Source organism: Microtus pennsylvanicus, chromosome 21 (assembly GCF_037038515.1).
Source record: "Microtus pennsylvanicus isolate mMicPen1 chromosome 21, mMicPen1.hap1, whole genome shotgun sequence".
NCBI classification, from domain to species: Eukaryota; Metazoa; Chordata; class Mammalia; order Rodentia; family Cricetidae; genus Microtus; species Microtus pennsylvanicus.
Window position 1 is genome coordinate 9424376 of NC_134599.1, and position 60948 is coordinate 9485323.

At 43.3% G+C, this 60948-nt stretch overlaps 3 protein-coding genes across 23 annotated transcripts; 2 read left to right on the top strand and 1 right to left on the bottom strand.

Moving 5' to 3' along the window:
- The first annotated feature begins 11706 nt into the window (after positions 1-11706).
- On the top strand, positions 11707-33587 carry Nfe2l3 (NFE2 like bZIP transcription factor 3). The gene is made up of 4 exons (XM_075955014.1): positions 11707-12350; positions 26261-26434; positions 31715-31798; positions 32269-33587. The coding sequence occupies exons 1-4, from the start codon at positions 11844-11846 to the stop codon at positions 33460-33462; spliced, it is 1959 nt and encodes a 652-aa protein (XP_075811129.1). The 5' UTR covers positions 11707-11843; the 3' UTR covers positions 33463-33587.
- Positions 33588-35844: 2257 nt separating this feature from the next.
- Hnrnpa2b1 (heterogeneous nuclear ribonucleoprotein A2/B1) lies at positions 35845-45226 on the bottom strand. 12 transcript variants are annotated; one of them, XR_012908689.1, is made up of 13 exons: positions 44781-45016; positions 42274-42309; positions 42066-42176; positions 41751-41897; positions 41352-41562; positions 41134-41235; positions 40963-41043; positions 40332-40394; positions 39383-39502; positions 39035-39157; positions 38160-38238; positions 36736-36808; positions 35845-36174 (listed from the first exon to the last, which is right to left on the bottom strand). XR_012908689.1 is itself a non-coding variant. In XM_075955015.1 (12 exons), exons 1-11 carry the CDS (start codon positions 44784-44786, stop codon positions 38177-38179), a joined length of 1062 nt encoding a protein of 353 aa, XP_075811130.1. In that variant the 5' UTR covers positions 44787-45016; the 3' UTR covers positions 36037-36174; positions 38160-38176. The 12 variants fall into 12 exon arrangements, 3 of the variants coding, with proteins under 3 accessions (XP_075811131.1, XP_075811130.1, XP_075811132.1); XR_012908688.1 differs by having other exon boundaries at positions 36673-36808; XR_012908687.1 differs by having other exon boundaries at positions 36736-38006.
- A 265-nt stretch (positions 45227-45491) lies between these two features.
- On the top strand, positions 45492-60550 carry Cbx3 (chromobox 3). Of its 10 annotated transcripts, none has more exons than XM_075955022.1 (6): positions 45494-45630; positions 46954-47008; positions 50529-50671; positions 53349-53511; positions 57692-57786; positions 59249-60550. In XM_075955022.1, exons 2-6 carry the CDS (start codon positions 46985-46987, stop codon positions 59373-59375), a joined length of 552 nt encoding a protein of 183 aa, XP_075811137.1. In that variant the 5' UTR covers positions 45494-45630; positions 46954-46984; the 3' UTR covers positions 59376-60550. The 10 variants fall into 10 exon arrangements, with proteins under 10 accessions (XP_075811140.1, XP_075811139.1, XP_075811137.1 ...); XM_075955019.1 differs by having other exon boundaries at positions 57668-57786; positions 59249-59600; XM_075955021.1 differs by lacking the exon at positions 45494-45630 and adding an exon at positions 45693-45819.
- The last annotated feature ends 398 nt before the right edge of the window (positions 60551-60948 follow it).

Here is a 60948-nt window from a genome sequence, read left to right on the forward strand (position 1 = left end):
CATCCATTAGAAATTTAGGGAGTATGGATTGGAGACTGACATCTGAAGTGGAGGCAATCTTGTGTGACTAGCTTTTAACCTATGAGGTGTGAACATTGAATTGACTTGTAAGGAGATTAGTTTTGTATGGAAATCCCACACACTTTGTTGTCTGAAACATCCATCGGGTGGGAAAAAAGTGTTCTTATTTAGATGGTTGCAAGAAATTGCCATAGCTCTCATCAGTCAGGTTCTCATCTTACCCTCTAAGACTGGAGTGGACAGACAGTGAAAAGAAAACAAGAGGAACTTCATTTTCCCCAGGGCGGGATGAGGCACTAACAATTCAAATTAAAACAAGGAGGTAAAATCTTGACGAGGAGAATAGAAGCTCTCCCGGAGCCTTGGCAGCAGCGAGAGGCCAAGCAAAAGAGGCACAGCTGTGCTTCCCCCCCCCCCCCCCCCCCCCCCCCCCCCCCCGCCCCAGCAGCTTCTTGGTGCTAGCTGAGAGACCTTTAACAAGTGTCGCGGGTATAAGAGCTTAAAGGGCACTGAGAGGCTGACCTGGAGCCTCCTGTGGCGGGGCTGGGACAGGTCCGTCTGCTGGCAGTTGAAGCAGCAGGTTTATAAGGCTGAGGCAGATATGGTGGGTCTTGATATGGAGCAGTGACCCCCTAAGACAGGAGCAAGTTCCCTGCATGAGAAGCAGGTGCAACATCTCTTATTGCAGAGGCAACAGAACAAAAGAAAGTTCCCGTCTGTGGCGGGTCTCTGGAATGGCTGCCTTTGTCCAGTCTCAGGAGCCTTCTTCCTTCTTCCAAGAGCACCTGGGGATTAGGTCCCTGCCTGAGCCAGGAGTCAGCAGAGAGCTGGATTCTGAGGAGAACTGGACTCTGAAGTCTTCCTCTTCTTCCTCCGGTAAGTATCTGAGTCTGTCCATAGCCTGCATATCCCGACAAGTAGAGACCACTGGACTTTGATTGGCTGGGAGTCTTCACATGCAAATTGAGGTGTAAAGCTGGACCAATCAGGAACGGGAACTAGACTGATCTCCAAAACCTGAAAGTACACTCAATTAGGGCTGCTGCTGTGTCCTTGTCCCCTACCCAATGTCCTGTAGAAGTGGGGAAATGGAAGGGAAAAGCCCGCCCCCGTTATGCCTGAGGACTTGAGCTTGTTTACAGCTCACAGAAGCCCATCTCTGCCTGCAGGGCTGTTCTCCAGAGTATATAAACTAAAAAAACAAAGAAAAAATAAAACTGAACATCAAGAAAACAAATACCCAATCAAAAACGAGGCACACAACTGTCTCTGCTAGTTTTATGCCAACTTGACACAAATTCACAAACTAGGGTCATCTAAAAGGACATGGGGATATTTCTTTCTTCTGATGCCACCAATTTATTTTTCCAATATCGTAAAGGTTTTTTGTTTTCTTTTGTTTTTTGTTTTTTAGGCAAGGCTTTAGTTGCTTGGTTGGAGTTATTCCAAGATATTTTAGTTTTTGAAGGTATTATGAAAGGTGCTGTTTCCTGACTTCTTTCTCAGTGTGTCTGTCATTCGTATACAGGAAAGCTACTGGCTTTTGTGTCTTGAGTTTTACAGCCTGCTACTTTGCTGTACAAGTTTCCTTGTGGAGACATTAGGGTCTTTGTGTATGGAATCAAAGTGTCTGCAAATATGGATGCTTTAAATTAATTTTTTCCTTAATCCCCTTGATCACTTCTAGCTGTATTATTGCTCTAGATAAGAATCCAGGTACTCTCAGGAGGCAGAGACAGGTGGATCTCTGTGAGTTCGAGTCCAACCTGGTCTACAGAGCTGGTTCCAGTACAGGCTCCAAAGCTACAGAGAAACCCTGTCTCGAAAAACCAAAAACCAACACCCCCCCCCCAAAAAAAGATTCCAGGTACCATGGTATTAGCATAAATATAGACACACTGATCAACGGAACTGAAGACCAGAAATTATCCACATACCTACAAACACTTGATTTTTTTGACAAAAAGACAAAAATACACACTGCAGGATTAGTACAGTGAAGAAGCCAAAAATACACACTGGAGAAATGGAAACATCCTCAACAAATGGTGTTGATCAAACTAGATAAGCTACATGTAGAAGAATGGAAATAGATCCGTATCTATCCACCCTGATAAAACTCAACTGCACATGGATCAAGGACTTCCACATAAAGCCAGATGGAAGAGAAAGTGCGGAATATACCTTAATTCACTGGCACAGGAAAGGACTTTTTGAACAGAACCCCAGTAGCACAGATTTTAAGACCAATAACTAATAAATGAGACCTCACATAGCTAAAGAGCTTCTGTAGAGCAAAGGACACCATCATCCAAGCAAAATGGCAGCTACAGAATGGTAACAATGCCAACTATACCTCTGACACAGGGTTAGTCTCTGGAGAGTATAAAAAACTAAAGAACAAATAACCCAATCAAAAATGGGGTATACAACTGTCCTGGCTAGTTTTATGTTAGCTTGATACACATTAGAGTCATCTGAAAGGGGAGCACCTCAGTTGAGGAAATGCCCCCATAAGATCCAGCTGTAAGACATTGCCTTAATTAGTAACTGATAGAGGAGGGTCTGGCCCATGGTGGGTGGTGCCATTCCTGGGATTGTGGTTCTATAGGCTGAGCATAGTCATGGAAACAAGTCAGTAAGCAGCACCCCTCCAAGGTCTCTCCATCAGCCCCTGCCTCCAAGATCCTACCTTGTTTGAGATCCTGTCCTGACTTCCTTAAGTAAGGAACAATGCTGTGGAAGTGTAAGCCAAATAAACCCTTTCGTCATGGTGTTTCATCACTGCAATGGCAACACTAACTAAGACAAGAACAGAGAATTCTCGAAAGATGAAACACAGATGGCTGAGAAACACCTTTAAAGGTTCAACATCTTTAGTCATCAAAGAAATGCAAATTAATGCTACTTTGAGATCCCATTTTATCCACAGCCAGAATGGACAAGATTAATATAACAGATGACAGCAGATGCTGGTAAGGATGGGGGAGGTGGCAGGCGGACACTTATTCATCGCTGGTGAGAGTGCAAACTGGTACAGCTATAATAGAAATCAGTGTGACATGTCCTCAAAAAACTGAAAACGTAACTATCACTCTCGGGAATTGTGCTGTTTTGGACAAGAATGTCCTCCATGGGTTCATAGATTTGAATGGTTGGTGGAGCTGTTTTGCGAAGGACTAAGAGGCATGGCCTTATTGGAAAAGGTGTGGCACTGGAGGTGGGCTTTGAGGTTACAAAAGCCCAGGTCTTGTTCTCTGCCTCCAACTTGTAGATCAAGATAACTCTCAGCTACTGCTCCAATGCCATGCCTGCCTCCCTGCTACCATGTTCTCCACCATGATGGTCACAGACTCACCCTCTGAAAATGTAAGCCAGCCCCCAATTAAATGCTTTATTATATAAGTTACTCTAGTCATAGTATCTCTGTACAACAATAGAAAATAACTAAGGCCAGCTGGGCGATGGTGGCGCACGCCTTTAATCCCAGCACTCGGGAGACAGAGGCAGGCAGATCTCTGTGAGTTCGAGACCAGCCTGGTCTACAGAGCTAGTTCCAGGACAGGCTCCAAAGCCACAGAGAAACCCTGTCTCGAAAAACAAAAAAAAATAAAAAAATAAATAACTAAGGCCAGCACACGCCCAAAGGACTCCACATCTTACTACAGAGATACTTGCTCATCCATATTCATTGCAACTTTAGTGATAACAGTCAGAAATTGGAAATGGCCTAGATTTCCATCACTTAATGAATTGAAAATGAAAATATAATACATTTACACAATGGAATATTACTCAGTTGTTAAGATAAATTAAATTTTCAAGTAAATGGATGAAGCTAGAAGCAATCATCCTATGTGATTTAACCCAGACCACAAAATATTAACACTTCATATTTTCTATTATATGTGGATGATAGATATGTGTGTTTCATTTAAAATATCTACAGGTTAGATAGCTCATAAAGGACCATGGGGAAGAGGGGATCTTCCAAGGATGGGGAAATAGCATACAGTGTTAAAAGGGAATAAAGGGGAAGCTAGAATAGGAGGATTAAATGGGGAAGTGGATGGGAGGATAGAGTAAAGAAGGGAATATGAGAACGTATAACTAACAATAAAGGTCATTTGAAAAAACTATATGGAGACCTACTACTCTAGAAACTTACAAAATATATAAAAGAAATTTAAATGGAGTTACCATATCATGGGGGAGATAGTTCACCAACTAGGCTGCCAAGTAAAACCAAACTCCAAAAACAGGTTACATCTCATTGAGTTGCTGGTCAAAGGTGATCCATAACCCCTCCACAAACATTATAACATTATAGACTATTGCTGATGCTATTGATTACACTACACCACATGATGGCAAGGCCCTATTCCTGAAGACACCGCTTACTTATGTCATTGAACATGGAGAAATTGAGCTGGTGGCCAATTAGAAGTTTCAGCCCTACCAATTAGTATTCACAGTAGTGAAAGGTACTGTACATGTTACTGGATGTCTTACCCACTGTTCTCTTGCTATGAATAGACACCATGACCAAGGCAACTCTTATAAGGGAAAGCGTTTAATTGGAAGCTTACAATTTCAGAGATTTAGTCCATTATCATCGTGTCAGGGAGCATGGCAGCAGGCAGCCAGGCACTGGAACAATAGTTGATATAAATGGAGACTGCTCATTTGTTTCCTGGCCACCCAGACCCAAATAATCTCACACAGAAACTATTTTAATTACAACACTGCTCCGTCAATGGCTTATGCATATCCTAGTTAGCTCTTACATCTTAAATTCACCCATTTCTTTTACTATGTATTGTCATGAGGCTGTGGCTTACTGGTAAGTTTCCAGCCTGGTATCTTTCTCCTTCAGCAGCTACGTGGTAACTCCTTGACTCCGCCTATTCTCTCTCTATATCTCTTCCAGCCTGGCTATATTCTGCCCTGCCATAGGTCAAAGCAGCTTTATTTATTAACCAATAAGAGCAACACATACAGAAGGACATCCCACATCAAGCTACATCCTGATCCATACACACACACACACACACACACACACACAGAGAGAGAGAGAGAGAGAGAGAGAGAGAGAGAGAGAGAGAGAGAGAGACTAGGTTTGGCATGAGCTTTTGAAACCTCAAAGCGCTCAGTGACACATTTCCTCCAACAAGTCCACACCTCCTATCCTTCTAATCCTTTCAAAGAGTGCCACTCCTGGTGACTAAGCATTCAAATACATAATAGATTATGGGGGCATTCTTATTTAAACCACCACACTAGAGGAGAAAAGTAATCAGCAATCTCACCCAGTCATGAACTCTAAGACCTGCAACAGAGACCTACCTGCGAGAAATACTGGTGCACAAATATTATGGGAGTTCAATCACTTTTGGATTGAACTTAAGAACTATTCCATGAGATGAAACATGTACCTGGCAATTGTTAATGAGGTCAAGAACCTGAGACTACAAAGGTCATAGGCCCTAGGGAAAAATCTACTACTATTATTCTGCTAAATGAACATAGCCATAAAATGACTCCTAATGACATATATTGCTATGCCCAAAGTTCAGTATATAGCTTAACCCTCATCAGAGAAGCTTCTTCTTGCAGTAGATGGTAATTAACCCAGAGACCCACAGCTGGGCAATGTGCAGACAGTAAGAGATCTTGGAGCACTCAGGCTCAAATGGGATGCATTTATCAAACCCCACCTCTCAAGGCTTAGGGATCTATGCAGAAGAGGAGATAAAAAAGATCGTAAGAACCAAAGGTGGTGGATGACTCCAAGGAAACAGCATTTTCCAGACACTGTTGCACAGATAAACTCACGGAGGTTGTGACAGTGTACACAAGACTTGCACAGTTATAAGACAGACAGAATTCCAGCATAAAGAAGGGGAAGGACGCTCAGATCCCCACCCCAACCAAGAAGCCATTTGCAATTGATACCTTTTAGAAGAGGGGAAATCAGGTGTTTTTTTTTTTTTTGGTTCTTCGAGATGGTTTCTCTGTGGCTTTGGAGCCTGTCCTGGAACTAGCTCTGTAGACCAGGCTGGTCTCGAACTCACAGAGATCTGCCTGCCTCTGTCTCCCGAGTACTGGGATTAAAGGCGTGCGCCACCATCGCCCGGCGAGTTTTTTAATCAATGGAGTAACAATGAGTATATCAACTATACTCCACCTTAGGAGTAGTTGACCCACAAACTTGTGTGTGTGGTGTGTGTTCTTGTTGTTGTTATGATTTGATATTTTTACCTATTTGAGGTTTTGAGGGGGTTGGTTTTTGTTTTGATACAAGAGAAAGAACATAAATTTGGGAGGATAGGGAAGGATATGAGAGGACTAAGGAGAGGGGAAAATATGATCAAAATATACTATTAAAAAAAATCAGTGTAGTAAAAAAATACCCTAAAGGTTTAACAAAACTCTTAGAACTGACACTTTTAGCTAAGTGGAGGGATGTAAAATTAACACACAAAAATGAGAAGCCTTGCTGGGTGGCAAACACCTTTAAGCCCAGCACTTGGGAGGCAGAAGCAGGAAGACCTCTCTGAGTTCGAGGCCAGCCTGGACTACAAGAGCTAGTTCCAGGACAGCTAGGACTGTCACACAGAGAAACCCTGTCTCAAAAAAAAGAAAAAGAGAAAGAGAAAATGAGAAGCCTTCCTATATGCTAATGACAAACATACTGAGGAAGAAATCAGGGGAAAAAAAACCCATTCAAAATTCCACAAAAAAAAAATAATAAGATAGCTCAGAATAAAACTATCTAAGGTAGTGAATGATCTCTATAATGGAAACTTTAAAACAATCAAGAGAGAAATTAAGAGGACACTAGAATGTCATGATATCTCCCATGCTCTTAGGTTGGAGAATCAATATTGTGAAAATGACCATCTTACCAAAATCAATACACAGATTCAGTGCAATCTGCTTTAGAACATCAGCAGCATCATTGTTCACAGATATATGGAAAGCCTTAAAAACCTCTTTATCCAAAGCAACCCTGAACAAAAAGAGCAAATGCTGGCGGTATCCCAAACCATGAAGTCACAGAAATTGCAAACAGCGTAGTACGGGCACACACGTGAACATGCAGATCAAAAGGACAGAGGAGAAAACTCACACAAAACCATCTGCTACAGCAACCTGAGTTTTGACTTTTTTGCTGTTGTTTTTGTTTGTTTGTTTTGTGGGTTTTTTGTTTGTTTGTTTTTTTCAAGACAAGGTTTCTTTGTAGCATTTAGAGCCTGTCCTGGAACTAGCTCTTGTAGACCAGGCTGGTCTCGAACTCATAGAGATCCACCTGCCTCTGCCTCCCGGTGTGTTTTTGTTTTTTTAACAAAGATGTCAAAAATACTCATTGGAGAAAGGAAAACTAGCACACATAGAAGGAAAAAATTCTATCTTTATTGCTCACTTTACACAAAATTCCACTCCAAATGGAACAAAGACCTTAATGAAATACCCAAAACTTAGAAAATGTTAGCGGAATCAGTCAGAGGAAACACCTCACAAGACAGAGGCGAGCGAGGAGTCTTGGAATGGGACTCCAGTTACTCAGGAAATGAGGCCAAATATGGACAAATGGGACCTTAAAAGGTGTTTATACAGTTAGTTGAGTGCAGAAGAAGCATCTAGAATAGGAGAAAATCTTTGCCAACTTTATACCTGATAAAAGTGTTATAAAGAACTGAAAAAGAGGGGCTGGAGAGATGGCTCAGTGGTTAAGAGCATTGCCTGCTCTTCCAAAGGTCCTGAGTTCAATTCCCAGCAACCACATGGTGGCTCACAACCATCTGTAATGAGGTCTGGTGCCCTCTTCTGGCCTGCAGACATACACACAGATAGAACATTGTATACATAATTAATAAATAAATAAATAAATATTAAAAAAGAGAGAGAGAGAGAAAATTAAAAGCCATGGAGACATTGGGATGGCTCAGCAGGTAGAGGCACTTGCCACCAAGTCTAAGGACCCAAGTCCAATCCCTGAGTGTCACATGGACAAAGGAAAGACCCAGCTTCCACAAGCTGTCGTCTAACCTCCTCACAAGCACTATGGAACAAGAGAGAGCGCGCGTGCGCGTGTGCACATACACCAAGTTAATAAATGAACAAACTGAAGAGCTGAACCGAGCTCTCGGAAGAGAAAGCACCCTCAATTCCACTGTCACCAGCCTTCCCGCCATATTGAGGTAGCTTCAATCAACCAAGGCGCAAACATATTTGAGAAAAATGACAGCACTGAAGTCTTTTCTCATCCTTAGTCTACAAACAATAAAGCTGGACAGCTGTTTACATGAATTTGCATTGCATTAGATGCACAGATGTCTTTGGTACCCCAAAGGAGATCTCGGAATTGATCCCTTGCAGTAACCAAGGGAGACAGTTTATTCCTCTGGATCAGAATATTTTCAGACTGGTACAAGTTTCAGACTCTTAGCGTAACACTGACTTAAGGATTTTATAAATTATAGGTGACTTTTTCTTTTGTTTGTTTGTCTGTCTGTTTGTTTTGAGACAGGGTTTCTCTATAGCTATGGAGACTGTCCTGGAACTAGCTCTTGTAGTCTAGGCTGACTTCGAACTCACAGAGATCTACCAGCCTCTGCCTCCCAAATGCTAAGATTAAAGGCGTGCGCCACCACCGCCTGGCTTATAGGTGACTTTTTAAAATGCCCTTCCTGCCAGATGTAGTGGCACACACTTTAATCCCAGGTCTCAACAGGCAGAGGCAGATAGATCTGAATCTCTCTGAGTTCTCTCTGAGCCTGGTCTACACAGTGAATTCAACTATTTTGCTTCCCCCCAGCCCCTCCCCCACAAAAGAAAGAACATTTCCTGTCCCTACCCTCTTCAGATCCCCTTAGCATCTATTCTAAGTGTAATCTCTGCAGTTCAAATGAAGAAAAGACATTTACTTTTTTAATCTTGTTTTTCTCTTTTTTTTAGATAAGTGTAGCCCAGTTTGGTTTGAACTCCCTATGGACCTGAGGACAATCTTAAATATCTGATCCTCCTGTTTATTCACCCTGGGTGCTGGGATTATAGGAGAGCATTACCACACACACCTGGTTTATGTGTTGCTGGGAACAAAATCCAGGACTTGGGCTGTGGGCATGACTCACCAGGGAAAGACACTTGCCACCAAATCTAATTACCTGAGTTCAATCTCTGGGACCTACATAATGGAAGGAGAAAATCAGTGCTAACAAACTCTCTTCTGAATTCCATATGTATGCATGCGTATGAATACACACACACACACACACATGTACACTCATACCTATAATAAATTTTTTAAAAGTAACAAACCAGGGTTTATGCGTGCTAGGCAGGCACTCTCCCAACTGAGCTACGTCCCAACCCAAGGGGGAAGAAACCATTTTGGGGGGCAGCAATTGTGTGCAAGATTCTGGGAGGTGTTATCATGACTAAGGGATCATCTGTGCTCCCATTTGGTACACAGCACGTCCTCAAGAAGCCCTTAAGTTTCTTACATCAAAATATTTTAGAATTCAAGTGCCATCTTTGTTTCTAAGAATTTCACAAGTTTATATACACTCTCACTAGCAAGCTCCAAGCTACTGAACTGAAGTATCCCATTTCATAGCCTTCACGCGCTCCAGCAGCACACCGGGAAATCGCTCTATAAAAAGCTGAATGTGGCAGACATTTACAGAGCCAAGAGCATCCCGAATCCTCTGTTCGAGGACTAAGAGCCATGATGGGGCTCTGTCCCAAGTCTTGCTGAGTGATAAACATTCTCTCCTTTCTCATCATGCCTCCTCACCCTCGATCACTCAAGGCTTAAAGCAGAAACACCTTCTGTCAGGCATGGCAATGTACATCATGTAATCCCAGTACTAGGGAGGCAGAGGCATGAGGTTGGAGCATTTGAGGCCAGCCAGGAATATATATGGAGACCTTGTCTCAGAAAACCAAGGACTGGATATGTAGCTCAAAACATTCTATCCCTAACAACCCCTAAAATAACAACTCTGGCTTCTGTTCCTCTGACTTTTCCTGAATAAGATCTGTCACACTAAATTGCTCCCAAGAAGGGAGGGGTGCAAAGAGCCTTGCAAAATTTCTTAAGTAATTGATAAACCCACAGTGGGGCCTCTTTCTACTAGAGTCCCCGAAGGGAAGGAGTAAGGGTTGGAAAAACTTCCATTTGCAAAGCCCATGTTGGGCACTGTGCAGGTACAAAGGTGAACCAAACAGGTTCCAGGCCCTCAAGAATTTACAATAGTCAAATCAGACTACCCCTCAGCCTTGGCAAAACACAAAGGAGAATGGGCCAAGTGTTGCAGTGTTGGCAGCTGGAGAAGGCACTGTGGGAGAACAGATGGAGGAGACACTAATCCCTCATGCTGAATATTCAAAGGCTGTAGCTCTGGGGGCCACCCATTAGAAGATGGGGGACAGATACCACAGTACTCCTTGCCTGTACAGTGGTGCTTGGTGGTTTGCCTAGGAAACAGTGTTGCGGTGGGCAGATTTGAACCCACACAGATCCTGTAGAGCTGGTGTTCTCAGCTCTCAGGTAAAGAGCAAAGGTTACCATGAGGGAAAACTGGCAATTTGCAGAGTACGTCTAGAGAACAGTGCAGACCTAAAGGTGGAGATTTGTAATGCATGTGTCTGCACAATGTTCTTTTATCAAAAAGGCTTGAAGTCTGTATCAGTTCCTCCTGGCTTTTGGTTTGTTTTTTTTTTTTCTTTTTTTGGTTTTTTCGAGACAGGGTTTCTCTGTGGCTTTGGAGCCTGTCCCGGAACTAGCTCTGTAGACCAGGCTGGTCTCGAACTCACAGAGATCCGCCTGCCTCTGCCTCCCGAGTGCTGGGATTAAAGGCGTGCGCCACCACCGCCCGGCTCCTCCTGGCTTTTGTGTATTTCACCTGATCTCCCTGAATCTCTATTTGAGGTACAAGTATCCTCATTTTACTGACAAGGGAACACAAATACAGATTATTAAGAAATCCATGCAAAGTTGTAAAACTGGCTGGTGATGAGGTTGCAATCTGAATTTAGGGTCTACTCCTTTTTTGTTTTTCGAGACAGTGTTTCTCTGGGTAACAACCCTAGCTGTCCTAGAGCTAACTTTGTAAACCAGGCTGACCTCGAACTCACAGAGATCCACCTGTCTCTGACTCCCGAATGCTGGGATTCAAGGTGTGAGCCACCACGGCCCATCTTGGTCTTCTCTTATCCTCTGTTCTGGTCAGTGGTCCCCACGTGTGCTTGGTGCCTCGAAGCTTCCAGCTACTTGGAAGTTGACACGTCCTGTCTCCTCCCACTCAATTCCCCGAACTTTCCTCCACCTTAACCCCTAGTTTTTTCAGCTAGAGTGGTCCACCTCACTACCATGGGGCTGCCAGGAACCTCTGGGATCCCCAAATCGTTTCCATTCCAAAATGCCTTGAGGCCCCTCCTATAAAGAGGCTTGGAGCCCAGGACAGACGTGGGCATATCCTATGGGGACAATGCCTAAGGTTTTGGGCGGGGCGAAGCTTGACTAGGGGCGGGATTTAATTTAGGGGCGTGGCCAGACAATGGGGCGGGTCCAGAGGGCTGGGTGCTGCAGGTGCCTCCTCCTCCGCCTCTCCAGATCCCTGGCCGCGCCAGGCACTGTGCGGGCAGCCGACGGAAAGCCATTGTGCCTGGCTGGGGTCAGGCTGAGACAGCCCCTTGTACGCTCTGGTCCATTGTCTTCCTGGCTGGTATTGGCGACAGGGTCCCACACGTGCCACCGCGGCGGCTGCAGTGCCGGGCCGGGTGGGCCCCCGCATCCCAGGCGCGCTTGGGAGATGAAGCTCCAGAAGCCGTGGTGGGCGGGCGGCGGCCTCCTGAACCTCACGGTGCTGCTGAGCTTAGCTAGGCTCCGTGTGGACCTGGATCTCTGCCTGCCGCCGCCGACCGCCGCACTTTGCGAGGAGCTGCTCCCACTCTGTCCCACCCGCCCCGCCTGGGCTTCTAGCCCCTTCTCAGCCTCGGAAGGCTGGGGACACTCCCCCCAGCTGCTTGCCAAGGGCCGGCTGCTGCGCGAAGTGCGCGCGCTCGGCGTCCCCTTCGTTCCCCGCACCCGCGTAGACGCGTGGCTAGTGCACAGCGTGGCGACCGGGGACGCAGACGGGGCCCACGGGCTGCTCGGCACGGCCGCCTCGTCTGCTGTGGGAGACGGCGGCCAGGAGGCACCCGCGGGCGGCGGGGACCCCCGAGAGACTCACAGCAGCCCTCTGGCTGCCGAGGAGGAGGAGGAAAAGGCTGCGGAACCGACGGCGCAGGTGCAGGACACAGGCGGACGCGAAAGCCAGGTAACCTGAAGGGACGCGAGCGAATGGCACGTCTACCCAGGGCTGGAAGTACTGGCCCGGAGCTCTAAGGTCACTAGGCAGGGCCACACCCGTGCTCTCCTTACCCTAGGTACTTAGTTGCAGGTTGCGGGACTAATCTGCCCTGCCTCTTTTTGAATGAAGATGGTGAGTGCTGGGATTTGATTTTGGGAAAAGTGGATGAAATCGATTTGCGTGCGGAAAACACACTTCTTGTGTTTGATTGCTGTGGAGGGTAGTTTGGTAATGAGGAAGCGAGAGGGGACGGTGTTGTCTGGTTCACGGTCTTCAATCAGTACCCCGAATGCATTAAGACGCCTTGATGGGGAACGTGTGCGGCACTAGAGACTCTGGGGGAGGCTTCATCCTCTGAGAAGATGCGCGTCTCTCTGAAGAACCACGCACCCAAGCCAAGGCAGGGCCCTCGCCCTGAATTTAACCTTACTGTAGCCCGTTTGTGATTGTGCACCTGGAATAAGGAGCCACGGTGTTCAGTGCAGTTGGTCCCTCTGATCTAATCATCCACCCCCTCGCTTAAGAAAACCCTTATTAATAAACACCAAACACGTAGTCTTTCCTGGGACACGCAAGTTCCCTTTGGTTGCCAGTGCTCCCGTTTAGCTGAACAAAACAGTTCCCCAAGATCTATGGACTGAAACTGGAAAGACCTCTACATGTAGAGCGCTCCTGCCTCCCCAGGAGCTGCTGCCGAGAGCTTGGCGTTATCGGTGTGGATCCACAAGTGTTTGTAGGACGTTGTTTCTGTGAAGAGCAGCCTTATGCAAAATGGGAATTGGACTAAGCTGATTTGTTTGCGGCTCTTCAGAATCACCCAGTTTGTGTAGGCAGTTGCCTGACGGGCTCCTCCACCCTTTCTTGGAGGGGTCATTGCGTGAGGTGCTGGTGATTCACTGTTAGATTGATCTGATGATCCCTTCCTCCTCCTCCCAGGGCTGGGAACTAATGGGGTGGGGGTTGGTGCTAGTCTTGGTAGGCTTCTGTTGGTTTAGAACAAACAGGAAGCCACTCCCGATTCCACTCGGCAGATCTGAACTCCAAGAGGGAACAGGAGGGGTGTCATCCCTGAGGCGAGACACCCGCTGCCCCCATACCTTTCCTGGTCCTGCAATGTGTCGGTTTGAAATCCTAGGTAGATTCTATACAAAGTGGTACCACACCTTTCTCACGACCGAATGTCCTCCAGCTTACTAAGTGTAGAAGACTTTGAAGGGAAGGTTTTTCTCTCCGAAGACTTCCTTCCTACCATTACCTGGCTGATACCTATACAGATAGTAAGCTGATTTTGGAGGCAGCTCTGATGGCCTGGGAACCGAAGCACAGGTTAAGAAACTCGTGCAAGGTAACAAAACTGGCTGGTGCTGGAGGTGGCATCTGAATCAAGGTGGGCTCCTCTAATCTTTCTCTTACTCTCTGTGGCAGCCAATGGTCCTCCTTGTGAGGACCCGGTGTCCCTCCTTCTTAGATGTAATAAAGCCACGATAGTCCCAATTCCTCCAGCCTCCCACCCACTTCTCTTGGCAGTGCTGGCCTGTGCACCTGCTAGACAATGGTAGCCGTGGGGGTTTGGTTCTGTTCAATTAGACAGCGGTCAGCTGCTGAAGACTTTAGATGTAGGAGCCAGTGAATTGTGTGGTAATGCCATTTACATGTCCAATTTGTGCTTAAGGGGAAAAAATTCATATATTAGTAAATGCCAGAAGTGGACTGAGAACCAAGTCTTCCGTCTCCCAGAATGGCATATAAATTAAGTTCTGTGGGCTATACTCAGGTTCCCTCTATAAGAGTGTATCTGGGATGGGACGAGTCAGGCCCTGACTCAGTCTGTCTCCGGGCTCCAAGTCAGCTACTTTCTGGTGCTAGATTGGTTTGTTTGTTGTCTGTTTGATTGGGTTTTGATGGGGGGGGGGGGCCACAACTAGCTTTATTGAGTATTGTTGACCAGGCTGGCCTTGAACTCTTGGTCCTCCTGTCCTAGCCACTCAAGTGCTGGGATTTCAGGTGTGCACCACCGTGCCTGGCTTGGATTGGTTTTGGAAAAGCAGGTTCTGGGCTGGGAGAGAGCACAGTGGTTGGCTAAGAGCACTGGCTGAGCTTGCAGAGGACCCAGGTTTGGGTCCTAGCACACATGGTGGCTATCGACCATCCACTTCTCTGACGCCCTCTTCTGACCTCTGCAGACCCTGCGTGTTCAGGTACACAGAGACACATCCAGGCAACATACTCAAACACACTAGGTAAAAATAAATAATTCTCTTAAGAAATCATAGCTGGACGGTGATGGCACACGCATTTAATCCCAGCACTCAGGAGACAGAGGCAGGCGGATCTCTGTGAGTTTCAGGCCAGCCTGGTCTACAGAGCAAGTTCCAGGACAGGAACCAAAGCTACAGAGAAACCCTGTCTTGAAGAAACCAAAAAAAAAAAATAGTAAAATAAAAAGCAGGTTATACAGTCATAATGAAGACCATGACTCTGGGGAATATGGGCTAGAGAAATAATGCCAGGCTTTGCGATTGCCTAGGCCTTCGTACTTCCTCCCACGGGCAATGTGAATCACTCCAAGCCCCCGTGGGATAGAGGTTTTTCCGGAGGGGTGTCGAGCCAACTAACGGGGAAGGTTGGTGTGAAGTGCCAGCCCTGAGCCCGCAGAGCACTGTGCTTTTCCCCTTCATTCCAAATCTGCCCCTGTCCCCGTCCACCTTTTCCTTTGGATTTGTCTGTCTCTGGAGCCAGCTTGCTTATTAGGGAGTGAATGTGGAGGACGGTAGGAATGCAGGTGGAGAATTAGATAATTGATAGATAATTCCAGGGACTTCCATTTGAGCTGTAGAAGATTCTGGTTTTAGAGTATAATTTTTCACAACTTCTAGGCATGTGCAAAAAAAAAAAGCCATTTTAGAATAAGGGGTTTTTCAAAGTATCAAAAGACAAGTCTGACTGCTTTGATTTCACTTCTTGGGCTAATAATTATAAAAACAGACTCTGGAATTCCCCGGAACCGACAGCTTCCTTTTATAACCATGGTCATTCACTTACAACTGATGAAGCTCGTGCTTGGCCCTGGGAAGTGTGGGGTTCTCAAGAAATAAAGCTATGGGGGATGGAGAGATGGCTCAGGGCTTAAGAGCACCTGCTGCCCTTCCAGAAGACCCTGGTTCTGTTCCCAGCACTGAAATGGCGGCTAACAAGTGTCTGTCACTCCAGCTGCAGGTGACGCCCTCTTCTTGCCTCTGGCACGTGTGCCAGAGGGCATCACGTGAATTTGCTTCCCTTGCAGAGCACCCAAGTTTGGGTCCTAGTACTCACATGGTGGCTATCAACCACCGGTAACTCCAGTGCCACAGGATCTGGCATCCTCTTCTGACCTCTGTGGGCCCAGGGTATGCAAGACACCCATACACATAAAAGAAAATAATAAAAAAGAGCAACAGTTTTGAGAAAGTGACTGTGTCAGCGTTTCAAAGAGCCGTTGGAAACGGAGCTGGCTTGCGCTCATCCTGTGTCCTCTTTCACAGCAATCCCTCTGCTGTCTGAGCAATCTTACCAACACCCGACTTACATTAGGGTGGTTCCCTTAGCTCATAGCATCACATACATAGCCCAAGGATGAAGGGGAGAGAAAAACCATTTCTGATTGTTGAAGTCAATTTTATACCTGTTTCAAAAGTCAATAGCATCTCCTAACGCTTAGGCCAATTGGTCAGAGGTGGGAAACAAACTTCCCGACACCCTGGTGCAGGCAAACTCTTCATTCATGGCGGTGTGGCTTCACGGGAGGGTTTTCGTTTTGCTGTCCGTGGCTGTTGTAAAGGTCTACTTTGGCTCCTTGAATGGGAAAGAAGGGCACAGGCTATTGTGTTAGAGTTCTAGGACACAGTACTCAGGCTGCGTGCTCAAAGAGAAATTTCCTGGAGGCGAGAGGTCCCAGGCGAGGTATTGGCAGATTGGTTCCTTCTAAGGACTGATGGGAGGAGCTACATTTTGGTGGTCTGCTGGAGTGGTTGGCGTTCTGTGGCTTCTGCTGCCAGTCTCTGCCTTTCCCTTCACACGCCTCCTTCCTGCACACTCCCTTTTACAAAGGAAGGCCCGTCCGGCTCTCTTTTTTTTTTTTTTTAATATTTATTTATTTATTTATTATGTATACAATATTCTGTCTGTGTGTATGCCTGCAGGCCAGAAGAGGGCACCAGACCCCATTACAGATGGTTGTGAGGCACCATGTGGTTGCTGGGAATTGAACTCAGGACCTTTGGAAGAGCAGGCAATGCTCTTAACCTCTGAGCCATCTCTCCAGCCCCCGGCTCTCTTTTTATCTACTCATATTTACAATTACTGGATTTCCTAATATGGCCACATTCTTAGGCGTTAGGACTTAATAGGGATTTTAGAGGGCACAGTTTAACCGGAACAAGTCCCATCTCCTTTCTGTTTACTATACAGCTTGTTTATATTCCAGCTGTTAGAAACTGAGTCAGTTCTGGGAGGGGGTAGCACACACCTTTAATTCCAGCACTCAGGAGTCAGAGGCAGGTTATCTCTGTGAGTTCGAAGCCAACATGGTCTACAGAGTGAGTTCCGTAACAACTAGGGCTACACAGAGAAACCCTGTCTCAAAAAACAAAAAGGAAAAAAAAGAAAGGAAGGAAGGAAGGAAGGAAGGAAGGAAGAAAGAAAGAAAGAAAGAAAGAAAGAAAGAAAGAAAGAAAGGAGAGTTAGTCAGTTTGTGTATGGGGCTGTTTGTGTGGTGGGACTTGGTATGCCCTGATGAGGAAGCGGAGTTTGCTGGCTTGACGTGCAATCCTGATTTTGGTTGTTTTTGTTTGTTTGCTTGTTTGTTTGTTTGTTCAAGACAGAGTTTCTCTGTAGCTTTGGAGCCTGTGCTGGAACTAGCTCTTGTAGACCTGGCTGGCCTCGAACTCACAGAGATCTGCCTGCCTCTGCCTCCTGAGTGCTGGGATTAAAGGTATGCGCCGCCACCACCTGGCAACAATCCTGAGAACCGTAATTCAAACCACCGTCATGATTACGCTTTGTTTGTTTGTCTTTGGTGGGCTACAGAAAAATCTTATCTGTTCAGTTATTCCCACTTTCCATCTTCCTGCTCCTTAGGTCACAGAGCAGGAATCCAGAATCCAGGGCCCAGGGTTTGGGGCAGGCCAGTCCAGAGGCAAGGTACCAACCCTGTGCCCGCCAGACCTGCTAGGTTGTCTCCACTGCCCGTGTGATCTGCTGCACACGCTTCACCCTCTCTGAAGCTTGAGCTGTCTTCTGTGTAGTAGAATGGATGCTAGCCGGGATGCTGGGGCGAGTCGATGAGGTGCTGCTGGTCAAGGGGCGTGAGGCTGGCACTCTGCAGTCCTTCGTATTGAAAGGATTCGCGGCTGTGCATCATCCTGGCAGGGTTCCAGAGTCCCTGCGCTTCATTCTGCTGCCGGTGTTGCTCCTCATTACCTTCCAGCTCCGTATTTTGTCCTTCAGGGCTCCCCAGGTGTGGCCACTGTGACACCAGTCTGGCTGAACAGCTAGCCTGCTGATAAATTGCCCATGACCTACTTTCCAGTCCAAACCTCCTTCCCTTCCTTTCCCCAGACAACCTCAGGATCACTTTTGCCCCGCTTAGCTTTGCCCAGAAAATACCAGCCTCTTTCATTCCCCTTCGCTGTTACATTCTCGGCCTGGCTCAACTGTCACCATCCACAAGCCATCTCTTCCCCTGAGCCAACCCTGTGCCCTGGAGCCTTCTTCTACCGCCTAGAACACCCTCTGCCGTGTCTGTAGTGTGACAACTGAGGTTCAACTTCAGTCTGCCCAGGGCCAGGAGCAGAAGTTGGTGCAGCATCCTCAGTGTGACTCTGCAGGGGCTTGCACTTCGTGGATGTCATGACCGTAATGCATTGTGTGTCCTTCAAGGCCAGCTCACCAAACCGAATGTAGGTCAGCTCTGAAATCTGGACCACTTCGTGCCAACCACTCAAGTGCATGGGGCCACTGAAGAGTAGACATTCACGTTGGCCCTATCATTGGCTCAGGTGGCAATATGTGGCCCGCCTAAACTGATGGAGCAAGTTGGTGGTGACCTTGCCTGGAATAGAACTGGTTACTCTTCCTAAGCACCAAGTAAGCCACACCTCCCACCCACTTGGAAACTTCAAAGGGAAAAACAATCTTCCCCCACTCAGGGCAGCCTTGTGAGGGACCGGCTCCTCAGACACAGCTGCGAAGGATAAACTGAATCGAGAACTCTGAGCAGCTGGAGGCGGCAGAGCCCTGTGCCCCAGTTGTTTTGATTGAGTACCAGGTGGTGGCTGGCAGAATGAGGCCCTGCCTTAGGAGGCCTCCAGGAGCTAGAACGGAGTCCCCATCTTATCGACAGGCTTCCCCAGGAAAATGGAATGAACAGAATATGGATGGATAAACACACACTCAAACAGATCAAGGAGTTGGCCAACACAGTTGTAGGAACTGGCAAATCCAGCCGGTAGGACAGCAGGACACCCTAGCAGCCCACCACAGGCTGGGACGCTGAACACTCCTGCTGGATTTCTCATCCCAGAAGCCTCGGTATTGCTCCTAAAGTCTTCAACTGACTGGCTATGGCTGCTCAGTTACTGAAGATGGTATAACCAAAGTCAGCTTCAGAGCTAACAGCCTGTTCAGTTGAGTCCATGGACACTGGAGGCCTTGACACTCCAGCTCCACCTCCTCCTGGGAGCTCTGCATACCTGGCTTTCCAATTGGTCAGAAAAGAATATAAATGTCCTTTTTTGGAGCATTCTTGTGAGCAGTAAGTGGCTGTGGAAGGCTCTGCTTGGTTCCTCTGTTTGACAGATACCATGAGCTCCATGTCAAAGCCATAGCAAACCTTTCCCTCTCCGGGAGATTGCTGAAGGCTGCCTGACCATGCAGAGTCTACTTCAGCATGAAAGGACTCCTTCCTTCCCTGCTGGGGACTCTCTCCGTGTAAACCAGGCTGTCGGTGCAGAGATCAGACTGGTGGGAGGTGATTGCTGAAGTAAGATGGCTTTGCAGGGAAAGGCTCCTGCCACCAAACGAGAGGACCTGAGTTCAATCGCTGGGACCCACATGGTGTAAGGCGAGCGCTGAGTCCTCCAAGCTGTCCCCTGGCCTCCACATGCACTAACCCCCACCCCCACACAACTAAATGTGTGTGGAGCAGGAGAGAACTTTCTGAAGCATCTTATGTCATGGTTGGCGTACAGATTACATATGTGCTTCCTTTCGACAGAGTGAATAGCTGGATGTTTACATCTACACCTATGTAAATCCTAGCCCCAAAAACTGTGATGAAAGAATAGTTGATGGTTGGGGGCGTGGCTCCAGTTAGTAGAGAGCATGCCCAGTAGGCAGGAAGCCGCTCATTCATCAGCAGCACCCATGTGTAGTGCTGTTCGCCTATCATCCCAGCACCCAGGAAGTGGAGAGAGACAGGAGGATGGGGAGTCTGGGCTACATGAGATTTGACATTTTGAGGGCCAGTTGGGCTATTTGGCCTCCTGGGATAAACTTAAATGAAATAAATAGATGATAAAGGAACAACTCCCCCCCACACACACACAACTTTCACCTCCTCAAACACCCCAATACACTCAAGCCTGAAGAAGGGGCTACATACAAGAGCAATGGCTCCATTTAAAATGACCCTGGGGGTTGGGGCTCATATCCTTGTGTCTTGAGTGTTAGGGCTTCTATTTGAAAGTTGGCCTGTTGTTTGTTTTTTGTTTTGTACTTCTGGTAGTTAGCCACGTTGAACATGGGGCCCCTGCGTCTTAGCTTCGTCTACCTAAAGGATGTCTGCTGTTATCTGGCTGGCACACGGCTTCCTCCAAGGGCCTTCAGAAGAGGATTTACATGCCTCAGGTTTTACCACCAAAATATTATAACATATGTTACAAGTGGGAAAAATGGATCCTGGGAAAACAAACCTCTTTCCCACCATCCACTCTCAGCATGTTTGGTTCACAGAGGGTCCTGACTCATCTATAACTTCTGCCTACACCAACTTAGCAGGGGTGAGCTTCGGTGATGCATATATGATCTAGAGGGTCATTAAGAATCAGTAGAGCCAGGCGGTGGTAGCACTCACCGCACTCAGAAAGCAGAGGAAGGTGGATCTCTGTGAGTTTAGCCAACCTGGTCTACAGAGCTAGTTCCAGGACAGCTAAGGCTACACAGAGAAACCCTGTCTCAAGAGAGAGAGAGAGAGAGAGAGAGAGAGAGAGAGAGAGAGAGAGAGAGAGAATCAGTACTAGGCTTCTAGCTGGTTATGAAAGTGCCCACAGCCGAATATAAATCCTGTCACTCGCTACTACGACAGAAGGTCACCTGTCTAACTTCTGTGCCTCAGTTTCCTGCCCGTGAAAGGAATGTTAACAGTACATACCTTGCCAGGATGCTGAGCAGCTTAAATGAGGTAATAGCCGTGCAGCCTACAGTGAGAGCTCAGTGGACACGAGCTGTAATTACTGTAAACTGTTATTAAAAACCACCCAGGCCAAGCCGGACACAGGCTGTCTTTATCTGGCTCCTTGGTTCTCTCAGGGCCGGGTGACTCCAGGTGGCCTGCAGTCTAGAGACAGGCCTCGGGACTCTCAGCTCCCTCTGATGTCATTCCCCTCATAGACAATGCTCTGTTCTTTGTCTTGGAAGGTTCACCCAACCCTAAAAGTCTAAGCAGGTTTCCCCACTCCTCCCCCAGGTGAGGACAAGAAAGGGCCAGTCAGGCCAGCCGCAACCGCTCATAAAGGGCCTGGTAGGAGCAAGAGCTCCTCCCTCCCCTCAGGATCCAGTACAGTGGAATTAGTCCAAGCTGCCAGCCGACAGGGTCTTCAGAGAGTTTATAAGAAAAAAGGAAAAAGTAAGAAAGACATGAAGGGAGGACGGAAAGGAGGAAGGAAACCCTCCTAAAGACAAGCCCAGCTTTGCTTCTTCCCCTCACTTCTCCCAGGCTGCTCCTTTCTTGAATGACAGAGAAAGCAGGCCACATGAGGGATCGCCTGCAAGGGAAAAGGCCCTAAGAAGATGGGCTAGGTGCCCTAAGAGAAAATCATGACATTTTGGGGACAGTCTGGTCTGAAGGTTCAAGCTGAGGTTCTGGTGGTTCCTTGCTCAGGAGAGTGGGATGTGGTGGGCAGCCCTGAAGCAGCAGCTCTGAAAATCACAGAAAGTGCTCCCCCTGGCCCACATGTAGGCGGCTTCCTGGGACACACACGGGACCTTTCTTTTTTTTTATTGTTTTAGTGCAGTTTCAGCCCACTAGGACACATCTCATCTACACACACAAATAAAAGTGACCGAGTAACAGATTTAACTTGCCTGGGCCTTAAGAGCATGGGCCGCAGACTCCGACATAGAAGACATCCCTGTGCCTCAGCTGCAAGCCAGCAAGTTGAGAGAAGCCAGAGAGGACAGAGGTCATCTGAGGGGCTGGCATCACTTTCTCTTGGAATGCCAGTTGGGGTGTTGGCAGCCGTTAGCAAGATAAGCAAGGCTCCCGGGTCAGAAGCTGTAGGGAGGGGTGATACGTGTGTCTTGAAATGTATGAAGTGGCACTTCCTCAAGTATTTAAACTTCTAGTTCCATAATATCCCATAATATCCCATCTTTTAGAGTCAGGAAAACTGAGGGTCGGAGTGTTTAGCACGTGATCCAAGTTTACATAGCGGCTGGAACCGGCTAGATCCTTTCCGTTAGTTTGTAGCTAAGCTGCCCCGTACTAGGCCACTTTGGGCTTTGCATCATGAAAGCAGCAGGCTCTCTTCCCCCTGTAAATACGAACAGAGTCATGGTGAATCCTCTCCCGATGACTGCCTCCTCCCTGCAGGCCCAGAGGCAGCATCGCTAGCTACCCCGAGTTGGGTTGTCTGGCAAGCAGACCCTGAGACCAAGTGTAATGTGCAGGCTGCTCTCCCAGACCTGGGCTCAGCTTCTGCTTTTTGCACCCACATGGTGGCTCACACCCACATGGTGGCTCACAACCAGTCCCATGGTACCCATTCCATTGCCCTCTTCTGGGCATTGAACACACACATGCACAGACATATGTGCAGATAAAACACAAATACACATGAAATAAAAATCTCAAAAAAAATTTAAGCAATAATATTAGATAATGTCCTTTATCCAGATTTTAGATTTTTCCCATTAGACTTTATATTTTACACTCTAGTGAATTTGTCCTTTTGTTTGGCTCCTTATTCAACGAGTTGGGATCCACCCTCACATGATAGGGTCCCCACCTCCCACTTTTGGTGGGGGGTAGGGCTAGAGGTTAAGACAGGATATCACTATGCAGCCTTGGTTAGCCTGGAGCTTGGTATGTAGACCACATTTGGTCTCAAACTCACGAGAGGCCGGCCCAAGTCTCCCAAGTGCTGGGATTAAAGGTGTGTGTATGGGTAGTGTTATGCAGGTTCGTGTAGAGCTCTAGAGGGCTTTATACCTGGAAGAGGGTGTTGGATTCTCTGGGAGTTACAGATGATTGTGAGTCCCCTCCCCTCATGGATGTTAAGAATGGAACCCCAGTCAGTGCTTTTTAACTGCGGAGCCATCTCTCTAGCCCCAACTTTTAATCAACTGTGGCCTCTTACAGTAATATTCTGATCATACAGAATTCTGTAACTTAAGTTCATACATTTGTCACCAGTCCTGATGTCACACTCTGACACCCCCCCCCCCAGTCTTCCCAGACTTCTGTTCATCTGATCATTTGTTTATGGGCTTGATATAGCCTGTATGTGCTGTGCATGACCTCACAGGCATGGCCTTCTATTTGCATGTGTGTGGGTGTTCTTGTGTATTGAATTACCTCATACACTGCAGCTTCTAGAAGTTCTGTCCAACCACAGCAGCTTTATAAACAAAATCCGCTTTGCTGAGAATCCAGTGTTTAGGGCTAGCGAAAGAAGCCTCGGCTGGACAAAAGTGGGGCAGTGGAATGAATGATGATCAGTAACCCTTTTCTCTCGCGCTCCTTCCCAATTTAGACAAGTCAGCACTGTGATTGCAGGAAGGAACAATCTAGAAGGATTCCTGCTGAAGTCTAAGGATGTTGTGCCTAAGATTTGACTCCCATGGATATTTGCTAAAGGGCAATAAATGACAGACTCTGGAGTAGATCCAAGGCATATGGATTGAGTCCCTGCCTCGTAGAAACTGCTGTTTTGTGCTGGACTTGGTGACTCACACCTTTATCTCAGCACCAGGGAAATAGAAGCAGGTGGATCCCTGTGAGTTCAAGGCCAGCATATTGTACTTAGTGAGTTTCAGGTAGTCAGGGCTATGTAGAGAAGAGACCCTTGTCTCCAATGGATGGATGGATGGATGGATGGAAATAAAATGAGCAAAAACTAAGGGGAGCTGGGGAGACAACTCAGTGAGCGAGAGAGTACTTGTCCTGCAAACATGAGTACCTGACTTCTAATTCCCATGTAAGAATTTGAGCACAGCCATTGGGCGTCGATAACCCCAGTGCTGTGGGGAACAGAGGCAGAGGGAACTCTGGGGATTAATGGCTGCTAGCCTGGTTCCAGGTTCAGTGAGGGAATAAAGCAAGACCCCAACACCTTCCTCTGGCTTCTGTGCTCATATGCACGGGTGCACAAGTGCAGGCACAGGAGAGGGAGAGAGAGAGAGAGAGAGAGAGAGAGAGAGAGAGAGAGAGAGAGAAAGAGAACTATTTTAGTGGAACAGACAATAAATACAAATAAACACAGCTGGTGCTAAATGGTATAGAAAAAATAGTTAAGTATTGGCAGTAGAGGTGCCTTTAAAAACTACAGAGAGTGACTGGAGAGATGGCTCAGTGGTTAAGAGCACTGCTTGAGTCTCCAGACAACTCCAGTGATTCTCACCTCCCATATTGGGCTCACCACTGTCTATAACTCCATCCCTAGGAACATCCAACACCTTCTACAGACTTCCACAAATACCAGGCACACATGAGGTAAGCAGACATACATGCATGCAAAACACCTGCATACACATAAAAATAAATAAATCTTTACTATATTAGAGTGGGAGGGGTAGGAAAAAATGAAACAATACTATTTGGAGAGAATGAATCTGAGGACACAGCCTCAGGATATTGCTCAGTTTGGAGATCTGAGGATCACGAATGAGCAACTTAGAAATCTCTGGTGACTTAGAAGAAAGACGGGGTGTTTGTTGGGGTGCCAGGTAAGGCAGCTGTTTCCAGGAGCCGCCAGTGGTAACTACGCCATAATTTGTTAATGGGTCAGATATAAGGATGGAGAGCCTTTAGATTAGGGATATTCTGGCAAACTGTTTCAGTGGTGTGCTGGGAACAGAATTCTTCATAGGGATGGATTTGAGAGAGAACACACTGAGCACTCTTGGAGAATTTTTCCATAAAGGTGGGCAGAATAATGAATGGGATGTGGGTCCAAGGGGAATGGTTCTATAGCTAGGAGGCACCAGCCCACAGTGGGTGGCTAATGAGGATTGTCCACAGACGGGAAACAAGGAACAACCGGGTGACAGACAGAAGAGAAGAAAGAAAGTAGTGGGAGCCACTCATGAACATCAATGTTCTAAGAAGCATGCACGTGGGGGGACTGGCTGCTCTGGAACAAGACACCATGGTGGGGGGGGCGTGAGAAGAGTATCAGAGTGTAATACAGCTGGACAGGTCAAACCAAGAAAATCATGTGGGCGTTAGGACACTGGCTTTCTGTCCTGCCCCACACCCTGCGTTTGTTTATGTTCATTTTGTTGACATTTACATTTTTCAGGACCCTTGAGTTACTCCTGTTAACATCACATTAAATCAGAAAACTATCCTGGAGTGAGTCAAGTAGCTGTCACCCCAGTACTCTGTAGGTTGAAATATGAGGGTCACTAGTTCAAGACCAGATTAGGCTACACAAGAGATCTTGTCTTTAAAAAGGAAAAGAGAGAGGAGAAGGAGGGGGCCGAGGGAGGGGGCAACTTCATGTCTACAATCCCAAGGCTGAGGGTGAAGGCGGAAGCATGAAGATTGCAACAAGACTAAGGCCAGCCTGAGTTTCAAAGTGAGACCTTTGTTTCAAAAAGAAAAAGAAATTGAGAACAGATGTTTGAATGACGTCACAGTTGAGCAAAATATGCCCAGTCTTTTGGTATCATAACTGAAAGTGTCGGTAGATAGTGCCTGTTCCACTGTAACATTTGACTGGTTTTGAAGAGTCCTCTCACCATTTAAAAACTTTTTGAGATGAAATAAATTCAAAGTGGGAAAGAGTCCTCTGGGTAAACAAGTGAAGTTGAAATATCTAAGCCAAAAATAAAAGTTTTTCTGATTGTAAAAGTACACATTTGGTCTATAAAGTGAATCGTACCCTTTGCTTCCAACTTTTTTTGATCTGTTTTCAGCTGAGAACTAAATAAAAACTCCCTGCTGAGAACATTGATTTCCAAACATAGTACACTGTTAATGGTTTCAACTGAGGGGCTCTATAAACATATACAATTTATTTTTTTTTTGTTTTGTTTTTTTTTTGTTTTTTTCGAGACAGGGTTTCTCTGTGGCTTTGGAGCCTGTCCTGGAACTAGCTCTGTAGACCAGGCTGGTCTCGAACTCACAGAGATCCGCCTGCCTCTGCCTCCCGAGTGCTGGGATTAAAGGCGTGCGCCACCATCGCCCGGCCTACAATTTAGGCTGTGTAAATTGGACTGTCTGAAGGGTACATAAGAAGACCATTGTCTCAGGATTAAATGCTTCTCTGATAGTGACATGACAAAGTACCAGTCTCAGCTGCTGACAATGTGGCTTTTGAACAGTTGTTCTATTTGTTGGTAATCGTTTTCTGCTTAGTAGAATTTTGGGTGTTTTTTTTGTTTTTGTTTTTTTACAGGAGAATGATATACTAAAAGAAAAGAGTGAAGCTGTGGATCACAGTTCCCAGCATGAGGAAGATGAGGAAGGAGTGTCAGCCCATGCAAAATCACTACAGCTGGGTAGGAAAGATGAAAGCAAAACAGATGCACCTGCCTGGGAAGGAGGGACAATCACAGAGTCCAGAAATGAGGTAAGTGCGGCAGAAGCTTCCAGCCTTGTCGTTTGCCTTTCATGAAGACTTTGTCGGTAATGAATTCTGTGTATGCACTGTCTTTAGCAAATCTGGCATTTAAAAGTAAGTGTGTGTATGTGTGTTAGTTGTCCTTACAAAGCAATTAGCCCATAAACTCATTTTCTCTGGTTAAAGATAGAACTTAATAGCAATTTTGTTATTTTGTGTTTGCCAAGACAAGGAATGAAAGACAGCTGGCAGTCGGGCAGTGGTGAGTGCACACCTTTAATCCCAGCACTGCAGAGGCAGAGGCAGAGGCAGGCAGATCTCTTACAGTTCAAGGCCAGTCTTATCCATAGTGGGTTCCAGGACAGCCAAAGCTACAAAGAGAAACCTTGTCTCGAAAAGCAAAACAAAATAAAAATAGCTCACATCAGGCTAAACTGTCCAGGTCTGGGAGATCAAACAAAGGACCAACCTTACAAATATTTCTTTCAATTTCTACTAAAGCTCAGACCCAAGTTTTCAGTTGGCCAGTGGATTAGGCCAAATCACTGGTACCCAAATAGCCCTTTTCGTACCCTCACCTCACCTAAGGGGCCAGGTCCAGGCTCCTGGGGAGCATTTTTCTGTGTAGTTCTCTGAGTGCAGGGTGAGCTCCAAGAACCAGGCTGAAGAATGGGTTCTTTCTATAGGCAGAACTTCCCCTAGTTTCACGTGTACCATATTTTGGTTTTGACTTAGATCTGGATGGTTTTAGCCACCAGTTTGGCACGTAGGTGCCACAGAGATGACCTAGAGGTCCACAGACACTACCACCTGCAGGGCATCCTTACCCTAGTGGTTGTCTTCACTATGAGCAACTTCAGCATCTGCCTTCTCTGGGAGGTGGAATCTGCGGCTCAGTCTTGAAAATCCTTAGAGGATGGAGAGTGCCAGGAACACAGACTTAAGTTACCCGAAATTCCGTATGTGGAAGCAGTTTCATGGAAGTTTTTAAATATAGAGACAGGTCTAAGCTACATTGGCTGGTACATCAGGGAGGCAGGTGCTGCATCCCTAAAACAATCCGTCTCTGCATTCACAACCTCTTTGCAGTTCTTGTTGAGAGTGATATCAGGTTTGTTCTCTTCCCCTCCCACCACTCTTGCCTCTCTTCCAGCCTGTTCTAGTTATAGGAACTCATTGTTCTTATACCATGGCTTAAACCTAGGTCAGGGCCATGGCTTCTAGAGATTCAGATTAAGAAATTCCTCTGGTTGGGCAGGGAATGCAGGCCAGTGGTAGAATTGCCCTAGCAGCACAAAGCCCTCGTTCAATCCTCAGCACTGCCAGGAATATAAACCAAACCATCTGAGGTCATGCCAGGAATATAAACCAAACCATCTGAGGTCATGGTAGTATAGAAGTTAATAAAATACCCCTGCTTCCTTCTTATCCGCTGCATTCTCATGTTGACAAATCACCCTCAAGTGGACCAGATTGTCCTCCCTGTTGGCTAGACTGTTTTCCCTGGGCAAAGGGTAATAACAGCTTAGGAAAAGGCGTTATTTGCCTGCTTCTATCAAGCAGTGTTTTCATTTACCGGTGGGATATAGAGAAAACAGATATTTTAGGCAATGGTTCGATATTTTTAGGCATTTCCATTTTTTGTTCTTTGAGAACCCATACCTCCAAAGCTAGGGCCTTTGTCCCCAGATGGTCCTTAAGATTCCTAAATGTTCAGTAGACTGTCTTTCCCTTTCTAGGTGGTCTTCTAAACCACTTAATGGCTAACAAATGGTTCTGGGCACCTGCTCATTGTAGGGAACTTTAGCACCTTTTGCCCACATTTTTTTTTATTTTTCGAGACAGGGTTTCTCCGTAGTTTTTGGTTCCTGTCCTGGAACTAGCTCTTGTAGACCAGGCTGGCCTCGAACAGAGATCCGCCTGCCTCTGCCTCCCGAGTGCTGGGATTAAAGGCATGCGCCACCACCGCCCGGCTCGCCCACATTTTGAGGGGAAGAACACTCTCTACCTTTGCTTGCTAACTTCTCCAGGTTCAACCACACTGGTCTCAAGTTTCACTCTAAAACTTGAGAAGCCATGGTACAGGCCTATAATTCCAGTTACTTGGGATGCTGAGGCATGGCTAAAAAAGTCCACTTTCCCTAGTGTCCTAATTACCTGAAGAAAAGGCTGTTTCTGTTCTTTCACTAAACATGCATATTGCCTCATGTTATTGGTTACTATTTCCTCTCACATGTTGGCATCTTTTTTTTTAACTTTAATTGGTTTTCCCAGGAAAGAAATTTTCTTTGAATTGCTTATATTAACTAAATCACTGTTAGACATGGAAGATTTATTAGATACTGAGATAAAATAGTTATATATGTAAGACAAACAGCAGTTTGGACCAAATTTTGCAGAGACATATTAAACACCCAAAGCAGGGTACTTTCTTGGTCAGATGTAGCCCAAACTGGCCAAAACTCACCTTAAACCCCTGACACTACCCTACCTCCCAGATGCTGGGATTGTAGGCATTTGCTATCATATTCTGCCATGCCTTACCAGGCTCATGTCCCTAACCTGAATCACTGTGTACTAGAATTGTACCTTCGTTCTCCTTGAGATACTGTGTTGCCTAAGCTAGTCTCAAACTTGTGAGCTTGTGGTCCTCCTCAGCCTCCACAGTACCATTATTTCTCAAAATAGCTTATACTTTACCCAAAAAATAAAGTGTTGATGTTTTGCCTGCCTGTATGTTTCTGTACCATGTACATGTCTGGTGCCTGTGGAGGCCATAAAAGGACATCAAGATGCCCTGGAACTGGAGTTTACAGGCCACCATATGCAGGCTGGGAATTGATCCTGAGTCCTTTGTAAGAGCATCCAGTACTGCTTACTGCTAAGCTTTCTCCAGTACTGTCTCTGCAGTTTTGATGTATTTCATAGCAGGAAACAAAAGAATTATCAGTCATATTCTTGAGTAGAAAGCCTGGAAAAACATCAAGTAGCACTAGGAAAATGTGTCCTGAGCTCAGAGTGTAGGCAGGCAAAACATTGAAACACACAATTTTTTTATAACTGCACTACAGAATGGATTACACAAAGGAACCCTCTCTGAAACCAAAGGGGGAGGGAAAAAGGTCCAGCTTCACATTTACTAGCAACATAAAATGATCTGCAAGTATACTTTCAGTATTTCTAGAAATAGCTCAACTATTTAAGAAAATAATTTTATTAAGGGGGCGGGGAAAATGTAAAGCTACTTTTTTATATAATAAACAAAAATATATACATTATATCCTAGACACTAAACCACCATAGAACTAAGAAGTTTGCAACTTTTCCTCCCCTCTAGACAGGGTCTCAGGTAGCTCAGGCTCACCTCAAACTTGCTATGTAACCAAAGCTAACCTTCAACTTTTTAAAAAGACAATGTTATCCCAGCGCTCAGGAGGCAGAGGCAGGTGGATCTCTGTGAGTAGTTCCAGGACAGGCTCCAAAACCACAGAGAAACCCTGTCTCGAAAAACCAAAAATAAATAAAAAATAAAAAGACAATGTTTCTCTGTGTAGCCCTGGATATATATCCTGGAACTCAGAGATCCTACCTCTGCCTCCTCGGTGACAGGATTAAAGGCATAGACTACCACTGCCCAGCAACCTTGAATTTCTTATCACGTACTGGGACTACAGCCCTGTACTACTATGCCATTTATGTGGTGTAGGGATCTAATCCAGGGATTTCTGTATGCTAAGCACTTAACTGATTGAGCTACATTGCCACTCAACAATTCCGATTTCTGTAGTTTAACTGAGACAGGACCTTGCTATTTGTAACCTGTGAATGGCATTAAAATTACAATCCTTCTGCCTCTACCTCACAAGTGGTAAGATTACAGGAAAGCACTAGTATGCTTGGCTTTATGTAATAGGAACAAATAAAAAAGTCCTATGAAACGAGATGTCTAAAAACTATAACTTGGGTGTCAGACTATATATATATATTTTTTTTTGGTTTTTCGAGACAGGGTTTCTCTGTGGCTTTGGAGCCCGTCCTGGAACTAGCTCTGTAGACCAGGCTGGTCTCGAACTCACAGAGATCCGCCTACCTCTGCCTCCCGAGTGCTGGGATTAAAGGCGTGCGCCACCACCGCCCGGCCGTCAGACTATCTTTAAACAGTGCCAGGTGTGCTGTTATGTACCTTTAATCCCAGCACTCAGGAGGTAAAAACAGGTGGATCTGAGTTTGAGGCCTGCCTGGCTACATAGCAAGTTCTAGGCCAGCCAGGGCACTTGGGAGGCAGAGTCAGGCAGATCTCGTGAGTATGAGGCCAGCCTGGTCTACAAGATTGCCAGGATACCCAGGGCCACACAAAGAAACTCTGTCTCAAAAAACAGAAAGAAAACTAGAGTTTGTTATACAGTTAGAATCCTCTTATTAGGATGATGAGTTTTGGGAAAGAAAAAGACCAACTAACATGAACTGTTACCATTGGACTGAGCAAAGAACTTAGTGGGAACTGAATTCCTTAGCAAAGCTGTTGTCCCTATCTGTATTGCCCATGAACCTACCACCCATCCTGGGCTACAGACAAGGAATAGTTATTAGCTCCTCGGCCTCCTGAGCTTCACGTTTTTAACAGAATGCTCCTGAAAAAGACGTGAGGCAACATTTTCAGTAACAAATTGACCGTAAGTCCACAAGTAAAAAAATTTTCCAATTAAAACCATTTTAGTATTTGCTTAGCACTGTAAATCTGTAGTATTACAATCCCTCACCAAATAAACATGCTTCACAGAACCCAAAGTATTTGTGTATTAGTCAGTCCAATTGTGTCTCTACAGTCTTAAACTAATAGAATGCAGGGAGTTGTCATATGTAACACATACTGAACTGATTGTCAGACTTGCACTGAAAGGACCTTACGGTCAGAACCATGATCTACATCATTGCTGGATGCAAAAGAATAAAAAGTCAGAATTTAATTGGTAAATTGGTTGTAACCTGGTTTCAAAGCAGATAAACTCATGTCTCTCTGGACATGGACTAGAAAGCTTCCCATCTAAAATGCCAACAACTATTCATGTTGTAAATCAGAACCAATAGATATGATCAAAATGGGTTTAGTTAGTAAAATCACAAATGAGACACTAATTTCAGCACCTAAAAGACTGTGGTAGGAGGATTGCCATGAGTTCCAGACCAGCATTGGTTACATAAACTCCTCTCGAAAAAGGGGGAAGGGAATAGAAAATAGTCTATAACTAAAATGTTTTTTCTGATGGTATACATTTTGTTTATATACAGAACCACCTACACCGGTCCGATACATCTTTCTTTCTGGAAGATTTATTTCAACTGCTTTCATCACAGCCTGAACATTCCCTGGAGGTAAAAGGAATCTTGATAGACCTCTGTGTGAATTAAGGGACGCTCCTACTTGGATGACACAGCAATTTGCCAAGTACATTTTGAAGTTTAAAGGCTTTTCATAGAAACAACCAGTGTGCAGAATTTAATCATATGCCATTTTGCCAGATTTAGACCTTTCATACTAGTTAACTTCATTTTCCTGGTAGCATTTTGAGTCTTTCCTTGCCAGACTGCTCATGAACGAATTTATCCTTGACCCTTCACAATATAGATTTTGGCTACAAAAGCATTGGTAGCTGCAAATCACAAGGCTTAATGATAATCTAGACATTTTGCCCCACAGGTAAAGCATCATATTGTGACTTGAGACCACATGTTACATTACATCTTATTAAGCTGTTCATAGTCAATAATATATCCATATTAGGACAGAGAAAATAAATGTGATAGATAATAGAACTCCTTTTAAAAGTGTTATCTTTCTTCAGGGCGTCTCACTGGAAGACATTCCACCCTTTCTAAACAGTATCAATGCGAGTGTAAATTCCTCAGCACATCACATAAATCTGAGCCATGCCATAAGCCATGATGTTAATCTTCATGAAGCCATGCTACTGTGCCCCAATACATTTAGAAGAGATCCACCAGCAAGGATTTCACAGGCACAAGAACCATTTCTTCAGCTAAATTCTCACACCAATCCTGAACAAGCCATTCCTGCAATGTCTCTCCCAACTGTTGACAATCAAATGAGGACTCTAACAGGTCAAGATCTCCTGTATGATACTGATTCAAGCATCTTTGACGGAATAAACCTAATGTCATTGGCCACAGGTTTCAATCCACTGGAAGTTTCTCAACTTTTTGAAGATCCAGACTCTGATTCTGGGATCTCATTAAATTCAAGTTACAACACCTCTATCACCAAGTCTAATTCTTCTCACTGTATGTATGATGGTGCTGTAGGTTACAGTAGTGACCTCGAGTCTCTTAGTCATGATTTAGGTGCTGTAGGAGGCTGCTGCCCAGAACACTGTCATATGGATATTAGGACTATGTCTGGCTTTTACCAGGATCTTGAATGTCAGCAAGTATTTCACGACCACACTTACCACTTACAACCAGGTGTACCAGAATCTTTGACACAGTCCAAGAAGTCTCAGAAAATCAGCGGGTGCCTTGACTCAGATAGAAATTTGAGTCGTGACGAACAGCGTGCTAAAGCTCTGCATATTCCCTTTTCTGTAGATGAAATTGTCCACATGCCTGTTGACTCTTTCAACAGTATGCTAAGCAGGCACTACCTATCAGACTTACAAGTGTCTCTCATTCGTGACATCAGACGAAGAGGAAAAAACAAAGTTGCTGCTCAAAACTGTCGTAAACGTAAACTAGACATCATTTTGAATCTAGAAGATGACATATGTAACTTGCAAACACAGAAGGAAGCCCTGAAGAATGAGCAAAACCAATGTAACAAAGCTATTGACATAATGAAACAGAAGCTGCATGAGCTCTACTATGATGTTTTTAGTAGGTTAATAGATGACCAAGGTAGGCCAGTCAATCCAAACCACTATGCACTTCAGTACAATAATGATGGAACTGTTTTGATTGTACCTAAAGAACTAGTCACATCAGGACACAAAAAGGAAGCCCAAAAGGGAAAGAGGAAAAACTGAACAGGATCCAGCGACCCTCCATCACAAACTGTTTAAACTATTCTTAAAATCAGTTAAGAGTACATGTTTAAGTTTGTATTGATAAATGCTTAAAATTCAAGGTTATGCTTCTGTGAAGTTGGGAGAATCCATTTTCATGGACCACTTCTGCACTGATACCTATGTTCACATAACCTTTTACAGCCTTTTATTAAGGTGGTCACTTGAAAAAGCTTCAAGATGGTTACATAACATGAGTAGCCTTTAGTTTTCTGAAAGTATTTAATATTTAACATGTAAACAAGTATGTGAAAACATTTTATATTTGAATTTATAAAAACTTTATTTTAACAAAATGTCTTATTTGTCTTTCAAAGAAAATCCAGTCACTATGGCAAAATAATTCCTTCAAGCTTCAGAGCAAAGTATCCCAGCTTTTGAGAAACACAGGGCAGCAGTACCAGTCTGTGTTGACCTCACAACCTAAAATATTCTAAACTTTCAGATATTACACTTAACCATCTTAAAACTCAGATGCCCATGAACCAGAGTAATGACCTTCAAAATTGTTTTATCATACAGATTACAACATAAAAATATGACCTGTCACCAAATTTGGTAAAGACTTAATATTGTACTGGCATATCCCAGTTCCAAGGAAGATTTGCTCATTGGTCATTCATTTCAATGAGTCAACAAACTCCTTTCCCAAATGTTAAGAGGCTTTGATGTGTAAGTCCATCACTGAATGAGATGTGTGAACCAATGCTTCCTACACTTATATAAGGCACACAATTTATAAAGGACACCAAAGTGCTAAGAATAAAGATCCTCTCCCAACATAAAGTAAAAACAAAGAAACAGCAGTCAAAAGTAGGAATGGAGGTTACACAAGGTGTAGCAGCTCTTCAAGACCCAGCTGGATGTATTCCCCACATGCAATTCCAAATGATCCCTGCTCTCAAGGGCTGCACACATAATAGACACTCAAACTCAATACTCATTTTCTATTTAAAAGAAAACCTTCTTGAACACAATTTTTCCACTGTGTTCTTGGAGACAACCTACTATGACCAGATAAAAACCGTCTAAATTATCCACACACAAGGCCATTTGGGGATCTTCCCTCCTTAAAAACCAGGCACATCCTTGTCCTTCAGATTTAGCCAACTGTCCCCAGTTCAAGGAAATTTAAGATGGCATAGGACTTTCATCACTCCAATCTTATACTTTTCTGAAGCCTATGGATTTAAATTAGAACTCCTGCCTTAAGAGGGCAACTGAAGCATTTGCACCTTTGTGGTAACTTGTAATACTCCAGGGACAATCTATGGCAGCCACGCGTGCATAGACCAAACACCAGGGTAACACACCCAAGACTGTTTACTATGCGTCAAGTTTTATGAAACTTATATTTATTAAAAGCGTTCAGATGAAGGTCGTTTGCTGGAGCCTGGGGGAATCTTTGGTGGCCAGTGTAGATTGCTGAATAGACTTGTTTACTTTATACTAGTTTTAAAAACTTTTTCATAATTCTGCTTTAAGAGCTGGTTCCATAGGAACTCAAGTTTAGTTCCCAGTGGCACAGCTAAGACAGGGTACTCCATCCAGCTCCAGAGCATCCAAAAGCACAGATTGTAAAAACACACAATCATCTTTCCCTACTAGTTTTTTAAAAGCCACAGATACGTTTCATGAACTAAACTCGCTCCCATACCATCCATGAGTCAATTTTCCTTTTATGATGTTATATTTACTGTTTTAATAACTTTTCTTAAACTGTGTACTACAAATTTTACTCTCAAGTCCAACTTTAACCTCTCTGGAGATTAAAGGCATACATCACCAAGATATCCTACTAGTTGAAAACGAAGTATTTGGATAGAATGTTCATAAACTCGCTAGTTCACAAGGTTTAAGAACGAACTCACACTTATTAGCCACTGACTTACCTGTATATGGCCTCATTATCAAAACCATGTTTGATATATATTAAGTGCTTACTAAGGTCAATAACTCACCAAGTCCCCATTAAGTTTCAACCACAAAGACTGAGTTTCACCGTTTGCTATTCATGGAGAAGTGTTAATGAGATCTCATACTCGGCAGAACTCTTGTTGCTTTTCACATACTAATTAACATCCAACACTATCTGGTTAAAACCCATGGTTTCAAATGCCACCATTGTTAGGGAAACTGTAGCAATGCACAATTCATAATAAAGACTATTAGGGACAACAAATTATGCCCATTATTGCTTTTCTCATTTTCTATTAATATTGAATGGGAAATGTAAATGCATAGTTTTGTGCAAACTAACTTAAAATTTAAGGGGATGGCAATCTTGTAGACAACTGGTGTCGATAGAACAAGATTCACACTGTGTGTAAGCATTACACGGCATTATTTGGATACAAAAGTATTTATTTTATAAAACTTGTACTCAAAATAGACCTTTCATCTGTCTACTCACAAATCCTATTTTAAAACAATACATTATCCTTAGCTAATTTGATGTTACTCTATACAAACAGCACTTATTTCATTTTGAATCTTATCAAGAACCTGTACTAAATGAAGTTTTTAATCAGAAAACATTCCCTTTTATCTTAAAAGTGCTTCTTAAATGAAGGCACCAACAAGAACTACTTTCAGATGGTACAGAATTTCTTATTTCTTGAAGACTCTGTGGTTGACCACTTCTTCATTAGTTACCTGCAGCAAGACACCTTCCTGCCAAAGGAAAAAAAAAGTATCTGAAGAAGTTTATCATGTTTGTCCAAAGAACCTAAATAACTTCAGTGGTGGTTTTAGGATTAAAGCAGACTCACTGATGTGTATAAGCCCTAAATATCACATTTCTGGAAAGGCAATAAAGCCTAGAAATCAGGGTAGATTTAAGAAACTAATTACAATAGCCAACCTACAGCAGAGTTTAGGGTAGGACAATGGGTGAAATTTAAATCTTAACCCAATTATTTAGTAGAGAGTACACAAGAGGGTTTTGTTGTTGTACAGAAATTTCTAATGTAATAAAGACACTATCTATCCTCAACCTCCTGTCAGCCTCATCCTGATTAAGCATGTAAAATTAGAACCATAAATAAACACAATGCCTTTAAATGCCTAGTTGACTCAAAACTGCTTGATCCAGGACAGGTGAATAAATACACGAGGGTGGAATGATAGGTAAATCTCATTTATTGAACTTGCAGCCTAACTTTTACCTACCATTTTACTACCAACACCACTGAAGGAAGCAAGAAAAGCTTTATTAATGATCACTTGGCTTGCCTCAGCTGTTGAAATGAAGCACTTTACAGTCTTTGTGGCAGCAGAATATACTTGTCCATGGTTCATATCAATGCTAAAATTCCAGCAGGGAAAAAAATGATATGTTAAGCACCTGAATCTTCATGGAAAGGGAGGGGGTGAGAAAGAAGGAAAAAAGGAAACAACAACCAAAATAATTTAAGTAAATGACAGATTGGAAAACAGGGTTTATAAAATTATCTTGAGTTTATTATTTGTTAAACTCAATTTATAGCTATGTTAAACTACATAAGAACCACTATACTGAAAGACCATTGAAGAGTTTATTAGTTTATCTTTTAGGGAGGAAAATTAAGAAAGAAAAAGTAAATAAGATCTTACCTAAAGAAGTTTAACTGATGCTTAGAACTACTTTGCTCTACACCCTCAGCTTTCGTTGGCATCCTTATCAACTACTGTAGGTTAAGCTTTGCAGATACAGCACAGTTTTTTAAGACTGGCTGAGCTTAGTCGTCAAGAGTTCTCTTGTACTAGACCTGTGTCCCTGAAGAGTACCTCGCTGGGGTTATTTCCTTTCCTTGCATTGAAGAAGCAGCATCTAAAAGATCTAAAAAGGTGTTTCTCCTTGCAGAGATATCCCTTAAGTTAACTAGATAATTTAATCCTGATGAATTGCAGACAACACACTTAAATCTGACCAGCATTTATCTTACACAAATACAACAACAGCTTTGCAATGGACCTTAATTATACTACCCACTCCTTAACTTATTTAAAATAAAAAGTCTATAATTACACAATTTCCTTTAGAATTATTTTATTAAATCATAAATGTACAACAGCTTCTTAACTCTACACACGCACTTAAATTTTTAAAAGGAAAAACGTTATGTCTTATTACACCATGATCCTGGCTAATAGCTTTTCAAAACTTTTGAGAAAAATCTTAAAAAAGGTTTCACATGTCACCTGAAACTTACAAATTTAACATTATCAAAGAAGGAATGCTTCTACACTCTTACAAAGACCACTAGAAAGAAACAACAATTAAAAAGCTAAGAAACTGTCTCAAAGGCATTTTTTACAATCCTTCCTCCACAGTAAGGTAATGTTATTAAATAATCCAATCCATTCACAAAATGGCTCTCTGCATCTGCTCTGGTGTCTTCTGCCATATCACTGCATATTTATGCATGACTGAGATAAGAGTTTCCTTAACATTGTTATTTCGATAACCTGAAGCTGTTCTGTTACCTCTGGGCTCTCATCCTCTCCTATTTATACAGTGAAGCCTGTTTCAACAGAAGTAAAGAGTAAAAAAAAAATAGGTTATGAAATTATCCATCTAACCAGATTTTAAGGAAAGATAACATGATCCTAAAATGCTTTAACTCCTGCCGCTAATTCTCCCAAGATAATAATTGTAAAACTCAAAAACTACTTACCCATGGTAAGAAGAAGCTCAGTATCGGCTCCTCCCACCATAGCCCCCACTTCCTCCACTTCCTCCAGGACCATAGTTTCCTACGATTGAAATAAGAAAGCAAGTTTAGCACATATGTAAACCTGTAGGCTTGTGGGCATATCTTTAAAGTTTTGAAATTTCAAATCTTTGGTTTTATGACAGATGGTCTCTCTACATAGATCTGACTGTCCTGAACTCACTCTGAAAACCAGGCTGGCTGTGAACTCAAGAAATCCTATTCCTTGAGTGCTGGAATTAAAGGTACATGAAAGGCGTGAGATATAATTAATATCCCCTACCTTTTAAGTCCACTACTTTTAAGCACAAACAACTTTTAAAAAATTGGACCTTGTCTCAAAATACAAAAAAAATTTTTTAATGTTAAAAAAAAGCTTCTTGCACAAGTTAAAACAGTGTACTCTATTTGGTTTCCTGTTTAGGACAATGAAGACCCTGAAAATTTGATCTTCCATTTTCCCCTTGCCAGTATTATTAGCGGTACCTTGCTTGAGTAACTATTAGTTAAAATTCAACAGTTACTCCTAATTTTTAGGTGGGCATGGAAGGAACATTGGCCTTTAACCCCAGCACAGACAACGTATAGGTAGGTAGATCTGTGAAGCTTCAAGACAACCTAAACTACATAGAACCTGTCTCAAACAATACCATCCCTGCAAACAACCCCCAAATCATCTAACTTTATACTTGGGATGCACTTTAGCAATTTTATGAGGTCAAATTAAAATGGAAAATTCCCTTATGTTTAACTATTAGATTCTTTCCCTTCTGAAATACAAACTGTTCTACCTCTATACCTCTCAAATCACCTTAATTGCCAAGTCTTTAGTAAATTACCTCCACCATATGGTCCTCCCATGTTCCTGCTACCACCAAAGTTTCCACTCTTCATTGGGCCATAGTTAGAAGGTTGCTGGTTATAATTTCCGAAATCATTGTAATTTCCACTTCCATAATTTCCTATGAAAGAATTAAGAGTATCAGCCAACAGACACCTGAACTATTATTATAGAAGCATTAATTCGAAACTGAAGTTTAATTTTCAGAACAAATGTTCTACAAAAATTAAAGTATATAGTACCTCTCTATAATCCTACAATTTAAAGCATCTAAGTGACAATGAATAATAAGTATCATTAGTTCTAATCCAAATTCCAACATAAAGGTTGTAGATGAATTTATTACCTCCTCCATAGTTGTCATAACCACCTCCGTAGCCCCCACCCTGGTTGCCATATCCAGGTCCTCCACCACCATATCCTCCTCTTCCTCCTCCATAACCAGGGCTACCTCCAAAATTGCCACCTATTATAAAATAAGCCTTTAAGTAATTGCTTAAATTTTTCAATTCCATTTGAATTGTTTTTATTATACTCATTTCTGGGTTTAAGACATTTTTTAAGGTGAATTATTTGTTTTGTAGTCCAACAGACTCAAAAATAACACCTATTCTTGGGGAAGCATTTCAGGATTACAAACCACCATATATAAAGCAACTTGAAATAACAGGTAATAAATACCATGACTCTACTTTGAACCAGAAATATTTAAAATTCTTATGCTCTATAGTTTAAGGAAGAAATATGGGGGTAGCATACCTGCAAAATTTATAAACTCTTGATACTCTGGATCACTGAGTTTGAAGGCAACCTGATCTATAGAAACTTAGCACTACATAGAGACCACCTCAAAAAACAAGATTTATAAACTCTGGGATAAGTTCCTTAGGTAAAATGTTATCCCTAAGTGATCCCAGCAGCAAAACAGTATTAACTACTCTTCATTTATTTCCCCTTAACACCCAGATCTCAAATTCTAGCATTCTAGCTGATCTACACACAATGTCCATTTCCCCATCTAGATCAATTTTTATATGAAATAGAACCTCAACTGACTTTTACTGCATAAGTTATAGGCATACACTGCTTAGTAAAAAACTCAAAGTACATTCTTAAAAGCCAAATAAGCATTATTACTTAAGTACTCTGACAGGCAAAACCAAGACCAAACTATAATGGTATTAATTACATATTAAGATACATAAATCAAAATCTAAATAAAAATAACCAAAGCCCCAGATACAATGTTATTAAATATATTAAGATACATAAATCACAATCTAAGCAAAACTAACCTCCAGGTCCTCCTCCATACCCATTATAGCCATCTCCAAATCCTCGTCCACTTCCATATCCATCTGTTTAGAAAAAGTTAACATTTTACTTTTCTCTACAATATTAGTATGTCAAAATGATGGCTGGTAATCTTACCAGCTCATTTAAAAAGCATATCAATTCCACTTTACTACCATTACAAAACATGTTTTAAAGTAATGAATTTGGATCCAAAAAGTTGCACAAACTTTAATAAAGGAATGAAAGCATACAACATCAAAATGTTAAAAATCACAAGTTACTGCATTTATATAAGCTAAAACCTAAAATGCCCTGAAATATTCTATACCAATCATGACTATTTTTTGAGACAGGGACTTATAAGTCCAAACATATCTTGAATCGTGTTTGTGTGTGTGCACGCCGGAAGCTAAGGAAGTCCTAATTTCTTCTAACCCCCCTGCTTCTTGTTCCCAAATACTGAAATTCCAGGTATCAGTATCATTTTGTGAGGTGCAAGAAATTAAACACACTAGGCACCATACAAGCTCAGCATGTGTTACCCTAGACCCAGCTCAGGATCTCCTAAATCCTATTAAAACCACTCTTATTCAAAAATCAAACCTAATCACACCCTTTAAATACACTTACCAGATCCCCCCCTAAAGTTGCTTCCTGGTCCTGGTCCAAAATTGCCACCACCACCACGAGAATCTCCAAATCCGAAGTTTCCTAGGTAGGATATTTGTTCTAATTAATGGCAAGCATTCTGACAAACAACCCGCCAAATAAATATATATATAAAATATATAAATTTGTTACCTCCTCTTCCACTCCTGGAACTTTGGACTTCTTGCATTTCTTGTCTAGACAATGCCTTTCTAACTTCTGCATTATGGCCATTGATGGTGTGGTATTTTTGCACTGAAACAAAAAAAATTGTCAATACATTCTAATAGTAAACAATTCTGAATGTTTTAATGTTGATATGCCCAACAGTTTATATATACAAACCACACCTCCTGTGCCTGGACACTTACATACAATTTTATCCACAGGATCATGGTCGTCAAAAGTAACAAATCCAAAGCCTCTTTTCTTTCCAGACTGCCTATCAGTAATAATTTCAATAGTATCAATTTTCCCATATTCTTCAAAGTAATCTCTAAGGTGGTGTTCCTCAGTATCTTCTTTAATTCCACCAACAAACAGCTTCTTCACAGTCACATGGGCTCCTGGTTTTCCAGACTCCTACAACAGATAATTATGGGAATTATGCTGAGAAAAAAAGCTACAAATTATTCACCTTGACACTACCATCTTATACTTAACATCAAATTTCTTCATCTAAACCAACAAAGGTTAGCCTTTGAAAGACAGATACAAAGAGGTAATACAACCAACACTGCAAGAAGAGATTCACAACACATTTTACTTACCTCTCTTGCTACAGCACGTTTTGGTTCAACTACCCTGCCATCAATGGAATGAGGCCTTGCAGCCATGGCAGCATCAACCTCAGCCATGGACGAGAAAGTGACAAAACCAAATCCTCTTGATCTTTTGCTTGCAGGATCTCTCATAACCTTTAAACCAAAAAAGGTTAGCATTTAATTTAATGGTATTATAACTAGTAATACCAATTAGAAAGTACGTTTAATACTCATTTTCTATACGAAAATGACTCAACCCAAAATGTATGGGTAAGTTCAGTAAGACTAGAACCTGCAGCCAGACTTTCAGAAGTAACCTACCACACAGTCTGTGAGCTTTCCCCATTGCTCGTAGTAGTTTCTCAAACTTTCTTCTGTGGTTTCAAAGCTTAAGCCACCAATAAATAGTTTGCGGAACTGTTCCTTTTCTCTCTGCAAAGGAAAATACCATTTCAATTTTTATTTACATTTTCTCTTTGTATGCTGGAAATTAAATTCTTAAATATGAGGTGACCTGCTGGCAGAGTACCTTTTTCCTCTCCAAAGGAACAGTTTCTAAAGTTTTCTGGGGGGAAAAAAAAAACTTACATCAAATTTAAACCATATGTTAAAACATATGTGTTACACCAAAAATGCCTCAGCTGAACTATACAAGTTTTAATGTCGCTAATATTTGATCTAACTTTAATTCACATAAGCTACCTTAAACTTAGCACAGACTTTCTTCAAAATCTTTGAGAAAAACCATACTCAACTTCTGTGGTCATTTAAGGGGCATCAAAAAGCCTTATGAAATTCTTCATTAAATTCTACAACTCAAGCACAAAATTTACTCAAATTACTTTTTAGTTGAAAAAAAATGTAAAACCAAAAAAAAAATCTAATGTTTCCACAATCCACCACTTACATTATGCATCAGTCTCTGAAATAGTGGCAGATTTGCTTTTCCTTGAACTGCCCCTCGGGTGTTAAATATGGGAGTCTGGGGGAGAAGGCTCCAACACTGAAACAAGCTCCACGAAAGTTTTTTTTTTAATAGTTTTCTTCTAACTTAGAAAAGTTTATTCCTGTAGCCATCACCATCTGAAGTGCGAAGTTTGGGGAGGTACTGCTCTCGTTATTTAGGCTACAGAAAAAAAAACTAAAACACATTTATCTACAGTTACCACCGCCCCAAACTGACTCAAAAAACTTTGCTACTGTTTTTTAATTAAAGCAGCTTACACTTGTCCAATGTACTAGCCTTCTGACAATTCATGGAATAAAGTGGTTTTCTCAAAAATTTCCAAAAAAAGCCTGAAATAATTATTAATTGAAGTGCTTTTATTACGTACTAGCTTATAAAGAACTAAGCTTTAAAAAGTCAAGAGGTTCATAAACTAGGTCATAGTATTAAGGACCTATCTTGATTGCATAACCGAAGACAAAATTGAAATTACAAAAAAAAAATTCCACAACTCTATTACTCAATGCGAATCTATAAGGTTCTCTCAAAATACTCTCAAAAAGAAATTGTTTACTGCTCTTCTCAGGTTCTGTTATTTGAAGAAAAATAGAAATGTCAAAATAGGTTAAAGATTCAAATACGACGTTTTAAACATTAGTTTTAATTACTTAAAATGACTGAAAATGGAGTGTAAAGGTAGTTTTATTTAAATACCAATAAATATGCCTCTTTAAATTAAATTGTAAAAAGCAAAAGCTCATTACTTACCTCATAGGTTTTTCCAAACTTACCCGACGTCCACTATCGATTATAAACAAGATTATTTTATACACATGCTAAGGGTCAAAGAAAATAGCGAAGCAGACCCCCTTCAACTTGAAACCTTATCAAAGTAATGATCAACCATGATCGCAAACACAAATCAGAGAAGCAAATGGCAAAGTTCAAATACACTGTAGCCCAGAACTCAAAGTTTTTATATAGCTAGTTCATGTGTTAATGTTGACTGAGCAGGGCTTTAAGCAAAAGGTAACTTCTCTAACGTGGCCGTCACGTGAAAGGATCCTGTTGCAGTTTTAAGCAACACACCCTAAGCTCAGAATCATTATTTCAAACCAAAGGATCCTTTGGGAAAGTAAACCTACGCTGCAATCGAAGGAAAATAATACCCCTCCGCCCGAGCTAACAGAATCTAACTACCAGAACCGAGCAGTCTTAACTTCCTGCCGTTCACGTGCTTTACCACTGCAGGCTCATAAAGCCTTTCATTAATCGGATTCAGTGGCTAGAAAAGATAAAATGGTTGCTTTGCAGCAATTCAACAACATGCTCGGGCCGCGGTCGCACTGTTGTCCAGGCCTGCGCCAGCAAGCCTAGTGGAGCGCCTCCACCCCCACCCGCTCCTGCGTGTGCCTGCTCTACGCAATGGCGCCATTTCGTCGAGGGGAAGGCAGGGAGCTCTTAACGAGGTGCGCAGGACTCTAGAATCCAAGCTCAAAATCCCCAAAATTCACCTCGAAAAGAGATGAAACCGCGCCGAAAACAAAGAAAAACAGCAAATCAGTCCTAGGCGGCGGTAAAAGGGAGCAAATAGGAGGCCTGAAAAGTGTAGAACGCAAAAATCGCAGCGAGGAAGGAGACGGGAAAATGGCGGACGCCAAATCCGGTTCCCGGGAGGGAGGGGGAGGGGAAGCTCCGCAGACCCGCTCCGGGGACCCGGGAGCCGCCGAAAACGCTCCGCCGCCCACACAAACCGCTCTCTGGGCCCGCGCCCTTCGGAAAGAACCGACAGCGGCCCGTCCCCGCGCAGTTTCCGCGGCCCGGCCGCCTCGCCGCGGCGGGTTCCCATCCCCCACCCCGGCTCAGGGAAATGGCGCCGGGCGCCTAAGGGCGGGGAAGGCGTTCGGACAATCGGGCCTCCGCGCCAACGACCCATTTCCCCGAGTCCCCAAGGCCAACCGCCACTCGAGCGGCCGCTTTCCCTCCGCTCGCCCGCCCGTCCGCCCGCGGAGGCGGTAGCCGGCTTCTGCTGCGGCGCCTTCGGCCTCACCATGCCCTTTCCAAGAACTCATTGATTTCAAACCCGTTACCTCCATCGCGGACTCAGTCGCTTCAGCCCGATTCCCCGCAGCCGAGCGAGACGAGAAAGACCTCCGCGGACGCGCACGCACCGGACTCGTCCTGACGCTGGGGGTTGGGGAGGGAGAGAGTGCAGCCGCTACTCGCGAAACCGCGCCGCTGGGAAGACCTGCACACCGGAGCCGGCGCCGCTGCTACTGCCGCTGGAGCCGGGACCGCCGCTTTTCTAGAACCTTCCCCCACTAACGCGTCTTCGCTGACGTCAGGCCGTTACGTAAACGTCCTAACCGCCGCCAATGGCGGGAAGGGGCTCCACGCCCCTTACGCCAAATCCGTGCGCCTCCCCCTTTCGGATTAGGGAGGCCGCGTTACGTCACTTGCGCAGCGGGCTTCAGTGAATTGCGGAAGGCTCGCGGCCGGCGTGTTACTACGTCCGGAATTAGGTCCGGCCCCCAACCTCGGCGCAGGGAGCCGAGAAAACGGTCGCGCAGTTTAAAATTAACGCTGCCGGGCGGGGCTTAAGCGGCGGCTCCTGCGTGCGGCCGTCTCCACTCTAGCGCTGTCCCTGCAGCTCCGCCTGCGCCAATCCTAGCCCGGGGTGTTCCGGGCCACGCTAATCTTTGTCCTTGTCCCGGGGGTACCGCTCCCTCCCAGTCCGAGTCCAGCACCCCAGGCCCAAGGCCTTGGGAGCCCGCGCCCCGTGAGAAGGTGGTGCTTAAAGAACCCCGCGGCTCAGCGCCCCAAGCCTGGGACGAGGAGGTGGGCGGAGCCTGGCTTTGGCGCGCTGCGCGACGCAGAGAGGCCCCCGCGGCCCTGCTCGCCTCCCCCTAAGGAGACCCCCGAGGCGCCACGCCGCGGACGGTGAGTGGCGCGCACGCCGCCCCCCGCAGGCCGCGTTCCCGGCGGGCCCCGCGCGGCCCGGGCGTGGGCGGTGCCTCCCCTCCCCCCAGGCCGAGCTGCTCGCGCCCCCTCCCCTCGGATGTGGCTGAGCTAAGGCGCGCCGCCGGGAGACTCTGCAGGATCCGCGGCCCGGAGCATCCGAGCGGTGAAGTCGGTGGCTTGCTTTCTTATCTTGTGCGTGCGTGGCGGGGGCTAGGATGCTCTGTGCGCCCGGGCTTGCGGGGAGAGGCTGCGGACCCCGCGCTCCGCCGTGGGCCCCGAGCTGCGGGGGAGGCTGGCGGGGCCTGGCTGAGGCGCCGCGCCACCTTACGGGGGAGATTAGATAGTCGTGCTGAGGGTGGGAGCGCGATGACAGCCGCGGAGACTCCAGACAAAGCGCGGGGCTCCCCTCCCCCCAGCCGCGCCGCGGGCCCGCGGGGACAGCGAGGTTGGCTTTGCCGCCGCGAGGCCCGAGGCCCCGAGCTCCCCGCTACGTGGCCGCCGCCGGAGGGGGAGGCGCGGGCTGGTGGCGCAGTGCCCTTGAGCCCCCGCCGCCGCCTTTGTTTCTCCCCGCGGAGGCGCTGACCACGAGGCCCGCGCTCCCGAGTGGGGGGCGGACTCCTGGCCGTGGCCTGGTAGACGAGGGAATCGAACAGGGAAGGGGTCCTCTTCGAAAAGCGGGCGTGGAGGAGGGCAGTTCCTTCCAGCTTCAGCAGGACAGGCTTGGGAAGCTTGAGGCAGGAGTATTGCCTAGCGTGCAAACCCAGACCAGACTATAGAGAGTGGTTACCACCACCACCCACCCCCCGCAAAGGCCAGGAAATAGGACTGAGACATCTCAGTGTTTTTATTCTACTCCATGATTGAAGAGGGAGGGCTTCTGAAAAAAAAACAGAATTAATTATACACTAGTTTCTTGGACTATTCAAAAATTTAGAGGGAAAAAAAATCATGGTAATTTACCGATAAAGGTTATTTAATGATGCTTGATATTCACACAGAAGATTGCCTTTCATAGAAAATAAACATTGTATTTGTTACAAATAAAGATTTACATTGGAAAAGTAATTCTGTATTATAACCAAGTAAAGTCTGAGGTACCAGTGTCCTTGGTAAGGTTTTAACTTTACTAACTTGGTTAAAGCACTAACATACTTAAGTATGTATCTCTAATAACATAGAATCTCTGAACTGTTTTCCCTGCATTTTTATCTGAAATGTGCAGGATGAAATCCACACAAAACTTGCAGTTGCCTTTTGTGTGTCATGAAAATTTAACTGTCATGCATTTTTTTCTCGCAATAGCTCTTCAAGTCTTCGATTTTTTTAAAAAAAAATGGCCTCCAATAAAACTACATTGGTAAGTTTGTGAAACCCTAAAACATGTAAGAATCTTAACTAAAGAATTTTTTTGTTCTTTAAAAATTATAACTAAGAAGCCTTTAAGGTGTGGCACACGCCATTAATCTCAGCACAGTGAAGGCAGAGACAGGCAAATCTCTGGGTTGGAGGCCAGCCTGGTCTGCAGAATGAGTAGTTAGTTCCAGGACAGCCAGGGCTACACAAAGAAACCCTGGGTCCAGGGAGAAAAAATTATCAGGCAGGACATGGTCGTGTCTGCCTTTAAGCCCAGCAGAAGCAGATGAATGGCTGTGAGTTTGAAGCCAGGCTATTTACATCCATGTACTTCCAGCCAGCACTGGAAGAAAACCTTGAGTTGTTAATTTTGAAACATTCTTAATTGGCATCTTTTAAAACCTAATCTTAGGAAGACATAGTACAGCTTTAGCTGGATGTTCTTATTTTGAGATAAAGATCCTAAATATTTAGGGCTGGCGAGATGGCTCAATCTTCACCCCAAGGAAAGGTGGAAGGGGAGAGGACAGAACCCACAAGATTGTTCCCTAATCTCCACCAAAGTGTTTCCTGCTACCACATGATAATGTTTTTAATGAGCTTAATTGTGAGAAAAATGTTACATGGGGAAATCTATAAAGTAAGTTTTAGTTGATTGATAAGATTATACTTAAATCTACTGAATTGTAGGTACACTGAGTATTGATTAAATGCAGAAGTTTAAAACGATACTTTGTGCGCAAAGTGAATCAAATATAACAAAGTATTGTGTTGCCATGAGCAAGAATTACAAACTATGTCTAGGAATGAAAGAACAGTAGAACGATTCTGTATCTTTTGAGCAAGTTCCTGAGGATTGCTAAACCCAATGTTTGTATTGGGTTTCTAGTAAGTTAGACAAATTTATAAAGACATACTTTTTTTTTTTTGTCAAGTTATAGTAAAAATAAAAAATTAGATTAAAATTTGGACAGTGGCAGCACACACCTTTAATCCCAAAGCTCCATAGGTTTAATTCCAAAACATCAGAGGCTGGATCTCTGAATTCAAAGCCAGCCTGGTCTATAGAGCAAGTCCCAGGACAGTGAGGACTGTTACACAAGAAACCCTGTGGAATTGGGGGGAACACTAGGTCTAATCGTGTATGTTTGTAATCCCAGCATATTGAGAAGCGGAGACAAGCAGATTGCTGTGAGTTTAAGGCTAGCCTGGACTATAAAATACTAGATTAGTCAAGGTGTATGGCAAAACTCTGAATTGACAGATTTGTATTAAAAGGTGAATTTTGCTGTTAGGGTTTCTATTTTAATACTGATACATTGATTACCAGCATATAAGGCAGGTATTAACACCTAAGTAAAACAAAACTTGGTTTTGATCTGTGTAGTGTCTTACTGAGTTTCTCACTGGAAAAGACAAGATGGTGATTTTTAATTTGTGCCATCATTATATTGTGCATGACTTGTAATACTCTGCAGAGCTGACTAGGATCTGTGATCTGAACCTGTCTGATCACTCTTGATAAATGACCAAATACAGGTTAAAGCCTTAGTGATAATAAGCACAAGTCTTTGGGCCAGGTGTGGTGATATACGCCTTTAATCGGAAGGCAGAAGCAGGTGGGTCTCGGGTGATTTTGAGGCTAGTCTGGTCTACAAAGGCTGTTTCACAGAGCAACCCTGTCTTGAAAAATAACAACAAAAACATCTGGAAAATTCCATAGGACGTTTGTTTAGGTATGCCCCTAGATGCTAGTAGGTTTAACTGCCTTGGGTGCTGCTGTTGATTTTTCCTGTTTGGATCCTTCATTTGGGAGATGGTTTTAGTGACTAGGCTTTTGAGGGGTTTTGGTTGGTTGGTTTTGTTTTGATTTGATTGATTAGGTTTTGATCACTTAAGTAGCACCCGTGCACACCTATAATGCTAACACTGGGGGAGACTGAGTCAGGGGATCACAGCCACTTAAAGGTTAGAATTGGCTGCTGTTGTGGAAATGAAATGTTTGCGCATACTGTATTGGGTTGTTGTGGTGTCCCAAAGGGGCTTATAATTAACCATCTCAAGATTTTAAGCATCTAGTTTCTACTCCTTTAACAATCCTGAGTATGTGTGGAGAAAACACTTAATGGTGATGTTATACCCACCCACCCTCACCAGAAAGAAAGAACTTTAGATTTTAGGGACACAGTTTTCCTCCATATCTCAAGTTGGCCCTGAACCCATGGTAATCAACCTATTTTGATTTCCTTGATGCTGCTAATAAGCTCATCATTTCTACCTCATGCCTCTCTTCAAAGTAAATATAGTCTGCTACCAGTTAAGATTCTAGGTTGAAAAACCCAGTAGGGAAGGAATTTTTCTATCCACCATTTTGGACACTTAAAGTAATAGTATAAGGTTTGTTATTCAGGAAAATTATCTACATGTAATGATTATGGGAAAACAATATTGTCTATTTAGTTTATTCATGGTCTCCATGGTTAAGGATAAAACTTTTTGTTTTGCAGCTAATTTTTATTCTTGAAACAATTTTAAATTGTTACTGTTGTTGGGAAAGCCATATCTTAGAGCTGTAGTTTTAATAGGTCTACTCTGCTACACTTGGTTCTATCATTTAGTGAGGTGTGGTGGTGCACACCTATAAACCTAGTACTTTGGGATGTAGAAGCTAAAGGATTGGGAATTTAGGGTCTTGGCTACATAGTGAATTGGAGACTACCTGGGCTATATGTAACCCTGACTTGAGTGTTTTGTTGGTTTGTTTTCTTTTTTACTATCACACTTCATTCTTAGTTCTTTTTTACTGTGATAAGACATGACCAAGGCCACTTAAAGAAAAGTTTGTTGAGGTTTATAATTTAAGAGGATGAGTCCATGGCCATCCTGGTAGGATGGCAACAGGCATGGCACTGAAGTAGTAGCTGAGAGGCTGCATTTGATGTTCAAGCACAAGGCAGAGAGCGCATGCTAAATGAGAATGGCGTTGGCTTTTGAAATCAAGTGTGCAGTGCCCAGCTGCCACCCCCACACCCCACCCCCAGCAAGGCCACACAATTCGCAAACAGTTGCATCACCTGGGAACCAACCATTCCGGAATAAGCCTATAAAGCCATTCTCATTCAAACCACCAACTACTAATATTTACTCCATTCTGTCATTGTCTTGTGTTTTCTAGTTATTTGTCACTATGCTGTGATTAAAATGAGTGGTGATTCTGGTAAACATGGTCTTGTAGAATCCTGGAAATAAAACTAGGAAAGGATAAGGTTGTTTCTCAGATTTTTGGTTGTTGTTTTTAATTCTGTCATACTAGTGAAGGGTATTGGGTTTTAAGTGTAAATCAGTGGAGCAGAGATTTTATTTTATTATCTGTTGCCTTTCTAGAATGTGCCTACCCTGGGTCACAGAAGTTTAAAAGGGGGTGGTGTTTTGGGGTTTTTTGTTGAAAAGTAAATTGTGTCAATTTGGCCTTAAATTGTACTCAAGATTTTTTTTAAATTTTCTTAATTTCTCTTTTGTTTTAGCAAAAAATGGGAAAGAAACAGAATGGAAAGAGTAAAAAAGTTGAAGAGGCAGAGCCTGAAGAATTTGTGGTAGAAAAAGTACTGGACCGGCGTGTAGTGAATGGGAAGGTGGAGTATTTCCTCAAGTGGAAGGGGTTCACAGAGTAAGAAACTTCTTATGATTTTGTTTTAAGCGAGGGTGTCTCATGTAGTGCAGACTAGCCTAGACTCCTGTTCCTTCTCCCAAGTGCTGGGATTATAGGTGTTCCCCATGCCTCATTTTTGTATTTGCTTTTTTTTGTTGTTGTTGTTCTGTTAAGACAGGATCTCCCGAACCCCAAACTGCTCTTGAACTTGCTATATGGCCAAGAATAACCTTAAACTCTTATTTGTTCCACTTCCAACTCCCTGGTGCACAGGATGCACCACCACACCTGGTTTATATGAGCCTAAAGATTGAATCCAGGGGGCTGGAGAGATGGCTCAGTGGTTAAGAGCATTGCCTGCTCTTCCAAAGGTCCTGAGTTCAATTCCCAGCAACCACATGGTGGCTCACAACCATCTGTAATGAAGTCTGATGCCCTCTTCTGACCTGCAGGCATACACGCAGACAGAATATTGTATACGTAATAAATAAATATTTTTTAAAAAAAAGATTGAATCCAGGGTTATGCATGCTTGGCCAGCACTCCATCAGCTACATCTCTGGCCCTTACTTTAGTAATTGTAATTGTGCTTGAATAAGCCTAAATTTTACTTTTAGCTTAAATATTTTACCAATTTGCCGAAAGAGATGTTAGAAGTCAATTTTAATTCCAGAACTATCTTATTTGAGGTTTATTTAAGGCTTCTGGGGTCTGAAGAGATGGCTCTGGTTAAGAGCACTTATTCAATTCCTAGCATCCACATGGTAGCTCATAATCATCCATAACTCAAGTTCCAGTATATCCAGTGCCACCTTCTGATATTTTCAAGTACCAGGCACACACATGATCCACATGCATACATATGTGCAGGGGAAAAAAAGAGACTCATACACGCAAAAAAGTTAATTTAAAAAAAATCAAAGCTATAGCAACATTTGAAACCAGCATATTAGTGCTTAATTTATTGCTATCGAGTCAAACTTGGAAAATTAAAGCTCCCCACAGCATAATTTTTAAACTAGCCTGCAAAGGAGTAAATGTCACAGCATTTTTAAACAGAGCATTTGTAATGGATTCTGAGTCTCTCCACCTCCCACTCCATTCTCTACATCTTTCATGTCCTAATGTGTTCTTTCATTAAAGCATTTAATGTCATATTAAACGTGCAAATTTGAATATCTATGATCAAGAGCCTAACATTTACAGTGTAGTATGTTTATAATATAGAAGACAAAACTGAAAATAACACATCAATCCTCCTGCCAAAATTAAACTTTGCCAATGTTACAGTCTGGAGATACCAGCGGACCAAGTATTAAGTACCAGATGTTAATAGCACTAGATATCACTGAAATCACTCATTCCATCTCATTCTCTAAAGATATTTGTGGCCTGAGCACAAAGAGTCTGTCCCTTGGTACAAGGTGGCCATACTACTATATTTGTGAGGTGATTCTCATTTTCCTCACAGCTCTTTTGAGAAACACATGGGAATGATTACTTTGGCCTTGTGCTCACGCAGGAGTTGGCAGTCTCTTCCCCCAAAGCATCTATAAGTGGCTTTGTGGGCCATTGATTTGTCTGCATGAGCAGCATAAAAGCAGCAGTAGCTAATGCCTTAAACGAGCATGCCTATTCCAACTTATGAACCCTGCCTGAAATTGATACCTTTCATTTCCTCCCAACCTTAAAAAATTTAAGGGTAGAAATTGGCACTGTGCATGGTGGCACAATACTGTAATCCCAGCACTGTGACAGCTGAAGCAAGATTAGGAGTTTGAGACCAACTTAGTCTACAGTGATACAGTGTCTTTGAGGGGGGGTGCATACAACAAGCTAGATTTGTTGTTCATTTTCTTCCTCAGCCCATGCTCTATATCATTTCCCAAATTGAAAATATTTCGTGTATGAGAATATGTCAGAATCTTTATTTCCAAACATCATTGGAGATCCCAAACCTAGGCATAATATATAAGGAATTGGGAATCATTGTTTTTTCAGAATTTAATCCCAGCCAGCTTGTGGTACATATGTCCCTATCCATATATCCGTCCCCCCCCCCCAGACAGGGTTTCTCCGTAGCTTTTTGTTCCTGTCCTGGAACTAGCTTTTCTAGACCAGAACTCACACAGATCCGCCTGCCTCTGCCTCCCAAGTGCTGGGATTAAAGGCGTGCGCCACCACCGCCCGTCTCCGTCCCCCACCTTTAAACTCCAGGGATTGGGATGTAGCTCAGTTGGTAGCATGCTTTAACTGGCATCCACAAAGCCATGGGTTTCATCCCACCACCAGACAAACGGAGTGTGATAGAAAATGCCTTTTATTCCAGTACTTGGGAGGTGGGGACAGGAGAATGAAGACTGGATTGCATAAAATTTGAGGCCAGCTAGGGTTACATGAAGTGAGTTGCATATGGAGCAGAAAAATACTAGTATTGGTTGCCCTTAGAGTCAGGTTCAACTGCCTTTGGGGTTAAAATACCTGATTGCTCAGTTGGAGACGTGAAGAGGTGTGAAAGGAGATTAGACATTTTTAAATAATATAGGAAATAAAAAGGCATTTCTTTCTTTGTTATTATTCTACCAATATTAGTGTTATTCTATGGGAACTTTTTTTTTTCAGGTAGTTGTAAACAGGTTCAGGTAATGGCAATGTTTAATTGAATCAACTTTTTGTTTTCTTTAACTGAACACAGTGCTGATAATACTTGGGAACCAGAAGAAAATTTAGATTGTCCAGAATTAATTGAAGCATTTCTTAATTCTCAAAAAGCTGGTAAAGAAAAAGATGGTACAAAAAGGAAATCTTTATCTGACAGTGAATCTGATGATAGCAAATCGAAGAAGAAAAGAGATGCTGTAAGTATAAAGTATTGCCTATTAGACTGGGTCTTATCAACAATTAATAGCTTGAATTTTAATTACTTTGAACCTTTTCCCCCCTTCTAGAATACTTTTTATTTAGTTCATATTTTGTTCTTCCGAAGTGATGGGTTTTGTTGTGCTTTTTTTCATGCATAATTATCATTATACTTTGTTCTAATTCACCTCCCTCTCCCTTCCCCTTTATAGTTAATTTCCTGTTGAGGGTTGTGTTTGAGGCAAGGTCTCCTGTATTGGAGAATGGCCTTGAACCACTCATCCTGTTACCTCTGACATTCTGACACTGGAATTACAGATGTTCACCACAGTGCCTGCTTAAAACTAGAATAGGTTAGGTGTTTTAGAGAGTTTCACCATGTAGCCCTGCCTGGCTTCAGTCATAGAAATCTGCCTGCCTTTGCCTCCTGCGTGCTGTAATTAAAGGCCTGCACCACCATGCCCAGCTAAAACTAGAATACTTTTTTTTTCACATGTATGGTATTTTGCCTGCATATGTATGTGTTTGCGTGTCTGTGTACCATGTGCATCTTGGTGTTTCCAGAAGCCTGAAGAGCGTATCAAACCCCTTGAGACTGAAATTACAGGCAGTTGTGAGCTACCATGTAGGTGCTAGCAATTGAACTCAAAATCTTTGATAGGGTAGCAGATGTTTCTAATTGTTCCAACCCTAGAATACTTTTTTAAACTCCAATTGAGAAAAAAAGAAAGAAAAACTTTATAGAGCCGTTCGTGGTGGCACAAATGAGATAATCTCTACCCTTGTCTTTAAATTAGTAAAGGACTGTGAGCTTCAAATATGATCATTTGAACTAGGTATCAAGAATTTTGCATATAGATCATTAATGTTAATACCAACACTGTTAACGTTAGATAATGACCCAGTTGAATAGATGAGAAAACATGATTGTAACAGGTGGGGATCTGAAAGGAAAGCATATACATAAGGAAAACAACTTTAGTAGTGATGCCTCAGCTGTATTGAGCCAGCCGTGTTCTTTTTTTTTTTTTTTTTTTTTTTTTGGTTTTTCGAGACAGGGTTTCTCTGTGGTTTTGGAGCCTGTCCTGGAATTAGTTCTTGTAGACCAGGCTGGTCTCGAACTCACAGAGATCCGCCTGCCTCTGCCTCCCCAGTGCTGGGATTAAAGGCATGCGCCACCACCGCCCGGCGGAGCCAGCCGTGTTCTAAACAGCTTAATTCACACACTCCAAAAAACCTACGACGTAGGTACCTTGGATAATTAACTTACCCAAACCCACAGACCTTTAAAGAGGTAGAGTTGTCGTTCTATCCCATTCTGACTCCAGAGCCTGGTTACATTAATGTGAAACTTCAAGTGATTTTAACTTACTGATATCTTTAGTTCTCCGATATACTCCAAAATTATATAGGCTATAATTACCAACTGTTTGTTTTAGAAATTGAAAAACAGCCAGGTGGCGATATGACTTGAGTTTCCCAGTACTGGTGAAGCAGAGGCAGGAGATTTCTCTTGAGTTCCCAGACCAACCTACCTAACCTGGTCTGCATAGTGAGACACGATGAGGGGTCAGGGACAGACAATTTTAGGTAGAGAACTAGCTCAATAGTTAAGAGCACTTGCTGTTCTTCCAAAGGACACAGTGGGGGCTGGAGAGATGGCTCAGAAGTTAAGAGCATTGCTTGCTCTTCCAAAGGTCCTGAGTTCAATTCCCAGCAACCACATGGTGGCTCACAACCATCTGTAATGGGGTCTGATGCCCTCTTCTGGCCTGCAGGCATACAGACAGAATATTGTATACATAATGAATAAATAAATATTTATTTAAAAAAAAACAAAGGACACAGTGAGTTTCCAGCACCCAGTTGGTGGCTTATAACAATCCTTAACGCCAATTCCAGTGGCTCTAACCATCCACCAGGCACGCACATGATACGTGCAGATAATACACTCAATGTATAAATCTGTTTTTCGTTTTTGTTTTTTTAGGATAACAGTTTTAAAGTACTAGTAATTAGAGAGCACAAACTACTCTAGTAGAACCCCCCCAATTCCGTTCCTAACACATGTGGGTACTTTGAATTTCCTGTGACTCCAGCTCCATGGGCTCCAACACCCTTTCTGGCCTCTAAGAGCACCCATACTTGGGTGCACAAGAAAATACACATAAATTTTAAAAATAACAAGACCAAAAAAAAAAAACTAAACAAAACTAAATGGTTTAAGGCCAGAACTGATTGGAAACTGGGCGCATGGCGGCATTCACCTATAATTCCAACATTTGAGGGGTAAATTCAAAGTCATCAGGTACATAATAGACCTTGCCTGCCTAAAGACCCTAGCTTTAATTTTTAAAAATATTTACATATAAGCATGCATATAAATAAAACCCAATTGGGTGTTAAACATGCTGTGGAAAATGGCCATCTTCAGTGTCTAAGGAAGACAGGGCTAGGCCCAATGTTTCATCCCTAAAATCCTACTACCTGAGGGAATAAGGAAGATTGGTTCAAGACTTTGAAGCTAATTCAGGCTTAAAAGAAAGGTGATTGTGTTTTTAAGATAGTTCATAGCCCAGGCTGGCTTTTAAACCCTGATCGTTCCACTTCCATCGAAGTACTAAATCAATCCCAGGGCTTCTTGCCACTAATCTTGGCTTGCTGTGAAATGTTTAAAAAGAACTGTAAAGACAATCCCAAATCTGTTAACTCAAAGTAGGAGATTTTACAGATTTTTTGTCTGTGTTTTTTTTAAATAAGCAAATAATTTAGACTTAATTCCTAGACTTCTGTAAGTCCATCGGATTTTATTGTTTGGGATTGGTTTGGTAACTTGTTTTTTTTGGTTTTTTTTGTTTTTTTTTGGTTTATTTTTTTGAGGCAGGGTCTCTACATATCCCTGGCTGTCCTAGAACTTACTCTGTAGACCAGGCTGGCATCAACCTCAGAGATCACCTACTTCTGCCTCCTAAGTGCTGGGATTAAAGACTTGCATCACGATGCACAGGAGTAATAACTGATGTTACATTAGAAATGTTACTATTGGTAGGAGATCCAAGTATATGTATGTGCACCACATGTGTGCAGCCACCACAGAAGTTAGAATGAGTTGTATTCCCTGGAACTGAAGTTAGAGGTAGCTGTGAGCCATCAAGTGGGTGTTGGGGACTGAGCCCAGGTTCTCTACAAGATCAAGTGCTCTTAACCACTAAGCCATCTCTCCAGCAGCCTAGGGTTTTCTTAGATGTATATATTTTAGGCCACAGTCTTATGTAGCCCAGGGTACACTTAAAACTTACTGAATACTGAGATTATAGGCTTGTGCTACTGTAAGTGGCTGCATATTTATTTACTTGTTTTTTTATTTTCTTTGGGGGGATGGTTCTTGATAAAGTTTCACTTTACCCAGGCCCAGCCTTGAACTTATACCTCTGCCTCTAAAGTGCTAGGTGTATAGGCACTTGAAATTTACTGTCAAGAGTGTATAACTTCTCGGTATGTTGTTGCATACTTGTAGTTCTAATGGTCAAGGAATTGAAGCTGGTGATTGAAAGTTTAGGGCTAATCTCTGCTACATAATAAGACTTTAAAATTTCATCTATTTTTTTAAGAAAAGGTCTTTTCTAGCCCAGGCTTACCTTAACTCCTCATTCTCCTGCCTCCAGCTACCAAGTGTTAGACTAAACCCAGAATTCCTTGCATACTAGGCAAATACTCTGCCAATAGAACTACAGCTACATTCCTAACCCCACGCATGTTTCTATATCTAACTTGGGTTATGTTTTTGTTTTTTTTTTTTTAGACAGGGTTTCTCTTCATAGCCCTGTAACTTAGGGGTTTTTTTCTAGTTGTTGCTGTCTCATTGCTTGGAGTTCTGATGAAAGTTGTATTTCATAAAGAGTTCTTAATTTTATTTGTTGTGTAGAAATATTTATGCGGGGGGCTGGAGAGATGGCTCAGTGGTTAAGAGCACTGTCTGCTCTCCCAGAGGTCCTGAGTTCAATTCCCAGCAACCATGTGGTGGCTCCAAACCATCTGTAATGAGATCTGGTGCCCTCCTCTGGCATGTGGGTATACATGGAGGCAGAAAGTTGTATACATAATAAATAAATAAATGAATGAATGAATCTTTTTTTAAAAAAAATATTTATGCAGGCTATTACCTCACCCTCTAAACAGGCCGACAAACCAAGGGGTTTTGCCAGAGGTCTTGATCCTGAACGAATAATTGGTGCCACAGACAGCAGTGGAGAATTAATGTTTCTTATGAAATGGTAAGTATGCAGAGCAATGGTTTTAGGGTGGTTTTTTGGGGGAAGGGGTTGTTTCCTCCCTCTGTGTGTGCATACATAATGATGAGAGCAGTATGTATATCACATGTTAGAGGACAGCTTTGAGTCCATTCTCTGCACCTGGGTGTAGATTCAGGACTGTGTGCCAAGCATCTTTACCTGATGAGTCATCTTGCTGGCCCTCATTACATACAGTTTAAAAAGGATGGAAAGTACTTCAGTTGGGTTTTTTTGAGAGGGGGGTGATTGAGCAGGGTCTCGCTGTGTAGCCCTGGCTGATGTAGAATTCTCTTTGTAGACCAAGCTGACCTCAACTCAGAGTTCTGCGAATTAGGCCTGAAAGGAAGAGGGTGGTGTTGGGGGTGGGGGTGGTTGGTGTTGGTTTTTCAAGACAGGATTTCTCTGTATCTCTGGCTGTCCCAGAACTCACTCTGTAGACCAGGCTTGCCTTGAACTCAGAGATCCACCTGCCACTGCATCTTTTTAGTTTTTCATGACAGGGTTTCTCTGTAGCTTTGGAGCCTGTCCTAGAACTAGCTCTTGTAGACCAGGCTGGCCTCGAACTCACAGAGATCCGCCTGCCTCTGCCTCCCCAGTGCTGGGATTAAAGGCGTGTGCCACCACCACCTGGTTTGAGTGTTAATTATATGGAAGTTATACACAAGGTTTCTTTCTTTTTTTGGTTTTTCGAGACAGGGTTTCTCTGTGTAACAGCCTTGGCTAAAATTTACTCTGTAATCCAGACTGACCTCAAACTCACAGGAATCCCCCTGCCTCTACCTCCCAAGTACTGGGATTAAAGGCATACACCAGCCGGGCGGTGGTGGCGCACGTCTTTAATCCCAGCACTCGGGAGGCAGAGGCAGGCGGATCTCTGTGAGTTCGAGACTAGCCTGGTCTACAGAGCTAGTTCCAGGACAGGCTCCAAAGCCACAGAGAAACCCTATCTCGAAAAACCAAAAAAAAAAAAAAATAAAGGCATACACCACCATTTCCCAGCTATGCACACACACCAGGTTTCTTAAACATGGTGGCTCTAACCTATAATCCCAGCACTTGAGTTCAAGGTCAGCCGGGACCATTTTGCAGAGAAACCCTGGGGGGGGCAGTAAAGAAAAATGTATAGCCTCTTTTGAGAAATGAAATTATTGATATGTAAGGTTCTGTGATGGCATGTGTCTGAGATCCTAAGGAAGTGACTGCTGCAGAGGACAAACACGTGAGAAACTGGAGAGGGGTTCGGATATGAACCTGCTGCCCAGCGTTTCTACAATAAAGCTGTCTCTTCTGTCCCTTGGGGGAAAAAATTATTGAGATGTAATCACACTACCATGCATCCATCTAGTAGCATTTACATTCATTTTTATTCAATTAGTATTTATTGAATAGAGCTCAGATGACACGCGCAGTTTAAACGTTTAACCTTTTTTCCCCCCTCAAACAGGAAGGACTCAGATGAGGCGGACTTGGTGCTGGCAAAGGAGGCGAATATGAAGTGTCCTCAGATTGTCATCGCCTTTTATGAGGAAAGGCTGACTTGGCATTCTTGTCCAGAAGACGAGGCTCAATAATTGTTTGCATTTTTATATATATTTATATATATATAAAATCTGGATCTTGAGTTTTGAATTACTAGTGTGGAAAAAATAGCATTCTAATGAAAATCGAGTTTGATATGCTGGTTTTGAAAGTATTGACAGTAGTTGGGATATTTTTGGTTTTTGTTCTGCATCAAAAGGCACTGATTCCTTTGAGCAAATAAAAGCTTTCTGTAGTTGCTTCTTTTAACAGTAGAATGTTTGATACCGTGTTGTATTTCCTCGGCTTTGAAGAACAGCTTTTCTTAAATGCTGGGGAGATTTTACAGTCATTACTCAATCAGAACTTATTTTTAACTGGGACACAGAAGAACCATTCTGGGTTTTTTGTTTGTAAGCTTGTGTGTGCATAAGACCCTTATGTTGTAACTTTTTCATTTTGTCTTGTTTTTAGTACTCAAAAACTGTAGATGAAAACATGTGTTGAGATTCCTCCCTTGTGAACATTTTCCTGAAACCATAACCTTTCAGATCAAGTAGACAGTTCTGGAATTTACTGGATAGTTTTAAAGCAACCACATCAGAATTTATTATCACATACAGTAGTTTGTTTACAAAATTTTGTCTTTACAAACTACCCCTTCAGAAAATGGAATTAGACAAAGTAGCACTATGACTTAATAATAACAAGACTTATGCTGGGTGTAGTGGCATGTGCCTTTAATCCCAGTACTTTGGAGGCAGATGGGCCTCTGATTTAGACTAAATCAGCCGGGTCTATTGAGTTTCAGGTCAGCCAGGGCTATACAGAGAATCCCTGTCTCTAAAAACTAAGCAAAAAGACAATTGGGCATGTAAGGTTCCTCTAGTGAACCATTCCTTTGTAGAAAGTTGAAATCTAAAAGGTTATGATGTGTGGAATATCTGTTTGCTGTGGAAATAGAATCATGGTTAGAGATGGTGTTGGCAATTTCAGACCTGCTGACATAAATGAACAAAATCTGGTAATATAAACTAATGACTTGCATGCTTTTTCTTTACCCTGTCTCATTCCTTACTGGTAGGATCAACAATCTTTTCAGTATTTGGGTTCTGGTTCAGTGAGCCAGAAAAGTAACTTTGTAGTATCAGAATGTCATCCAACTGTATATTTACTTTATTGTAAATAATGGTGAACAGTGGTCAATAAATAGTTTTATATTCCTTTATGTGATGGCTTCTTAGTCATTGTCTGATTTGCTCTGTAATGAGGATGGAAACATCTAATCATAGAGTTCATCCTTTATTAGTTTTGAGACAAGGCCTCTTTGTAGTTCAGGCTCTCCTCCAACAGTCATTCTCTGTCAGTCTCCCAGGTACGTTGTTTGTTATTTTGAAATAGCCTCACATATCCCAAGTTAGCCTTAAACTTGAGTACCAGGATCACGAACACATATATCACCACACATCTTATTTATATACATTGATTTACAGTCAATATGAACTGGGTAGTCCCAACATTGACTGTCTGCATAATGGAAAGGTTAGCAGTTCTTTAGCTTCATGAAGCTAGAAGCCTCAGCTCAGCTATCCCAGCCTTGTGCTGAAGGGATTCACTTTAGTACAT

Coding starts and splice junctions, on each gene's coding strand:
- Nfe2l3 (XM_075955014.1), top strand. CDS start 11,844: ATGAAGCTCCAGAAGCCGTGGTGGGCGGGCGGCGGCCTCCTGAACCTC. Junction 12,351..26,260: donor CAGGCGGACGCGAAAGCCAG/GTAACCTGAAGG, acceptor GTTTTTTTACAG/GAGAATGATATACTAAAAGA. Junction 26,435..31,714: donor TCACAGAGTCCAGAAATGAG/GTAAGTGCGGCA, acceptor GTTTATATACAG/AACCACCTACACCGGTCCGA.
- Hnrnpa2b1 (XM_075955015.1), bottom strand. Junction 41,563..41,750: donor AACGTGCTGTAGCAAGAGAG/GTAAGTAAAATG, acceptor TATCTGTTGTAG/GAGTCTGGAAAACCAGGAGC. Junction 41,236..41,351: donor TCCTGTGGATAAAATTGTAT/GTAAGTGTCCAG, acceptor TTTTTGTTTCAG/TGCAAAAATACCACACCATC.
- Cbx3 (XM_075955019.1), top strand. CDS start 46,985: ATGGCCTCCAATAAAACTACATTG. Junction 47,009..50,528: donor CCTCCAATAAAACTACATTG/GTAAGTTTGTGA, acceptor CTTTTGTTTTAG/CAAAAAATGGGAAAGAAACA. Junction 53,512..57,667: donor CGAAGAAGAAAAGAGATGCT/GTAAGTATAAAG, acceptor ATATTTATGCAG/GCTATTACCTCACCCTCTAA.